We start from the raw sequence: 70,710 nt of genomic DNA, 5'->3' as shown, positions 1-70,710 counted from the left end.
CATTATACATGCCTTCATGGAATCAGTTATCAAAATTGTTTGATGAAGATCAAATAATTCATTCATTATTTTGGTAAATTCGACTTAAATATAAACTATTAATTTTCATCCAAAGGTTGAAACTCATAAAAGTCTCAATTAGTAAATAAATTTTTTTGATTCTGGGTTAAAGAGCACAAGTGCCTCCCAATTACTAAATCACAGTCTAATCCAAATCTCACTTCTGATATATTAGTTTAACTTTTTTCACACGATGAAAATCAAATATTATTTAATTTGAGTTAAATTAATAAATACATTTATGTCCATTCATGTATGATATGTAGGCAATTTTTTTTTTTTTTAACTTGACACATCTTGAAATATATATATATACGCCTCTAACATAAGTCACCATTACTTTCAACGTTCACAGGTTTTATAATGTTACTCTCAACATCGGCCAACCACCCAGGCCATATTTTCTAGATATTGACACGGGTAGCGACCTCACCTGGCTTCAATGTGATGCCCCTTGTTCCCGTTGCTCTCAGGTGAACGAATATTCACTCACTACCAATGTTCAAAATCACCTGCAGAAATTAATAAAGTTTTTTTCCCTAGAAAACATGTCATATTAACTTTTTTTTATAGACAAATGTTAATTTTGTTTTAGAATATTAATTTTTACTGTAAAAACATCAAATTCATGATCTTTTTCCTCTTTTCTTTTCTCTTAATCATTCAACCTAGATTATATCTTTACATGTAATAACAATTGAGATGAGATTGGAGGATAGGCTTATCTTAGCAAATAGATACATGAATAATATTAATCTGTTTGATTTCAATCTCCTACTAATATAGTCTTAAATATTTGTTACTTATTTTCAGACACCACATCCACTATACAGACCAAGCAATGACTTTGTGCCCTGCAGGCATTCCCTCTGTGCATCCTTGCACCACAGTGATAACTACGACTGTGAAGTCCCACATCAGTGTGACTACGAAGTTCAGTATGCAGATCATTACTCATCCCTCGGTGTACTTCTCCATGATGTCTACACCCTCAACTTTACAAACGGAGTCCAACTCAAAGTTCGTATGGCACTTGGGTTAGTATCATAGCTCAAACCAGTTTTACTTCCTTACTTCTTACTTTTATGCCTTATATTTTCAGACTTCAGAAATATCATTTGATCATGGCAACCTTGCATATTCATGATAATTTTACCACACAAGACCAGCCCAACGATAAGTTAGGCCTAAAGCAAATTTTAAAAGAAATTTTTTACTTTAAATATGTAGGACTTTTTTCCTAACATATGTGATATTTTTGTCAACATATGGGTTCTTTTTTATTTTATAAATACTAATAGCAAATATATTTTTACTGGTAGACCTAAAGCTAGTACTGGTATCACATGTATTTTGTTGAGAAGTAAAATTTCTTTAGTTAATCTTATGTGTTTTTCTTTTTTTCCATTTTGCAGATGTGGATATGATCAGATTTTTCCAGATCCTTCTCACCACCCACTAGATGGAATGCTTGGCCTTGGCAGGGGAAAAACCAGCTTGACATCACAGCTGAATAGTCAGGGTTTGGTGCGAAATGTGATTGGGCACTGCTTGAGTGCACAAGGAGGAGGGTATATCTTCTTTGGAGATGTTTATGATTCTTCTAGACTAACTTGGACTCCAATGTCATCCAGAGATTAGTAAGTACATTTTCATATGTCACATCCCCATTTTACATTTTCCACATGCATTGTCATAAGTTCAAGTTCTTTCTCTAGATTGAGATCTCATTTCTGTGATCTGTCTCAGCAAACATTACTCAGCAGCTGGGGCAGCTGAGCTTCTTTTTGGAGGGAAGAAGAGTGGGATTGGAAGTCTTCATGCTGTTTTTGACACTGGGAGTTCTTACACCTATTTCAACCCATATGCTTACCAAGCACTAATTTCTTGGGTCAGTTGAAAACATTCACTAATAATCCTTAAATTGCAAGCCTATTCAATGCACCAGACATTACAGAGCTCATATCATGTCAATTTTCATCATGCAAGATTTGAATTGCTTGAAAGACAAAATAGAAATAAAGCATTTCTTCAATAATACCAAAAAAAATAAAATATTGACATGTTACTTAACATGAATCTTTTCGTTTAATTTCCAAATGTAGTTGGGGAAGGAATCAGGTGGAAAACCCCTAAAAGAAGCACATGATGATCAAACTCTCCCTCTCTGTTGGCGTGGTAGAAGACCTTTCAGAAGCATATATGAAGTAAGAAAATACTTCAAGCCAATCGTGCTTAGTTTCACCAGCAATGGGAGAAGTAAAGCTCAATTTGAAATGCCTCCTGAAGCATATCTGATAATATCAGTGAGTTCCACCTAATCAATTTGTTCTAGATTGACCTTTTTTAAAGTAACAGACACATTTCATGTATGAATGCTAATAAATTATTCTGCCAGAACATGGGAAATGTTTGCTTGGGCATTCTAAACGGCTCTGAAGTAGGGATGGGGGATCTGAACCTAATTGGAGGTAGGAATGTTGTTACTATCTCTCTATTTTTTCTGATGCTTGTTTTGGATAATGGATATTATCACTTTTAGTTCTACTGTTCTTAGCCTGTTTAGCAGTTAATTAACCAAAACTCAAAATGAAAAACTGCATTATAAAATCCCTGGTTCTGTTTATGCAGACATATCCATGCTAAACAAAGTAATGGTATTTGACAACGACAAGCAGTTGATTGGTTGGACACCAGCAGATTGTGACCAGGTTCCAAAATCAAGAGATGTAAGCATTTGATCATAAAAGAAAGCCATACGGTGTTTTTATCATCATCAAATAGTAGCTACTAAGGTGGTTGTATAATACGAGTGTTAATCTGCTTGATTAGATAGCAATATGTTGTGTTTAACAGTAGTATGTTGCTACGTGGTATAGAGGTCTACCCTGATTATTTCTGTTTATAGCCTATATATCGGACTGGTTAAACTTGCTAAGTAACCAGTCATATACAATAATATCACATTAGTTTGATTCCACGGCTTTAAGGATTTAATTTGGAATGGCAAAGCGAAGAGTCAAAATAGAATAGTGCAGGTTGATGCAAATATTAGGTGCATCTCTTGATTCTATAATTAATTGGCAGATTTCATTATTATCAATCCATGTTGTTTCTCAACATTTTCGGATCTATTCAAACTTGGTTGTAGCAACATCATCAATTATAGACAATTTTATATACCGGATAATTCCGTAAAACATTATCAACTTAGTATTTTATTACATGGGCAGTTGATTTGTGTTTTGAATATTTTGATTATTTTACTGCAAGTTCTTTTCTTTTGGCGTTGTTTCTGTTCTGTTCTGCCCATAACCACATTTACTTCACAGATTAAGACAAACTCATATATATATATATATATATATATAGTACAAAGTGTCAAACATGTACAACACTCGAGGCCAGGCTAGGCTGCACCATCATTTCCATCCTTTGAATGGAAGATTTTTCATTCAATTGTTTCCTTTGAATTGAAAAGCAGAAGTTGGTATATTACAAAATATATGAAAAAATCATACTGGAATAGCAATGGAACAAGAATTTTCCTTACACCTACTCATTAACCCTCCAATATCCTATCATCCATCATTCGGCTTACTTTTTACTTACTGCAACACCTAACTCCTTTTCTCCTTTTTTTTTTTTGTTCTCTTTACACCAAGATCCAATCCAAATACTAGCTCATTTCAACCGAATTCCACATTCCCTGATCTCTCTAGAACAAAGAATAAGAATAGTTTACTAAGCTTGGCCTAGTCCACAAAATGTTAGGTGCAATGCAATTGCACACAAATGCTGACTTTTACTACAAAAAAATAATAAAGATATTTGCGGGTCCCATCATCTTGTCCAAAAAAAACGTATCGTTTTCACATCTTCTGTAGGTACATGAACATGTCCTGCAAGGGCGAGAGCTGACCCATTTGGTACTGAACAGTGCCAAAGGGGTCATCGTCGACGGAAAGGTTATTATCGTCCAAGTAATTAAACTGAAAATCAAACGCGTTTTCTAGCTGTAGGCCCAGATCATAATCATCGTTATTCCACTTGGGGTCGCTCTGCACTTCCCTCTCGCACCTCACATCGGGCGAAACCACGTGCTCCGAGCTGCTCGAGTCCGTGTGCAACCTTGGCACCGAATCTGAAGTCTCCGTGTACAACAATTGCTCATTTCCAAGCTTATGAATCTCAGGCTTCGTCTCGTTCTCGTGCTCAAAACTATGAATCATTTCAAGATTCATCTTCGGTGCGGTCGTGTTGTATTTCTCAATCTTCCCTTTCTTGTTGTAGATTCGACACAACACCCAATCATCAAGCTGTGCACCATAACACAACAAAATCAGATCCATTTTTATAAAAATAAAAAAAAACTGAAAGATCAAAACTTATGCAATTCTAATCCTTTTCTAATCAAAATTTTAGTCAAATTGGAGATATAAGGTGAATTGAATAAGGGAAACAGAAAAAAGATTGCAAGAAAACTAACATTCTAACAAAATTAATATTTGCCCATAAAAGAAAAACTAGTGAAATTACAATTTGGGACATACCCTCAAGTTGTTGTTGTTTTTCTTGGAGGCAGATCGGTCAACATTGGCGAGGCGATATTCGTGCATGATCCAATTGGTTTTCACTCCTTTGGGGGCTTTTCCGGCGTAAAAAACCAGAGCTTTCTTGATCCCTAGCGCTTTCGGTTTTCCGATCGCCTTATCGGCGCCGGTGGCTTTCCAATAGCCGCTTCCGGCGGCACGGTTCGGCCGTGAACCGTTCGGGTATTTCCGATCCCGAGGAGAAAAGAAGTACCATTCTTTCTCGCCGTAGTAGCCAATTTCTGCATCATCCAACTCATTATCAATCAATTGAACTATGCAATTAGTTGCAGTCACAAAACGAAACCCCATAAGAAATTAAACGAACCTGGAAGCTGCCATGGATCAAACTTGTACAAATCGACCTCTTTGATGATGGGAACCGCGATTGGTTGACCCGCGCACTTCCTACACAAGTAGTGATTCACCAATTCTTCATCAGTGGGGTGAAATCTGAACCCTGGTGGCAACTCTAATTCTCCCTTCATTCGCGTTTCTTCCTCTCTTTGTTCTTGTGTGTTCTTCCCTTTCAACTGAAGATTCTTCTAATTTGCAAGCTTCTTCTTCTTGTGGTTGTTGATGTTGGTTTTGTTCTTCTTGTTGTTGGCTCTGCTTTGCTTTGCTCTGCGACTTGAAACGTATGAGAGAGGACACACCCTGGGTGGGTTTTATAGCGTGAAGGGATAAAAGAAACATAGTGAATTTCGACACGTGCGTTATTGAGGTGGAGGCCAAATCCATTTGACAATTAATTTATTTAACAAAAATAAAAATAATGTGTGACAAGGTTCGACATATGTAGGGATGACGGCAGCCGCCACGTGGCAGTGGTGGAGTGGGCGTGGCGCACGTGAGAGTGTTCGGGCTTTTTGATGATTGTGTCATGGCTTACGTCAGTTGTCGCTGCCGTGCCTTATATTTTCAAAATGTCGGCTCGATAGTTATTAGCCATGGTTGACTATAGTAATTATTGTGTCTAGTCCACCCACCCAAGCTTGTCGTGTTCCTTGTTCTACCCACTAACATCGTGCCTCGTGTCAACACATTGTGAATCTTAAGCATGGCACCGCACGACATTCTCTAACCAGAAATTACTCAGCATTTCTTTTTGTTCCCCTTTTTGCACATTTTTTTTATTGATTCTTTTTAAGGAATTAAAGATAAAAAAAATATCAGAGCATATTTTTAGATATATTCTATTACTATAATTTTACTCTTTTTTATTATTAATTTCTTAACTAAGATACTGATTAATACTTATTTCTTATTTTAGTTTTATTTTCGTTTTATAATTTTAGTAAACAATTATTTAAAAAATTTCACCATTAACTATTAATTATTGTGCATTTTTGTAGAAATTAATTCAGGGTTTTTGCTAATATTTTTCTTAGGGTATTATTTAATGAACTAAAAAGATAGATTATGTTTTGTGAAAATTATAAAAAAAAATTAAGAAAAACTTATAAGCGATGTAATTTTATGTATTCTAATAAAAAAAATCACTGTAATTCCTTAACTAATATGATTAAGACACCCCGTTAATATTTGTTATTAGTTAATATGAGAAAATCAACGTGTTCTGTCATACTTGGCACAGCTCGATGGAAAAATGGTGGTTTAATTCTATGTAACATTATTTCTTCAATATATAGTGAAAATTTTGATTACATATTTGTGCATATTAAAAAAAGAAAAAATATATGTAAATTTGGTTATTACAAAAATATTAATAAATTTTTCATTTCTTATTTTACAAGTTTATACATAGATCGAAAAAACGAAATGGATAGAGTAAAAGTTCATCATTTTTTTTTATATTGCAGCTTTCTTAAGCACGCTTGATGGAAATAAATAAAATAAAATATAGTTCATTTTATTAGAACACATGTACGTATTTTGTTTAACATAAATGGTTGATTTGTGGAATTAAAAATATTATTTAAATTTAACTAATAATCAGCTAATAAATATAAAGAGAAACAAAAGATGCATGTGTATAATAATTAAAGTTTTAATTAAAAAATAGTGGTGGGTAAAATTACAATTATTATAAAAAATTAGCTTGAAAATTTATATTACATCCTGAAATTTAATGTAATGTGTGAGATGGTGAATTTTTTTGTGATATTATAGCGAATATTTTACATCAATTGCTTTATAATTGATTTAAAAATACTTTCTAAATAAGTTATACTAAGAATTAGTTTAGAAAGTACTTTATTTCTCAATCGGTTATGCACTGAAAAAATACTTTCTAAAGTAGTTCTTCTTACCATCGATATAAAATGTTAATGTTATTTCCAACATTTTGAAAGTCATGGCAAGACCTAAAAACTAATAAAGTAAAAAGTGTTTTCAACTTCGATTTCTAGTACAACTAATTTAGAAAAATCATTATAAGTTTTCTCATTTTGAAACATGTACATGCTTTTGTTATCGCTTTGATTTACAGTCCCTTATACTATGGTTCTAAATTGCCTTAAAAAGAAGTATTTTTAAACTAATACTCCTAGATTACATCGATCTTTCTCTTATACAACCAAGATGTTCAACCTAGCTATGTTTTCTCTGCATACATCTCTTCAATATCATTTTGCTCTATGTCTGTGTTTGTTTATCAATTTTTTCTTTTTCAGTGTATTCATCTTTCACACCCTAACCTCATGTGATGCATCTCCTTCACTCCTTTATGACGCAATCCTCTCTCACTTTGATTATGACTTCATTTTTAAAACCTAATTAACATTCTTTTTTTTCCCCCAAAATATAACCACGTTATGTCTCCTTATAAATGGTATGTGTGTTTTGTTCGAAGGCATCAAACAGTGTGTTTGAATGCTAAGAGCAGTGTGCTTAAAGGTTCCAAACACTGCCATCAAGGAATCAATGCTTCCACTTTCCATGGTCAACAAGAGACCATGAACCTTTAATTTATTTTTGGTTGGGTAACATGAACCTTCAAAATAATGATGAAAGATTTATCAAAGACAAATAAATATCTCCCAGATGAGAGATTTACATTCAAAGAAATATGAAACAAAAGAGAGAAGAAGCTAAAGCTAACTCGGAGTAAGGATTTGACATTACTATTGTATCAAATGAAAACAAAAATAAAGAGCGGTTAAATTTCTCAATTCGACCCATATAATAAAAAAAAGACAAAATTTACGATCACTTCGTATCAAGAAATTTGTAAGCCATTTTTTCTATCGTTCATAGAATCGATTGGAAAGCATTGACTTTCTATATCAGTTGATTATATATTGCCTCATGCCATCGATTTAGAATGTTGAAAACGGTAAATATTTAAAGTTTTTTTTTGTACTAGTGAATGTTTTTTTTATGTAAATTAATAAGGATATATGAAATTTTACAAATAATACATTTCTTAACTTACAAAGTCATGTATTATATTTATGTTTGATAAAATTAACTGAAAGTTAAAAGTTGGTAACTGAAAGCTCAACAGTTAATTTATTAAATTATAAGAGTTCAATAAAACTAACTACTAAATTGACTAAAAAATAATATAATTTATTTTTAAAAAATAAACAAAAAATTTAATAAATATATTAAGAATTAAAAAGATAAAAATATAAAAAATTAGAAACTAACATTTTAAAAAATGTTATTTAAAGGCTTATTTATTGAATAACTAAATAAGATTTTCATTTACTAACAAGAGTTAAAACTTAATTAAAATAAAATTAAACATTTTTGCATAAAAGAAGTCAAATATATTGGACTTTTTAGAAATAGAAAAACATTTTGCATAAATTTAAAATCCATTGGCAGAGAATTTTTTTAGATTTATTTTTTTCTAAACTTACAATAAAGATAAAAAATATATAATTTAGATCTTAAAAAAATCCATATATTCAGAATAGATCTAAAATGGAATAGATGTATCTAGGGATTAGTCCTTTGAAAAAAAAATCTTCCTAAATACACAATACATAAATGTCTTATCATTCATAACTTATTTTTACTAACTTATTAAATTAATATTTTAAAAAAAAATTCTACCAAAATTCTCTAAAATGATCTAGTTGGCTACTTTATAAATTGTAAGCTATCTCGTTATCTTGCCCAATTTACTGTATGATTGATTTTACAATTTGTTGATGACCATTATAAAGGAATTAATTAAAACAAATATTTTTTTTTATTAAAATCCACAACGAGATCGAGTGTGTTAGTAATATTAATGTTATATTCTTTTATAAATATTTTTAATAATATTATTAATAATAATTTTATTTTTATTATGATGATGTAATAAAGTAAATATTTAACATTGTTAAAGACACCCATTTAATTGAAGAATTTTTTACTTTGTCTTAAATATATTTTTTTATCTCAAATTTGATGTAAGATTGTTTTTATTCTTTGAATTTAAAATTGTTGATCTTAATTTTTATAAATTTAGAAAAGATTATTTTAGTTTATTTGCCAAAAATCTGCCTCCACCCAAACAGGATGAATATTTTGAAGAAAAAAAATACATGTGATAAAGTATTTGATGATAAATTTACAAAATTTACGTAAGTTAGTAGTAGTCCGTTAGCCACGTAAATGAAGTCTTTAATGACGTTTGGACAAATGAACTAGAACTAAGGATGTTTATAGGTCGGTTTAGATTAATTTTAAGCTAAAAAAATATCCGAAATATTTTTTTAGAAAATCGTTGTTTTGAATTGCTTTTTTATTTTTATTTTTTTATTAAGACAATCCAATACGATCCTTTCGAATAAATGTGATTTTACTAACACATTCATGTCTCATGCGGTGAATATGATTGAGATATTTTAATTTCCTGTTACTCACTCGTTATTGAACATGATTGAGATATATATACTTGCATTGGAACATGTGTCCTGTGTCTTTCAATGAAGAAATTGATTTTTCTTATTTATTCTATTTTTATTTATAAGACTAAAATTTTAAATGATGTTTATTAATTTTTTATGACACTCAATGTTATTTAAATTAATTATTTTTAGATTAGAACCATCTTCCATCAAAAGAAAAAAAAATATTAAAAAATCATTAAAAAAGAAAAAATATTAATGAATAAAAATACTATAGAACCAAAGAGACACAACCAAAATCTAATAACAAATGACATAAATAGTAACAATTTATATATCTTAACTAAATTGGAATCCTACTCATTACTTGAATATGAAATAAACCTTCTTGTTAGAAAAATATCATGGTCGAAAAAAAGAAAAATCATAGACTAAACTGAGGTATTGCCCGGGGTGAAACGAAAGTAAGTGGAAACTTGGGATTCAACGGCGAGTTTAAACCATACGTCAAAGTTCTTTGGCGCCCACGTAGGCAAACCAGCGTCATCAGCTAGCTAGCTGTGTATTTTGGTGTTTTGTTAAACCACTTTTTCCATTTTTTGGTTCTTGTCTTGCAAGAAATTGGACGCCAACCTTGTGGAGAATAGTCTACACACGTTTTTTCTTCTATTAATTATCTTATGCGAGTACTATAAGGGGGAATTAATTTGCCATGTCACGTTAATTAATGAATATTCAATGTTCCTCAGTTCATGCATGAATCATGACCCTTCTCTGTTCTCTCCATGTCACCATTGCTTTTTATGCGAAAAACCAACATCGCAGTGCCCCCGTCAGAAATTAATTAATAATATACCCTCCCATCCATGTCTAATCTAGTGTTTTCATTTCTATAATTACGTTCTCTACATGACAACTTGAATTAGTTGATGCTTAATTAAGTACTAGTATTACTTTCATTTTTTTTATTAACAACCATTTTCTTAATTATTACGTACATTCTTATAAAAAAAATAGTAGTATAAAAAGAGAGTTAAATGATGTACTAAAAATCTTAACACAATTAAATAAAAAAAATTATTTTTCTTAATATATTCTATGTGTACAGCAGTACCAAGTGACAAATAATAACAACTGGAGTGAATAATATGGAAAAAAAAAATACTTCTATATATAAAAAAGGAAAAACACTACTACTAATTATGGGTCATTGCCATATGCCAAGGTGCTTCTAACATGAACTTACTAGTACATCATAAAACAGTGAATTCTTTTAGCTAAAAGAAAAAAAAAACAACAAAATTTTTTCGTGCGTCAAAACAAGTAAACAAAAATACGGCGCCGCACACAAATTAACGCATGTATACTAGTAGTGTAAAAACTAGATTTTAGGGTCTCCTGTTTTTTAGCCATAATAAGACCAATATTAAACTGAAATACTGTGGCACCGTAACACCAATAAATTAAAGCACAGGCATGCATGAAGTCAAAATCATTAGACAAATTTCTCATCAAACAACATTGTCCCTTTTAAAAAAAATTGCATGGATTGGCCATTTGTTTATAGTTATCTTCACGGCTTCTTTTTTTCCTATACGCACTTTGTTTATTTATGGGTATAAGGGGATGGATTATGCTGGCTTTTTGACCCAGGTTCACTTGACATTAAAATTAAATGGAAATATAGAAAAATAGAAGGGTATAAGGCGAGAATATTCTCATGATGTCATCTATTACAGGAGTTAGAATGTTGAATGAGTGGAACCTAGCTAGTTGAAGAGACGAAGGCGTGACGCATGCCCAAGCTGTGTGGAAGATACCTGGATGTTTCCTTCGAAAATATTTATTTGGGGATTAAGCTTATTTGGTAAGATATTCCATGGATTAGGATAGAATAAGCACTCTTTTTTAATTCCTCCAGTCAAATCATTGTCTTTTCCTTTCAATTTCGCCAACTTGTATCACTTACCCTTTTGAAAATCCTTTGACTTCTACCTTTTTCTTTTTCTTTTTTTACTTTGCAGATCCAAATAGTAAATTTTGGATATATTAAATAAATTATTATTATTCTAGGACCACTATCGGTCTATAACTCCAATCAGTTATTACATAATATATTTTTTAATTTTTTTAGAACAATCTAATAATTTCTCGTATTTTAGACCCTAAATATATATTATTAGATTTCGGAGTATCACAGAATTAATACTACCAAGATTTATTTTTTATCATTAATACTACTAAGGGTAGACTCTAGACTACTACTAAGGGATAATTATTTTCCATACAAGTGTTATTCTATTTGTAAAAATAAAAATTAAACTACTGTTATATGTTTAAAAGGTCTGAATTATCAACTACTTGTATTGCACTTTGTTGGTTATTGATCAATATATGAATTACTCAAAGTATAAATATTCTTAGTATAGAAGAATATTTCTAGGGAGAGTTGTTGCCTTGAAAATGAACATGGTTGAGAATAATCAAATCCCCGGGCTAGTTCATCTAATAAATATGAATAGTCATATCCCCTTTTTTTTTTTTTTGGACGAGATCATTCACGGTCTTTGTTTGAAATTGAATATGAATACTTTGTTTTGTCTTGGTAGGGTTTTACTTGGGCAATAAGTTCGTCGTGCTCATATTGCCTGTCTAGATCAAAAGTAGTCTAATCAATTGATTGAGATTAAAAGTAATACAAAAAAAATTGAAATAAGCAGGGAACATCTCTATCACTAGTGTATCTATCTCGGATCGATGCATGCAGCGACATGAAGCAGCCAAGTGAAATGAACATCCTGGTCTCAATTAATTTATTAAATGTGGCACACTTTCTGGGAAGCTTCTTCGTCCTTCATGCTAGCTGCCAACCTTGACTTCTTCATTGTCTCCCTAATGTACCTATTCAAGCCACCAACTTGCGCATTTATCACTTTCATATATCTGTGCTGGCCCATGTCCTCAATTGGGCTTGGATTTGGGCTCTACCTATAAGCCTGAAAAACTTGGACTTATGTCCATCACAATGAGTGCACACAAGAAAAAAAAAAAAGAGAGATACTCGTCACAAGTAATCTTACATACATAGAGTATTTGCAAAATCAGTGTGTGTTTTATTGTAATTTTTTTTGACATTCTGTTTTTAACCATAAAAAATGGATAATTTGTCCAAAGGCTGTGTTTGTTTTGAAGGATGAAAATAATGTTGTAGTCTTTCATGTGAGACTCACACCTTTTACGTTCTATTTTTTTTTTATCCTTTAAATCAAACACATTTTGAGTTTTCAAACGATAAAATGAGAAATATTAAAAAAAAAAATTATTCATTGATAATTTTATTTAACTCGAATAAGATTCTTTCAAGTAGAGAATCAACTTGGTTTCTACCAAAAAAAAATAGCAACATTCTTACCTTTACTTTATATATATATATTGTGATTCTTGCTTTTGCTTTAAAAAACAATTTAACCATTCTATTACATATAACTATCTTAACAATTTAGTATATAACTTTAGAATGCGAGGAAGTGATTTCTTTTTCTGAGAATCTACAAGAAAAGCTGGATTGATAAGAAATCAATATATCTTTGAGATTGATAAGAAGTGATTTCTTCGTCTCACTGTCGAAAAATTGGATTGATAAAAAATAAATCAAATTTTGAAATTAATTAGAAGTGATTTCTTTATCCGAGAGAATCTGCAATATCCGACGATTGAGACTCAAATCTATTGTCGAATTGTTGCATTATGTTTAGGGCTTTAGCTAGTGGTCACGGGTATCAAGCAGCACAAAATTACACTTGTTTTGTACGTGAGGCTTGCAAATTTCAACTCCAAGGAGCAAGGACGCAACGCCAACATAAAATAACCTCACCTAACAAAAGTTGCAACACAAGGGACAACGCCAAAAAAACCTCTTCCTACGAAGAAAAGTAAGTAAACCACCTATGTGCCATTTGTTCCTCCTTCAAGGAGTGCATTCAGTCCCTTATATTACATTCACTTTTTTTTTTTTAATTTCAATCGATGGTATAAAAAAATGAAAAGTTTTTAAAATAATAGATGTTTTTTTCCTTGAGTTTAATTTTTATGCACCATCAATATAAAAAATTTACATTGTCAAAATAAGAAATAATCGTTGGTATGAAATTCATTTATACAACAATTTGTAAATAAATAACAGCTTAAAATTATGAGAATATAATATATATATATATTTGGAGGTCAAAAGAAGGATGAACGAGAAATGGTCATTAAAACTCAATAAATTGATTAAAGAAAATCCCTTTAGATTGACTAACCTTGACCGTTAATGCATATCAAATTAGGTGGGCTCTTTGCTTTGGGCTGGTGCCTTGTGGATTGGGTCTCGATCCAGTTTAGAACACTGTGTTTTATTCAAAATGGCTCCTTTTTGTAAGTTAGTGATATAAACTTAATAATTATTCATATAACCTTATTTAAAAATTAAATATTAATAAATTACACAAATAAATTTTACTAGTTATATATATAGCGAGGGGGTTGTAATTTCCAAGCGCAATTAGTATAACTTTTTTTAAACTGTTAACTAATTAAAGATTACTCTAAATATGAGTTTCAAATTAGTTATTACAATAGTAAATAGTACATTATTGATGAAAGTAGACACAAATCAAATGTTAAGAAATTTAATTGATTAATAATTAAATAAGTTGTCTTCATGAGACAGCAAAAAATGTTAAATGGGGGGGGGGGGGGGGGGGGGGGGGGGTAAGTATAGGGAAGAGAGAGAAAAAAAAATGTGAAACAAAGGTATATTCAATTATGCAACATTATTGGCTTGCATTTCTCGTAAGGGATTGTTCAACTGTTCCTCGTGGGTTCTCATTGTTGGCAAGTGCTAGTATTAGTATCTCCGAGTAACTGCTTCTGATTTTTCTTTCTTTTCGTAACTTAGTTGCTTTTTAATCTTTGTATCTTCTTTGGGTATCTCTTATACCCTTTTAATATTATCTTTTCTTTGGTTGATAAAACAAATCCTACGAGTAGGCTCATTGACATATTGGAATATTTCTAGAAATTTTATTATTAATTTTGAAATATATTATCAAATTAAAGCTTTTCATTAAAAATAAAATAAAATAAACAGTTCCATCACTAGGCTTGGAAGGTTTCAATAATTTGCATGAGGTCTGATGTCCAAATTCTCCTACTATTATTGTTTTTTTTAAACTGCAAAAAATATATTATTAATCAATATAAGAAGGCCTAAGATTATCACAAAATGTCGCTAATTGAGTTTTTTTTGGTATAAAAAAATTTAGGAGGGGATCACATCTCACAAAAAATCCTTAAAAAGATATTTACATTTATCTCATTTCAAAGAAATAAGTGAGAGTTTAAACTTACCATATGTTAGATACAAGACATTGTCTTATTCCACTTGCTCAACTCCTTGGGATTAAGTAAGTTAATCTCATGCTAAAGGTTAGTTTTCATAATAATTATAATTTGATACTATTATATTTTAAATAGTGCTATTTTAATTATTAATTTCCAAAAGTGTTTTAGCTTTCTGAATAAATATTCGGAAATTGGTTGCACTTTGAAAAGAAAACCAGTCCCACCTATCCTCACAAGTCAGAATATATATTTTGGTCACCCACTTCAATTGTGACTCTCACAAAGTTTCTCCCTCTTGGCTTGCTCCGCTTAATTTGTTTTTCATTTTTTGGCCATAATAGCTCTCTCATAAGTCCTAAAAGACTAAATATATTCACACTTGCTGCATATTTGTTATATATACATACATATATATACGGTGCCTCTCGGAGAGGGTATAAGAGAGGGAGATAAAACTCAGAAAAATGGAGAAGTGGGTGGCTTTGGTGTTGCTGTTGGTTTTGTGGAAAATAAGGGAAGGTTTTGGCGTTGAAGCTGAGGAGGTGACATATGATGGAAGATCTCTCATCATTGATGGCCAGAGAAAAATTCTCTTCTCTGGTTCAATTCATTATCCTCGAAGCACTCCTCAGGTAATTAAATCAAACACTCTTTGTGTGTGTCATTCATGTCTTTCACTGAGTAATTTCTGATTCCATTCTCATTTTCTTCTATTCATCAGAGAATGATGAGGAATATATCTCATTGACATGGTCTATACTCTATACTATCATAGGCACATTTCAAGTCTTTTCTGCATTCATGTATCTCTTCTAGTGGATGAACTGGATTTCTTCTTTTATGAGTACATTTCATTGTGGCATGATTTCTGAGAACATTTGGCCTTAATAAAAGTAGCGGGTATCACGGACATATGTACATGAAGCCACATTTTTTGGATTCTTGTGTCTTGTTTTTGGTACATTGTGTTTGAAGATTGATTCTTGTGTCTGAACAATGCATAAACTAATTGATTAATGAATGATCAATTTATTAATTAATTAGTAATTGGCTTTAATTAGCAGCAGGTATATAGTCCAATTATGAAAACAGGAGCTCATACATCCTTTGCATTTTTGGGTAGGTAAGGTGCACCAGGTGTAGCTGTAGACTTGTGAGCTATAATTTCGCCTTCATGTGGTTTTATGTTGTTTTGAATGTTGAAAGAAAATGTTAGAAAACAAATGAGAAGTTAAAAGAAGAGAAAAAATAATTAAGTGATTGATGTATTGAAATTAAAGTTGAATCGTTTAATACTAATAAATTGGATGATTAAGAAAAATAATAAAACAAAAGGATTACATACAGTAATTTTTGTATTAAACTCGAAGCTTTAAATTCCTTTTCCAAATTTTGCATTTTAAGACATTTCATTACTTCACTATCTTCCAAAATCCTCCTGTTTATTAATCTCCTAATGTAATTTTTATTTTGAAAACATTGTCCCATCTCCATCATCTTAATATGAGATTTAATTTTCTTCCAAATGAGTGACAAGCAGAAGACTCCACATTCTGTGTCTCTGCCAGTAATGCATACTAGTAGTAGTACCAAATGATTCCAGCATTTAATTAAAAATGCCCTTTTGTTCAACTAACCTAGCTGTCCTGTAGATAGCAATATAGCATGCAATCTCTTTTGAACCGCAGAACCAAACCGTTTACAGTTGCAAATTTACTGTTGCATCACGGGTATATATTAATGCATAAATGGTAAAGCAGGTTCTTCCTTAAACTTTTTGGTTGGTTTGCCAAGTTTAATTGGGCTCACAAGTGCAATCATTTGGGGGTACGATATATATGTGCATTAGCAAATATCCCACGAGACCAACATTTGTTATATGTATATATACAGACTACAGTATATTCAAGTAGAAGAGGTCAATTATCGATTTTAAAGATAGCTAGGTACATTATTAAGTACCTACTGATCAAATCTAGTTTGAATTTTGTAAAGTTATTGTTAATGAGTATTTAGTATCTTGAGTTATGTTGTTCATGCAATTCATATTTTTTATTCCTCAAAGAAACCATCTTTAATTTGAGAGAGAGAGAGAGAGAGAGAGAGAGAGAGATAAGAGGAGATGGTGCATTGGGGAATAAGCAAGTAGGCATCCATAAGTTTGTCACGAGTAGACTTAACGGCTACATATGAATTGCTTAAAGGGAAAAGAAAATATGAAGAAAAGGACACGAGGTAAGGATTTTTGAGTTTTGACAAATTAAAGGATTGTTGCAGATGTGGCCAGATTTGATAGCGAAAGCAAAACAAGGAGGACTAGATGTGATTCAGACCTATGTGTTTTGGAATTTACACGAGCCCCAACCCGGAATGGTATTTCTACTTTCATACTATCATTTACTCATATTAGATGCTAATATTGTTTTTCTTCATTTAACAAAGAAAAATAACTGAGAAGAAACGAATACTACAAGAATATGGAAAATTTTCTTGATGAATAGGTAAAATTTAATTTCTTATACGTGCTAAATATTAAACCACCCTTCCAAATATACACAATCTCAATATGAACGGGGGTTAATTCAGGTACTATATTCTGTAAAAAAAAAAAAAAATTACTTCCACGGTAGTGTAGTTTTGAAAGAAAAAACAAAATACAAACCCAATATATTACATTATTACACACATCTGTATGTATACGTTCGAATACTCGCATTTTAAAATAAGTGATGCTTTCGAGAATGAGTCCCTAATCTTGAATATGTACTCGAACTTGTGTTAAGTTTTAATTAGATCTTGGTGTGATTCTCAAATAAAGTGAAGAGTAGTTCTTTTTACGTATGAGTGGTCTATGTACCCAATGAAATAAATGCTTGAAGAGGTTGTAATGTCATTATAGATATAGAATGGGGGCTGTAGGTTGGTCAGCATTTTGTGTCTACGCTGTTTGAGGGGTGACAAGTTCAATGAGTAGAAACTCTACACTCTAATGGATCTGTGTATTATGTATTAGGGTTGCGGTAGTACTTTTTGCCTTTTAATATTTTTGGTTGACAAAAAGAAAGTGAAGTTTTAAGTTTTAAGACTAATGAAATATTTTTTTTCCTTCTCATTTTTATGCCTAATAAATAATTAATGTAATAGAATCAAAATATAATTATTAAATTTTATAATGAAGCAAAGAAATCCGAAAGATCCCCTTAAAAACCAATTCATAAGAAGGTGGTCTACCCAGTTATATAAACACTTATCATGTTCATGAATTATCCGATATGAGACTATTCTTAATAATAATATAGATAATTTAATTAACTTATCTTAACATTGTTTTTTTTTTCTATCTTCATGAAAAAATTTAAACATGAGGTATTTTAAAATAAAGTGATTAATTAATTACGGTGTAAATGCGTATGGCAGTATGATTTCAGCGGTAGATATGACTTGGTGGGATTCATAAAGGAAATCCAAGCTCAAGGGCTGTATGTTTGCCTCAGGATTGGACCTTTCATCGAGAGTGAATGGACATACGGGTATTTTCCCTTCCTTCAAAAGTTGTTTTTGCATTTTTTTTGGACTAAAATGTAATTTTAACTTTTTTTTTGGGTCAGCAAATCTCATTTCAACTTGTAAGTTTATAATTCTTTTATTTTAATACGAGCTTAAATTATGTCAGTATCATTTATTTTATAATGTTAAAATAGAAGTAACAAGTAATATGAACTTTAAAATAATTATTATAAAAATCTATAAACTTATTATACATGACATCATTTTTTTAATAATAATATAAAAATATTTAAATTATCAGTGTATAAATTTGTATTCCTTAAATGCTTAAATTTGTAATATATCATTTATTTTAGTCTCTTTATTTTATATGTGTGAAATGACAGTAAAAAAAAGTGATAATGATTAAAAAAACTTTTTTTATAAAATTAAAAATTAAATGAAATAATTAAGAAATTAAGAATCAAAGTAATCTATTTATTAATAAGTTATTTATTAGTTGCAATGATGATGAACTGACATTCCTTCAAGAAGTGGTAAAAAATTTAAATCTTATTTTTTTGTATATAGAGAAAAACATAGTTAGAAAGGAATAACTTAACTTATGAGTATTAGTTAAAAAAAAAAATACCTTTTGAGTACCTTCACATCTTTAACGGAGATTAGTATAAATAAACGACTAAGAATATTTCCTACAGTCATATGAATATCTAAAAAAATATTAATCCATTCTTTTTATTTGAATTCGGTCGAGCTGCTTTTTATGAAAATGCTTACGCCATATAATAAAATCTTTCGTATGGTTCTTGCGGTCATATATTTTGGATCACCATAATCAACTTAATAGAACACAACCTTATAGAAATGTAATCTCTTCTCGCCTAAATTAATACATGCTTGATAACTTTTTGCAGGGGATTCCCTTTCTGGTTACATGATGTACCTGGCATTGTCTACCGGACGGATAATGAACCATTCAAGGTACATTGAGCTATAGCAAGGTCTTTGCCACACTTATATTAGTACATTATAATGTCTTTAATTCTTTCTTTATGTATTCCAATTCAGTTCTACATGCAAAATTTTACAACAAAAATTGTGAACATGATGAAAGAAGAGGGACTATATGCTTCGCAAGGAGGCCCAATTATATTGTCACAGGTACATATGATTCCTCTCAATGTCAAATAACTTGTTAATGTTATTTATTTCGGTTTGAGGTATTTTTCCCCCCTCCTTGAGTGCTAATTATGTATTTAATAATGCAAGATTGAAAATGAATACCAAAACATCCAAAAGGCATTTGGCACAGCAGGATCACAGTATGTTCAATGGGCTGCAAAAATGGCAGTGGGCCTTGACACTGGCGTACCATGGATTATGTGCAAGCAAACTGACGCTCCTGATCCTGTGGTGGGTTCTACTCAGCCCAAGTCACTTGCTTATAAATGTTAATTTTAGAGTAATGATTATACACATTTTTGTAAAAATAAATACTTATTTTTAAATGTTGCCTAATTAAATAGTTCTTTTTTGTACATATGCATTTTCATATTTAATTTAGTCCAATTTTTTAGTTATATATGATTAAAATGATGGATCTCCATCTAAATTATCCTGCTGGATTATAACATATAAATAATTTAAGATGAAACAAATTTTAAAAAAGTTGCCATGGAAAAAATGAGTAAGATTAAAAAGTCTGAATTAAAGTAGACACATTAAAAAAAAACATATAGACAAAAAGATTAAGCCATATACTATCTACACGCAATTGGATTGGAAGATTTTTCAATAATAGTAGTTTTCTTTCCTTAATTTCTTGAGTTTTTCTATTGATGCAGATCAACACATGCAATGGCATGAGATGCGGAGAAACTTTTACCGGACCGAATTCCCCCAATAAACCTGCATTGTGGACTGAGAACTGGACATCTTTGTAAGTTGCTCCATTCCCTACGTCCAATTTTCTAGTCAAGTCATGCCACATAATTTATCAAATGTAAAAGTGAAAGATGTATGAAGCACGAGAACATGCAACATTTTTATGTTAATGTGATTGAAACATTTTTCTTCAATAACTTTTTTTTTATGCATTTCTCAATAACTTTTATTACCTTGAAAATAACAGATAAACATTTTCAATTATTAACTCCTTTTTTTTTTCTGTGGCTTGAAGCTATCAAGTGTATGGTGGACTGCCATACATAAGGTCTGCTGAAGATATTGCATTTCATGTCACCCTTTTTATTGCAAGAAATGGAAGCTATGTCAATTATTACATGGTATTGTTACTTTGAAACTCTGTCTTTTGTTGCTAGAACTAGACAAAACAAATTAATTGAGCTTTATCTGTTTGCATATGAATGTTCCAATTAAGTCACAGATATAAGATTTTCACAAGACATTGTGTGCCACCCAAGGAAACCCTTTTCAAATTTGAACCATCTTAATTAATCAAAAATGTATGCATCTAATTAACGTTGTTTGCATGCAAACTGACTTAGTACCATGGAGGAACCAACTTTGGGAGAACGGGCTCAGCTTATGTTATAACAGGCTATTATGATCAAGCCCCACTTGATGAATATGGTAAGTGTACAAAATTATTATTTTACCACCTCATCTCAATTGAAGTTTATAAATGTAGCAAATTTTCTTATTAGGTTTGCTTAGGCAACCAAAGTGGGGACATCTCAAGCAGTTACATGAAGTAATTAAATCTTGCTCTACCACATTATTACAAGGAGTACAGAGGAACTTCACTTTAGGTCAACTTCTCGAAGTGAGTGCTCTTGCATTTCCTTTATCCAACAGGTTTACTTGCACTAACCATAATTTAAATATTCTTAAAGTTTTTCCTCATTTTGATCAGGTTTATGTCTTTGAAGAAGAAAAAGGAGAATGTGTTGCATTCCTTATAAACAATGATAGAGATAATAAGGCTACTGTGCAATTCCGCAACAGCTCATATGAATTGCTCCCCAAGTCCATAAGCATCTTACCAGATTGTCAAAATGTGACTTTCAGCACTGCAAATGTAAATTATTGCTTAGTCAAAATTAGTTATTATATATACACCAAATCTGGTCAATTTTGTTTCGTATAGTCTTTTTATATTATATTTATGCTTATAGGTAAATACAACAAGCAACAGAAGGATCATAAGTCCAAAACAAAACTTTAGCTCAGTGGATGATTGGCAACAATTCCAAGATGTCATTTCAAACTTTGATAATACCTCATTAAAATCGGATTCATTACTTGAGCAAATGAATACAACCAAAGATAAATCAGATTACCTTTGGTATACTCTTAGGTTAGTTTTCTAGCTTCATTTCTTGCAAAAAATTCTGTCAAATGTATATGCCATTTATTACTATATATCTATTTCATTTTTATATCACATTGGTATTGCTCATAAACTTTAAACTGAAAACTGAAGCAATTGATTTTGTGAACAGGTTTGAATATAATTTATCTTGCAGCAAACCAACACTTAGTGTTCAGTCTGCTGCTCATGTTGCCCATGCTTTTGTGAACAACACATACATAGGTACTTAAATGCGCACAAAATTTATCCAATGTTTAGTTGAATGATTAATTTACTACTTTGTTCTAACTAAATCTTTTAGGAGGGGAACATGGAAATCATGATGTGAAATCATTCACCTTAGAGCTCCCGGTTACAGTAAATCAAGGGACAAACAACCTTTCTATACTCAGCGTTATGGTTGGACTTCCGGTAAATGTTTATAAGGAGATGATTAATTATTGTATAATGCATATAAGTTTTTTCTTTTGTCTTTGTAATATTTAACTCTAAAGATTATCTGAGATTGTTTCTAATAAAAGGATTCAGGGGCATTTCTCGAAAGAAGGTTCGCTGGTTTAATCAGTGTGGAACTTCAGTGCAGCGAACAAGAGTCTCTTAATTTGACCAATTCTACGTGGGGTTATCAGGTTTTTCTCTTAATTTCACCAATTCTTCTACCTTTTGAAATTGTTAGGTTGCTATCATCTGGTTATATTTAATTAATAGTCTAAGTTTTCTCATATATATTTCACATCATACTACACATCCCTAATGAATTGGTGTCAAATTTTTTTCCACCCATTTCATGCATTATAGGTTGGATTAATGGGGGAGCAATTACAAGTATATAAAGAGCAAAATAACAGTGATACTGGATGGAGTCAACTGGGGAATGTTATGGAACAAACGCTTTTTTGGTACAAGGTAAATTTTCTTAATGGTCTATTTTCCTTTTTCTAAATTAATATAGCTAGCACTAAAGTTTCAGCAATTAAATTTTTAGTTGTATTATAGAAGTGTGGTAATGATTAATGGCAACTTGAATTGCTAGACTACATTTGACACACCAGAGGGAGATGACCCTGTTGTTTTGGACCTTAGCTCAATGGGAAAAGGTGAGGCTTGGGTAAATGGAGAAAGCATTGGTCGCTATTGGATCTTGTTTCATGATTCCAAAGGCAACCCTTCACAATCACTGTAAGTAACAACCCCACCCAGCACCATTAGTTTCAACTTGCAATGTTATTAACTTATGATATTTTTTATACTTTCTATATCTTATTGTATAAAGATTAAGGAACAAAGAAAAGAAGAAAAAGATGAGAGAGACGCTTTAACTAGAATCACGATGGACTAATTAATGCCGTGTATTATGTTGGCACAGGTATCACGTGCCTCGGTCTTTCCTTAAAGACTCTGGAAACGTTTTGGTTTTGCTAGAGGAAGGTGGTGGGAACCCTCTTGGTATCTCCTTGGACACTGTTTCAGTCACAGATTTACAGCAAAACTTTTCTAAATTATCATTACCCTCTTCTGCTTAGCTTAATAATTAGATAGAAGGGAAAAAAAAAAGTACAGCATACATACATACAGAATCTGTTTCGTTTCTGGGCAGGGAAGTGGAACATTTATAACTTGGCTTGTACTCATGATGATAATATATTTTATATTTCTTGATTCTTGAAACCTCTGCGCAGATCAGGATTGATTCTTTGTGATCTAGATACTCTTTGGATCCATCTACGTGACAAGAGATAGTTATTTATTGTAAAAAAGATCTGGTTTGACCTTCTGAATATTCTTGATTCACTTAAGAATGCGATAAGAAGTTTGATTTCTGATGTGCGCCTATGAAAAAAAATCAAAAAATCATTCCTTAAATAGATTTATGGATTTTGAGAAATTAGTCAGTACTTTTTGGACTGAAGGATATTTGGGTTTAACAAAAAAAATAATATATTCTTAAAATCTATTAAATTATAAAATTATATTCTTTTTATTTAATGACTCTCACTTATAATTTAATAATTATAATTTTTAATAAATTTTAATTAATTATAAAAAGTACATTAGAAGACTTGCAATAAAAGATGGATTATACTGCTCCATAAAAAAATGTGCTATTACACCCGTCTAAAACACATTGATGCAGATAGATAGGTGGTAATATAATTTAGGATATCTTCGAAGTTTGCACGAGCATGAATAAAAAAGACGATGTTAGGATATCAGTGGTATAAAAAGAGGAACGTGGGTGTTGTGAGTTGCGAAAACATTGGTCAGGCTGTTGAGCAACAGAGATATGCTGGATCCATGTTAAATTAACGCTGTCATGACCCCAATGTTTGCGCAGACACTAGTTAATCTAATTAATCCTCCACAGGTTTCACTCCCAATTAAGAGGGTCCCCTAATTAACTCTAATTGTTTTGTTTTTATTGCTGATCATTTATGACTCTAGTGTAATCTATCTGTTGCGTTATCTCACTTACCTGAACCGTTTTGGATATGGCAATAAGTTGGATATTTATTTTAGTTATACATGGGTATTGTTTGGATATATGTTGAGTTTTCTTAACATTTAATTTGGATATAACAATTTCATGAACAATTTAGTTTTTGTACATATTTTTGTATTCTCTTAAGAAATAATAAGAGTTATAAAAGGGTGAGCATGTGGGATATTAGTAGACAATAGACCGAGGTCTATTTGAAGAGACTGATATTCATGAAATTGTTATTTTTTCTCTGGATTAATCAAATCTCGGAAACAATTTTTTTTTAATTGATAAACAAGAAAATGATGGAATCAATACTACTATCATGAAGAGACTGATATTCATGAAATTGTTATTGTTTCTCAGGACCAATCAAATTTTGGAAACAATTCTTTTTATTAATAGACAAGAAAATGGTGGAATCAATACTACTATTAAAAATGATGTTAGTATATTATAGTCATACTTACAACATTAATTTATGTATTATTTTTTTATTGTGAGATAATTTTTGGTATATTGAAGACTTTTAATCTTTGTTGGTTATAAAGTATATTACATTTATTTATTATTTATGTAAAATTAATTTTTTTATAAATCTAAATTTTTAAAAATTTATATTAACACGGGCATGATAAGTGTGACCGAGCGTGCACCGTCTTTTTGGTATTATTCAGAATAAAACAAAATTAAGAATGTCGGTGAGTGTTTCTTTTGTGTCAAAAGTTCAAAGTTTAGGCATGGATAATTATCAAACTCAAAATCCAGATTCATGGACTTGAATCAACTGTTAAAAACTGTTGTATGTCTGCTCTGAACAAATCCATAAATCCCTCCTCATCTTGACATTCAGGATGATACAAATTACAAAAATAGCTTTATATTATGGAACTCAGTCTCCACTGACACTAAATTTCTGAAAGTATTTCTTCTACTAGAGGAAGAAAATGCCATTTTTTTTATAATATACATATATTTAAAGATAAGTCATTTTAATTAACCTATAAGTTATTCAACGAATTTATAAATTTGTTTGATTAGATAAGTTTGATAAAATGATTTTACTTAACTAATTTAGAAATAAATTACTTATTTAATTGATATGGAAATTTGTTTGTTTTATTATATATATAGACACTGTTTTTGTTTTGTTTTCTATTTTATTTTATATTATAACAACACAATTTAGCAAATTCTAAAAATTTCTTTTTCAGTTTTTAAATAAAATTTAATATTTATGTCTTGAAGATATAAATTACTTTTAGACTGTTATCAAATTACAGATCATTATTTGAATTATTTTAATTTTTTTAAAAAAATTAACAAATTTATCATATTTATGTATTATGATGGAATGATTTCGTAAAAGAAATTTACATAATTTTATTTGTCTTTTAAGTATTTAATCAAAAGACAGTAATTAATGTTTAACTTTTAAGGAAAAAAAGAGGTTTAGAATTATTGTACTGTAGTTGCTTATTAGCTGGCAGGGGCAATGCGTGTGTGTCCGAATCGGTGATCGTGTTTGGGTGACCTTAATAGAAACAAATAACGTATCTATGACCATGACGCTCAATAATTAACACATGCTATGTCTTTCATTTAACTCTATAGCAACACCTTTCACCCTTTATTTATTAAAAGCCCAACAACACATACACTCATCTTAAGCAAAATGAAACTGTGTTTGTGTTTACTTTCACTGTTGTTGTTGGTCACATTCACAGTGGCCTCATCTGCCAATGTCAGCTACGACGGTCGCTCCCTCATTATTGATGCCCAACGGAAACTTCTTATCTCTGCCTCCATTCATTACCCACGCAGCGTTCCCGCGGTAGCCACCATATTTTTTTTTTTATTTCTCCGATGTGGTACTTCATAGTTCTCTAACCAGTTATTTGATTTTTTTGTGTGGCAGATGTGGCCTGGTCTTGTTCAAACAGCCAAGGAAGGAGGAGTAGATGTGATTGAAACCTATGTTTTCTGGAATGGCCATGAGCTTTCTCCAGGCAATGTGAGTAATTTAGAAGCAATACATAGGCCATGCTTTGATAAACTTCTCCCTATGCACTCATGGGAGAAGAAATAAAAATGTTAACTTTTTTATAGAAGCTCTTTAATCTACCTACTTCTCCAAAAGCTGAAATACATAAGTTCATTTTAACTTATGAGTAAAGTTCATTTCATTTTGCCTTTCTTATTTTCTTCTCCACTTATTGAGAAGTTTATTAGTTGTAAGATAGATAGATACTCTTAAAGCTTATAGTGTTATGTAAATTTTTAAGACTTTCCCCCTCTCACTTGTTGTATAGTATTACTTTGGAGGAAGGTTTGATCTGGTCAAGTTTGCCCAGACTGTTCAGCAGGCTGGGATGTACTTGATTCTTCGAATAGGCCCATTTGTTGCTGCAGAATGGAATTTTGGGTGAGTCCCATCATCATCTTTGCTATTTTTTTTTGGCAACATTAGGAGAGGTGGTATGTAAGAGACTAAACTGAGCTATAAGTTTCAGTAGTGTATGTTGGAGGAATTAATTCATATTAACCACTTTTACTAAGTTGATCGCGATTTCATAATTCTTAACCATAGCTATATGTTACAGTGGTGTACCGGTATGGCTGCATTATGTTCCAGGCACGGTATTCCGGACTTACAATCAGCCTTTTATGGTATGTATTTGGACTTTGAATTATGAACTGTAACTCATACAACAGTATAAATGCCATTTTTATATATTTATTTGTTGTTAAATAGCTTTGACCGCTCTAACTTTGTTTGCTCTTTCTTGGGGTTCAGTATCATATGCAGAAGTTTACAACTTACATAGTGAACCTTATGAAACAAGAGAAGCTTTTTGCTTCACAAGGGGGTCCCATAATCTTAGCCCAGGCAAGTATAACCTTAAACATTTCATTTTGTTCTTGGTGCATTACTTCAATGTGCTTGTCTACTTTGTCCTTGAAACATATCCAATCCAATGACTTTGTTTAGCTTCTTCACAATTTTGCAGATAGAAAATGAATATGGGTACTATGAAAATTTTTATAAGGAGGATGGTAAGAAATATGCCTTGTGGGCTGCAAAGATGGCTGTTTCTCAAAATACAGGTGTCCCTTGGATAATGTGCCAACAATGGGATGCTCCAGATCCTGTGGTAAGATTATAATTTCTTAGAGATGTCATTACATTGTGAACTCTAGTTAAATTTAGATTCGTAGTGCTTGTTGCAAGAAGATAATTAAAACTTCCAATCATAAGTGGGAAATGTTATAATATACATTTTGCCTGTGCTTCAAAATTCTTAACTTTTTCTACTGTTTATATAAATAAAGTTTTTTTTCTCTTCTTTTAAATATCTATGTAGCTGGTCACATTTACATGAAAACCTGACTATTCCTGATTCTTTTGCAGATTGATACATGCAATTCATTCTACTGTGACCAATTTACACCCACTTCTCCAAACAGGCCCAAAATTTGGACTGAGAACTGGCCTGGATGGTATGCTGGATCTCTTTAAACCTTTTCTCCCTGTAGTCCATTATTCATATTTTGCATAAAAATGTCCATTTTACCATGTGATAATGTATCTGTCATGGGAATACTTTGTGGTGAGTGTCTGCTAATAGTTATCTTATTTGTTGGGCATAATTCAGAAATTATCTTTATCCTTTTTCAATTGACTATTATGTATCAAGTAAAACAGAAAATTATTTTATTGCAAAATATTTGGGGGTGTTTGTCCGTCTCCTAAATTTTAGGAAACTAATTATCTGAACTAAGTTTGATATAAAAAGTAGTTTTCAAAAAGTCCAACACAATTTCTTTTAATCTTTCTTCCTTTTATTTCTCCATTTTTCTCTCCTCTAGCTAGATACAAATTATCATTGGATAAGATATACTTGAAAGGATGACTCATTCAAGCAATGGTCAATAAGCATGAGTTGAAATAGTCACAATCTCTTACATTTGATATATAAATTCAATATTAGGATTAGTTTTGGACCAACCTAAACAAAGTTTTCAACTGTTTTGTTTCTATACAGACCTGTGTAACTGGTTCCATCTTAATACCATTTTAAACAAGTTTTAGAAATTGCCAAATTTGAATGTGTTATCATTGAAAATATACTTCATGGATTTTAAAAACTGTTTGTGCAAAAGGCTAGAAGATAGACTAAGTGAATCTGCTAGACTTAGACCTAGGCAAATAATAAAAATATGCAAATTTTGAAAATTTAGCCTTTTCAGCTTATTTAGAACTTTAACTGTTGATGCTTTTCTTTTCCCTTCTATTTTCCACAAGATAGAGGAGTTAAAAGAGTACAAAAGCTAATATTTACTTTTGATCTTGCAATAGGGAGTGTATCTCACATTTTATGATTTTCTACTATTTTAAGGTTTAAAACTTTTGGGGGCAGAGATCCTCACAGGCCAGCAGAAGATGTTGCATTTTCTGTTGCTCGTTTCTTCCAGAAAGGTGGAAGTGTACATAATTACTACATGGTACATTTTTTTAATTTATTATGATTGTAGTAAATACCATTAAAAAAACATATCTGAATGATTTGCCATATCTAGTTTGTTTTTCTCTTATGTTGATCTCTTTGTATTATGTGGGTTAGTATCATGGAGGAACAAATTTTGGGCGTACAGCAGGTGGTCCATTCATTACTACAAGTTATGACTATGATGCCCCAGTGGATGAGTATGGTAAGACATCTAACTAAAGTTCTTAACTTTCTTATTTTGTAATTTATGCACAGGTCTCTCTACTGTATTTTGAAAAAGGTTGTTCTTAGTTCTTACAATCAATGCTAAAGTTTACTGATTAATAAATTTATCATATAATAACAGGGTTACCTAGACTTCCTAAATGGGGACATCTTAAGGAACTTCACAGAGCTATCAAGTTATGTGAGCACGTATTGCTTAATGGTAAATCAGTTAATATCTCCCTTGGTCCTTCTGTGGAGGTATTTTCCTTCCTTCAAACATTTGACTTTCACTGCTAGTACAAATAGATTGCCTTTTGTTCAGTTATGATAAGCAAATATGTGCTCTCTGGAATTATAAGCCATCATGTGTTTACCACTGTATTGCAGGCTGATGTCTATACTGACTCATCAGGAGCATGTGCTGCCTTTATTTCTAACGTTGATGATAAAAATGATAAGACTGTGGAATTTCGAAATGCATCATTTCACTTGCCAGCTTGGTCGGTTAGCATTCTTCCTGATTGCAAGAATGTAGTATTCAACACAGCTAAGGTATGTTATTGCTGTTCCTGCATTCCGCTGACGTCTTTTCTTAATAATGTAAATCTTGTCTAATGATCACATAAAATAAAAGCCATCATCAGGGGCTTAGTTTTAATTTCAACATTGCTCTAAATTTTAGTGATGTCAAATATTACATAGGAACTCTGGTCTGAGGTCTCTTTAAAATAAATGAAAAATTTACTGGTTATGGATAAAAACAGAATTTGGCATACACCTAGACAAAATGATATCAATCCCATGATTACCATTGTTAAAGTTTTGATGTATGCGAGCAGCAACCCATGAAACTGAAATTGATACTTGCAGCATGGCCTAGATCACTGCCATAATGAGAACTTTCTCAACAATAAAAGTTTATCTTAATAAATTACCCCTTTTCTGATAACTGTAATCATAATAAATAAGTTCTTAATAAATGTAACAAAATATTCTTGTATTGATCTGTTTAGTCATGAAATCTTCAACAGGTTACTTCCCAGACAAGTGTAGTTGCAATGGTTCCCGAGAGTTTGCAGCAATCAGATAAAGTTGTAAATTCTTTTAAATGGGACATAGTGAAGGAGAAGCCAGGAATCTGGGGGAAGGCAGACTTTGTCAAAAATGGTTTTGTTGATCTCATCAATACTACCAAAGATACCACTGACTACCTGTGGCATACAACAAGGTATTTCTTAAGATAAAAAAACATTTAAGTGCACATATTGATGAATCACAAGGATAAAAGATTGAAACATGTACCCATGGATAATATTGCACTGGAATCATATATTTTTTTTTTTACTTTGATAAGTAATTGCTATAGAAATGTAGATGTTCACAGAGTTATGCAAAATTTATCTAGTACAGTTATACCTGCATCATTGATCAAGAAAATATTAATGAACATTTTGATGTGGTCAAAGCATGGTGAGGTTTATTTTAAAATTATATAATGTTTTAGATTATTTTCTGTTTTTTGTACGCTTTCTGTGGTAATATTAGAGTATTTTGTGTTTAAATATGTTTGTGTATCTGTAGGATTGTCATGTAGAAGAACTAGAGAATGTAAATTACATTCAATACTGAAAATCTATCCATAAATCATTGATAATATTCCCTTTTTCTTTTGTGATTGATATATTATTTTTTTCTTAATTTGGGTGGGTTAGGTGAATAATACTGTATGGCAGCTTCCAATTGAAAAAACCATGGATAGTTCACAGCATACAACTTATTTGGACTACTATTATGAAATAGTTAGCAATCTAAGAGATTCAAACAGAGGTAGCCTTTAATGAGTTTTGCAGCTCCCGACAGTTAAAATCAAAAGTTTTGATTTCCCCATTCTCCCTTGTTTTCATTCTACTAGTTGCCAAAATTGCTGAAGGCAACAAGTGAATCTGGATGTCAATGACTTTCTTATCATGATTTTCTGTTACTATGTATAAATTTTCTTTTTATGCTCCTATCCTTCCCTGTATACTTTGACAAACATGCTTAATATCTCTCTACTTGGACATTCAGTGTGCTATAGACCATAGGATTCTAATATATTTTATGAATCTGAATTGGTGTTCTTCAAAAGGCCTAGGAGGGTTGCCAACTTGCCATGCTTTTAATTAGGATGTGTGCTATATTATGGATGCTTCTTCGTTTCATAATCAATTACAAACTCATTGGTATACAGTGTAATAGATTAATTTGTATAATAAATTAAATTGTATTTTAAAGTATATATGTTGTGGTTAAAGCTCAATTTTCTGTTGATGGCAGTATATTTGTAAGTGAAAATGAAGAGTTCTTAAAGAAGGGAAACAAACCAGTTCTTCTAATTGAATCCACGGGTCATGCTCTCCATGCTTTTGTGAATCAGGAATATGAAGGTTATCCTCTGATACATAATAAATTCATTACTTTGTATTTTTATTAATCAATCAATTATTATTGTGTGGTCTAATGAGAAATGTAGATCATTATGAAATTCAGCATATGCCACTTGTTCCCTTGTCTTCTCTTGGCAATTGTATTGTCCTTCCCTTGCAAAGTGTTAAGGATATTATGTTATTTCTTAAAATTAATTACATACACATCCCATGAAGCAAAATGAAATTAAAGGGGTTTCTCTTTTTTATTTTCAGAATTATATAATATAAAATCTGTTGTTTTAAGTTTTAACATCAGTGGAATGTGTTTAATTTAAAATTAGGAAGTTATATTTAGTTTCTGAAACTAATACAAAGTCTGAAATCTTGTCAAACCTCAAGGGGTGCTATGTAATTTGGACATTGGCTGCTTCCCTGGCTTATGAATCACCAATGAGAATATAGGGGTTTATGTCTCCTTAGCAAAAATATATTTTTACTTTCTTGCTATTTAACATGTCTTGTATTTATTGTGCAAATCTAAACACAGGCATTTTAATACTGACAGAAATGACATGACAGTACTTATTACATGAAAGTGAAACCATAATAATATATTATTTTAATATATTAATTTATGAAAGTAATTAAGAAATTCAAGCCTTTGTTTCGCATTTATCTTGAGTGGATAAATATTCATTATTCAAAACTAAAAAAAAAGGAAGAAAAGGAAATAAGATAAAAGAAAATAAAGGAAAAGAAACAAATTTTCACTTGCCTTTTGTATGTTGATCCAACCTAATCACTTCGAAGTCTGAATATCTGTGGCTTGCGGTGCCAATTAGTTACTAGCATTCATCTGTCTTGTCAATGTCATACATTAGAAACAATTCTGTTAGATGCATTCATTTTTGTTTGAAAGCGAAATTTGTATTATGCATTTGGAAACTATTGAATTTCAACACTGATGAGTAAAGTCATGAACTAATATGAACACAAGCTCTTACAAATAAGTTTAACTTTTTGTCTTTTAGGTACTGGTTCTGGAAATGGTACACATGCACCATTCACTTTTAAGAATCCCATCTCCCTCAGGGCAGGGAAAAATGAAATTGCTTTGCTATGCTTGACCGTTGGCTTACAGGTGAATTCCTCTGTTTAGAATTAGAGCATGCATTTTCTTGATTTCTTTTATTTTTTATTTTTTATGCTGAATGAGGCTTACACCCAAAACAAATAAGATTAGACCCCCATCCTGGAAAGAGATACACCAGTAGCAATTTTTCTTACGAAATTAAGCAATTGCTATATTATAACTCCTAAGAAATACAAATTTCTCAATAGGTGGCATGAGTTCAAAAATGGGAATTTTAAGTTTATATTAAACCCTTTGCTGGTAATAGAATTTATTTTCCAATGACGTCACCCCCATCTGCATATTACTGTCTGAGGTCTAGGTATATGGTGCCAATGCCATCTATGCCCATATCTTATCTAGAATTTTGAATGATTTTATTTCATAATATGAAATCCCATATATCCCATTTATGAAATAATTTATTTTTGTACTTCCCAGTATATTTTTTTACTTGGTTTTTTATGATGTATTTGTTATTAATCACTACCCTTATCACTCTGCGTGTATTTCATCATATGAGGTTCAAATTATATAAGGCTTATAATTGACTTCTCGTATTTCAAACTAAACTGAATTCTGTTAACCTCAAGATATATTGACTTTAAACGATCTAAATCTGATATTGACCCTTGGTTTTTTAAAATGTGCTGAGCTATATAACTACATTATAATTAATGATGGGCAATTTGAATATTAAAGTATATTATAACTATTTTTCTCATTCCCCTCTCATACTATTTTTTTCATTATGTTTAGACAGCTGGACCATTTTATGACTTCGTAGGGGCAGGACTAACTAGTGTGAAGATCAAGGGACTGAACAATGGGACAATAGACTTGTCTTCTTATGCCTGGACTTACAAGGTACTTTTTCTTCTGCATTACCATCCTAAAATGTATATCCCCCACTATCTCTGAAATGCTGCTCAATATTTTATAGACCCTTGATGGTGGTATTAAGCATGGAAATTTATATTATTTTTCTCAGATTGGAGTCCAAGGAGAATATCTAAGGTTATACCAGGGAAATGGGTTGAATAATGTGAACTGGACATCTACTTCAGAACCACCAAAAATGCAGCCATTGACATGGTACAAGGTAATGAATGATCTTTGTTGTTTTTCCCATAGTTTATGGAAATTATCAATACATCTTTCATTTAGTTTGTGTTTTATGGTGAAGTATCTTTTAAAATTCTTGGCCTTGCAGGCTATTGTAGATGCTCCACCTGGGGATGAGCCAGTTGGATTGGATATGTTGCATATGGGAAAGGGTCTAGCCTGGTTAAATGGAGAAGAAATAGGAAGATATTGGCCTAGGAAAAGTGAATTCAAGAGTGAAGATTGTGTGAAAGAATGTGATTACAGAGGCAAATTCAATCCTGACAAATGTGACACTGGTTGTGGAGAACCTACACAGAGATGGTAAAACTATGGACAATAATGATTTCCATGAAATTGATGAATTGAAATGTGCAGTCTTTTCCTTTATTTCATATGCAGAAAAAGTTTACCTTTGATATGTTAACTAGTATAAAAGTGATTGAAAATTTTATGCCAAGTGCCAACCCTCATCATAACCAGCAGTAATAGGCGAATTAAAATACTAAAATAGGATTGTTTACAAATCGATGCAATTGATGGTGCAGGATTTATACTTGGCAGATTCTTTATTTTACAAGATAATTGACAAGGCTTAGTAGGTTCTTTATGTTTTGCTTAACTGTTCGTTAGGCTGTCCTCAAATTCTATAATGAATTAGAACCCATAGTAGATTTTTACTATTTACTTTATTTTGTAGTTCCTTATGCATCATTTGCAAATCTGACAAGTTGTCTAGAGTATAAACTAGAAAGCATTCATGATTCATCATAAAGTTTAAAGAACTACAATTTATTTTGTAGGTCTCAGAGTCACGTACCATTCTTGTTTTAATAAAAACATTCTGTATTTCCTATGTATCAGGTACCATGTTCCACGATCTTGGTTCAAGCCATCTGGAAATATTCTTGTTCTTTTTGAGGAGAAAGGTGGAGATCCAGAAAAGATCAAGTTTGTGAGACGTAAAGTATCTGGAGCTTGTGCCCTTGTTGCTGAGGATTACCCCTCTGTTGCACTCGTTTCTCAGGGTGAAGATAAAATACAGAGTAACAAAAACATTCCTTTTGCCCGTTTGGCATGCCCCGGTAACACTCGTATATCTGCTGTGAAGTTTGCTAGCTTTGGAAGCCCATCTGGGACATGTGGATCTTACCTCAAGGGAGATTGCCATGATCCCAATTCTAGCACAATTGTTGAGAAGGTATGTCTTTTTGCAATTTTTTTGTATTGCATATGGGTTTTTCTCTCCTTAGTATCTATTAATATTTTCATTTTCAAAATTAATCTCACAATTAAAGGATGTCTTGATGCTTATGGGCTTGTGTGTGCAAGCAATCCTGTTAGCTTTGCTGTGTGTGCATTATAAATAATTGCTAAAGGAACTTATCACAAATTCATAATTAATATAACACTACCTCTTGGCTGGTAATTACCTTTCATTCCTCCTCACATGGTATGTTTTCAGTGGGAAGAGGTTGAACCATGAACCTCATCCGTACCAAAGTGACATCATGAGTCACACATTGGATTCAATGTCCGTTATTTCAAATACTTGTTACATGAATTTATCATATTCACAAGTGAACTTTTATTTAAATGGCCATCCCTTGTTTCTTGCTTTGATATTTAAAGTGAAGATTTAGCATATGCAGGTTCCTTGTTTCTTTTATTGAAATGTAATGTTTTAATTATTCGTTTCGTTTGTTCTTTTGTTTTTTAAGGATTATAATATTGATAGATCTTTATAAACATTGTTGTTGGTGTTGCAGGCGTGCCTAAACAAAAACGACTGTGTCATAAAATTAACTGAAGAGAATTTCAAAAGCAACTTGTGTCCTGGTTTATCAAGGAAACTTGCAGTGGAAGCAGTCTGTAGTTGAATAATAAACTAACGAACTCCGGTGCAAGAGACTCGTCACTTTGTGACTGCTGTTGATTAATATTATTGTCGATTCCGGAGGAACATTGCATCTCACCATTTATTTTACCAGCTTGGCTACATCAAAAAAGCAGAAGAAAATTTTGCATATATTAATATTAATATTATCAGCAAGGTCTCTAATGTACAAATATAATTTATGGCAGAGAAATCTGCTGTAAATACGATATCTATTAATCAATTTGGCTTTCACATGGGTGTGTTAGCCACTGAGAATCAATGCATTTTATTCACACGACGCTCTGAAACAACCTTTGTGGTAACGTTTTGATTCATTATTCATATGAGGAGTTAACTTTCATTTTAGATTTTGCCTACACGTTTTGTGCGAAAATATAAGTAAGCTGGTGAAACACACAAATACAAGTCATATTTCCCATACAGAATTCACGATAGTCAGAATAGCCTAGCCTTTTTTATTTGATTAGATTTATGTATTTTATAAAACAAAAATACTTTTTGGTCACTAAGGCTATTACTATATCCCCAAATGTTTGGAGATGGGACTAAATGGCAAATTTAGTCCCTAAATTTGTATATCTTGATATCATTTTAGTTCTTGAAACTTAAAAATTCAAATAGTTCCTAAAATTAACTCTTTTTTCCATTTTAGTCCCTATTCCAGGAATTTAAGTGATCATAATAATACAAGTTTAGGGACCAACATGAAAGAGGTTAATTTCAAGTACTTAAATGAAACTTCAGACAATTTGAATTTTCCTTAGTTTGAAGGTGATAATGAATTACAAATTTAAGGACGAAATTGACCATTTAGTCATAAATATATTAAGTCAATTGATTTTCTGATACCATCTATCGGTCTGAGTCAGTTTTAATCTTAAACAGGAGTACAAAAACTATAGGTGGCCAAAAAATAAGTTTGATTACTAAATGTAATTTAAAATAACTGGCCGTTACGATTTGTATTTGTGTTCATATTTTCAAACTGAAATTTTGGCTATACGATAGAATTCTTTGAGAAAGTGAATCATCCCACAGCGCCACTACGCTGTGGCAAGGGCTGCTATCGTTAAAGCAGTACTATAGCGAGCTCCTTAAAACCCTGGAAGTAAGGAGACTACGATTTTGAAATGCACAATTAAGTTTCCCTTCAAAAAACTAATACTGGTCTCCCAGACATATCAATCCAAAATTTTAAAAAATTTGGAAGAAGCAAGCAACTAAATCCCAATTTATAGGATTCAAATAAATCAACTAGCAGAAAAAGGAATAAGGATTCTTAATGATGTTGAAACCCTGAAGGCTGTTAAATTAATGAGTGGTAGAAAGTGAGAAGAGAAAGCTATATCAAAATAACAGAAGTCTTCACATTGAAGATAAAGACTGAGTGAAATGTAACAGGTCCACTCTCACCAACTCATATCATAAAACCTAAACACCAAGCAATAATTTGATGTAATGCCGTATCCAAAAAAATAAAGCTCACTCTATGAAGCCAATACCCCACAAAATTGAAAAAACCAAAAATGATTTTCTTTTCAAAAGATCCAATTACTTGAAGCTGATGTCACAGTATTTGAGAGCATTCCAAATCAATACTCAATAGATCTAAAGGCAAATGCTGTCAAACTGCAGTATTTCACATCTGCATAATAGGCATTTGCCTTATGCAAAACCTTAGCAAATATAACAAAATGAAATCCCACAGAAATCAATCTAACAAACTCCTATAAAGGATTGAATAAGATATGATATAAACATAATAAAAGGAGAAATCCACTAAATGAGGTTAAGATTGATGCTATACTTCCTCAGTCATAAAATCACAAGCTTCCAGGCACAAATATAATAGAGGCAAACTGATGGCAATATAACATGTTAAACTGCTCAACTAAGAATTTATCTAGAGTATTAAAAATTCACAGATTCATACATGATAATATTTCTCCCACAACATATTCAAGATGTTAACAAGAGAAACAGTAATTAAACTGGAAAGGGAAAGATAATTTTTCTTTCTTGTTGGATAGGAACGGAGTTTACAACTGTGCCAGAGTGTTAATCATTTCCCCCTGGAATTTAGAAAAGAAAACTTGTAAGAGAATTATTTCACATATTCTTTTCAAAAAAGAAAAAGAAAATCATGAGAAAGATAAAAGTACAATTATGATTTCATTCAAGTCTTCATCATGAGAAATATAAAAGTACAATTTAATTTCACTTACGTGTTCATCATCAAGGTTATGTTGTCTCCTTTAAGAAGGATCCTCCCTAATGTCTTTCTGCTTTTCTTCTTGACGTTCACTTCTTCAGCATCATCAAGAACCAAATTCATGTATTCATCAAAACCCTGATTGGAAAACAATAAAATCACATTACCCTTAACTATCAGCTCAGATGATCAATATTTTTAACAAAGTTACGCTGTCTACAACAACTACCGCCATTCATCCAAATCCCCCTACCCAAGAACCAAAAAGTTTACAAGATCCCGAAGTCAACAAATTTTCGGTCACACTGATTGAGATATGACAGAATGGATGAGGAAAATCCACACTTTTTGGACATGGAATCAATTCCGTTGGGTAATTATAAGTGTATGACTCGAAAACCTTTAAAAGAACAGAACACCACCAATCCGTTAAACTAAATTCCCTCACAATCCAATACACTGATGATTACGGCGCACATATAAAGTCACAGACAAATTATAATAAACATGTTAACAAAGAAGCATTAAAAAAAACAGCAAGACTCACGATGATTCGGCCTTCAATCCTCAAATCCTTCTGCTCAAAAAGCCAAATCTGAATGCGCGCTTTCTGCATAAATGACAATTAGAAAAAGAAAACAAAGTCAGAACAAAAAACAAAGAGAAATTAGGGGAAATGCAGAAGGAATTATCAACGATAATGAGTAGGTGAAAACTTACGCTCTGAAGAAACCTGAAAATCAAGTTCTGGGAAAATGAAGAAAGGAACGAGGTTAGGTTAGTGTTAGAATTAACAAAACCGAGAGTGAAAGTGAAAGAGTGTGTGAGAATTATACAATAGGTTGGGTCATAACCCTCTGAACTTTGGTACTCGCCATGGCTGCAGAGATTGCAAGAAGTGGGAGATGGGAGGGAAGACTCCAAAGCTAGGGTTTTGCCCTCTCTCTCACTCTCTGTTTCAGACAAATAACAATAAGTGGACAATGCCTAGGACTTTTATAATTTGGGTTTTGGGTTTAAAAAAAAACTAAAATTTCATATTTTTTAGAAAAAATAAACAAAATAAAAAAGTAGTACAGTACCATGTTATAATTTGTAATTTATAAATTTATAATAAAAACTTAAATATATTTTTAGCAGTTGTTTAATTTTAATTCTTTTTTAAAAAAACTGTTTATTTTTAGTTCACAAAATTACAAAAATCCATATATGTTTTAACCTTAAATAAAAAAATTAAAATAGCATCGATTTTATTAATTATATAATAATTAAAACAAATTAATTTTTATAATGACTAAAAGAATATAATTTCATAAAATAAATACCATATGTAAAACTATATTATATTATATATATGAAAATGAAATAAATTTTTTTCACCTAGATTATATATTTTTTCATTGAAAAAAATTATATATTTATATGACTCGAAAACATCTCAATTATTAAATAACTTTAATTAAATAAAAAATATCTTAGAAGTAATAATTATTATAGTTAAACAATTCATATATTTTATTAGTCTTTAATAATAAGAATATTTTTAGAAATTTGTTTGTTATTTTTTATAAGATCATTTTTTTAATATTTATATGTATTAATTTTTTTTTATATTCACTTACTTGATTATTTTTTTTCCAAATATTAATAAGATGCAATTAAGTGAATAAAAAGATAAGAAAAAAATAATTTTAAAATGATAGTACAAATAATAATAAATTTAATGTGATTAATTAAGTTAATTACATTTCTCAAGGAATATAAATTAATTGAAATGTTGTTATAATTAGCTATAGAAAAAGTACTTTGAAGTAACTCTTAAATGTTCATCGTTCACAATGATTCTTATATGACAATAAAATATTATTTTACTCATTAGTAATAATAATAGTTGATTATATGAGAAACTTGAGTTTAACTTTAAACACCTAACACGACACATAAATTACCTCCAATATAATAAATTAAACAATAATATTTAAAAATAAGCAACTCATTTAACAATAAATGTTATAAATGTTGGAGATGTTTTTTTATCAGAAGGAAGGAAATAACAACTACAGACACAAGGACACCGTACTCGTAGCATTAGCAAACAACAACTTTTGTAGTAAGACAAAAAGACACTAATTGATGGGCCTCAAACAGCAGATTATTTGTCAAAGATGATGTGAATTCTAGCAAAGGTAACAAAAAATTTAAATTCATTAATCAAGTTACTGAGATGGATGGTTACAAGACGGAGGTGAATAGCAACTGGAACCAACCTATTGGAGGGGACCAGGTCAAGATCCTATGGAAGAAGCTAAGCAGGTTAAAACCAGTACTGATGATGATGAATAAACCATTGATGGGCCCCAAACAGCAGATTGAGAACATTAGAAATAAGCTGACAGATGCCCATAATAACTTGAGTCATGATCGTATGAACGAGCAAAGGATTAAGGAAGTGAAGCAACATACCGAAAACCTCTTAAACCTTCAAGAGAATGAAGAGAAAGTGCTGAGACAAAGAGCAAAGGTCGAGTGGATCCGGTTAGGTGACGGCAACAATGCGTTTTTTCATGCCTCTCTAAAAAGCAGGCAGAAAAAATGTGGTATTACTAAGCTTTTGCAGGAAGATGGGACTGTGGTGCACCAGCAGGAAGACATATCCAATGAGGTGTTAAACTTTTATGGGAAGCTATTAGGTGAAACTCATGAGAAGTTAAAAAGTGTGGATATAGTTGCTATCAGAAATGGTAAACAATTAGACAGAATCCAGAGAGCTGAATTGGTGAAAATGGTGGAAATAGAGGAAATAAAAGCAGCCCTAAAAAGCATTGGTGATCTGAAGGCACCAGGTGTCGATGGATATGGCGCAAAATTTTTTAAAGCAACGTGGTGCACTGTCAAAAATGATGTTACGAGGACTGTGTTAGACTTTTTCAGGGATGGTGGGTTTGATGCCAGGTTCAACAGAACTCTGGTGACTTTGATACCAAAGCATCATCAGGCTATAAAAGTGAAAGACTATAGGCCAATATCGTGTTGTACTACAGTATACAAAATTATATCCAAAGTGATTGCTAATAGACTGAGTAAAGTACTGGGTAGTATTACTAGCAACAACCAAGTTGCGTTTGTGCCGGGTAAAAAGATTCACGATCATATTTTACTTGCGTACGAGCTCATTAAAGGGTATAGTCAGAAGGGTGGTATGCCGCGTTGCATGATTCAGATGGACATACAAAAGGCGTATGATTCAGTTGACTAGAATTCTTTGAAAGTTATTCTGACAGAAATCAGTTTCCCTAGGAGATTCGTTGGGTGGATTATGACGGCAGTCCGTACCGTGACGTATCAGTTTAATGTTAATGGAGTTTACACTAAAAAGATGGAAGCTAGGAGAGGTCTTAGGCAAGGGGATCCTATCTCCCCCTTGCTCTTTGTCGTGATCATGGAGTATTTGCATAGGAAATTAAAAGGCCTTAGAGCTATTCCTAACTTTAATTTCCACAGCAAATGCGAAAAGATTCAGATTATAGATGTGAGCTTTGCGGACGATCTTCTTCTTTTCTCAAGAGGGGATGTCATGTCAGTCAAGCTAGTCATGGAGAGATTCAATGAGTTCTCCCAATTCACAGGTTTGTTTGTTAACCTGCATAAATGTAAAATTTATTGTGGTGGGATGAATGGGAATGGTGAAGGCCAACTTGCAGGTATTACTGGTTTTGCGAAAGGCCCGCTGCCTTTCAGATACTTAGGGATCCCGTTGACAAGCCGACAGATTAACAATGCTCAGTGTGTGGGGCTGGTGGATAAAATCCTTGATAGGGTAAATCATTGGAGTGCCCATACGCTTAGTTACTCAGGCCGTGTTCAGCTGCTGCGAAGCATCATTTTTGCAACTGCAAACTACTGGATGCAGTGTTTACCGCTTCCTAAGGGTGTGATTCGTAGAATAGAGGCTGTCTGCAGGTCTTTTCTCTGGACTGGTAAAAGCTGTGTTACGAAGAAAAGTCCCGTGGCGTGGAATAAGGTATGTGCTCCAAAAAATCAAGGTGGTTTGAATGTGATAAATTTCCAAAGTTGGAACAGGGCGTGCTTAATCAAACTACTTTGGAATCTGTATAAGAAAGAAGATAGCTTGTGGATTCAATGGGTTCATACATACTACACTAGAGGAGAAGACATTATGACAGTGCCGATAAAAGCGTCCTGCTCTTGGATTATGAAAGGAATTCTAAAGCAGAGGGTGAAAGTGCAAGAGATGGCTCAATGGACAGATTTGCTCCGGACCAACAGATTTCGCGTCAACCAGTTTTACTATGGGCTGTTGGAGCCCCAACCGGTGGTATCTTGGAGGAAAGTATTTTTTAACAATGAAGCTCGGCCTAGAGCCTTGTTTATTCTATGGCTAGCTTGTCATAACAGATTGGCCACGAAAGAAAGGTTGTATAGGTTTGGTATTGTGAATGATGCCCGGTGTGCGTTCTGTGAAGAGGTTGAAACGGTTCAACATCTTCTGTTTGAATGCGGGGAAATGTATGCTATTTGGAAAAAGGTGTTGGATTGGCTAAATGTTGATCATGAACCCGCAGGGTGGTTGCAAGAGTTAGATTGGATAGAGGATACGAGCAAAGGAAAGAATTGGAAGAGTCGTTTCCTAAAAACATCTTTTGCGGAGACGGTGTATAGATGTTGGAAGTATAGAAATAATAAAATTCATGAAAAAGTTGACACGACAGATATAGCTGATGAAATTATAGGTACAGTAGTGCATCGACTATGGATGAAAAAGAATTATAGAGAGCAAATTGCTCACCTCCTTATGATATAGTTTTGGTATTCTTTGTTTCTTTTAAACTGGACCCTAGGGGTCGTTCTGTACTTCATAGTTTTTTGGAATATAAATTTATATTTCTTTTTCAAAAAAAAAAAATGCAAAGCGGAAGAAGAGTCTTCTCTAGCTAACCAATAGGCACACAAGTTGGCTCCTTGGGTCTGATGCGTGAACAAGGTGTTTGTCACTACAAAGCGAGAGTTAACGGAAGTGTGGTCTCAGGATCAGAATTGGCTCTCATATCATTTTAGAATTAATAATGTGAGAGACCTAACTCAACCCCAAAAACTAGTTTAAAGGATGAGGGTTGTCACTCATATGAAACTTGAATTATTTCCGACATAATTAAACAATATGAAAAATCAAAATGAATATCGAGAGATATCCAAACAACAAAAGTTGGTTGTTTATGACCATTTTTCATCGTCGAAGTAGAAAATATCATGGCCACAATGGTACAAAAATCTGGTTTAATAGAAACCAATCATGCCATTTTTTTATCTTCGAAGATCAAAATATTACAAACTTGCCACAGGTAGCAGCACGTACAGGCAAAGAGAATCATAGAAGGGAGCTTGAGTTGAGTGGTGAACCATGATTTTATGTTATCACAGAAAATTCAAAGTCTGCATGAGCATCAGCAATCCCAAGACAAATCAGGGGTAAGGTGTTTTTCCAAATAAAGTTCCAAAACTCTGGGAGGAACCAGATTGAGAATTGCCCCATATTAAAGAATCAGGGGTTGTGTCATCCAATTAACTAACGCACCAAGCTGGTCTTTGATATCGTTTCATAGAGGTGTAGACAACACGTTGGAGATGCTTTGACAACACATTTTAATGACTCTCATGACTTTTGTAATTGTTTATATATTTTAATCATTAATAAAATGTGTGTTTGAATAAATGTCTTAAAATTGTTCTCTTTGTGTATATTTTAGTCTATCACAGTTTTTTTTTTTTTTTACTTATTTCAGTTTAGAGGAAATAAAAAAATTACAAAATAAAGTTGTATTTGATTGCAATTTTAATATAAAAAAAGTCTTAAAAAGATAAAACTTCGAGAGAAAAAAATGAAAACCTGATATGGTTAATAAATAATATTAAAATATAAATAAAAAATGAGTAAATTGAACTCCTATCTCTTGATAAATAAATAAAAAATCTTGCATTGTCATCTTTTCTTAAATTAAAAAATAGACTAAATGATTAATGTAGTTCCTAAATTTGTATTCGTCTATAATTTTAGTCTCTAAAATTAAGAAAAACTTAAATAAATCTGTGAAATATTTTATAATTTCAGTTAAAGTCCTTGAAATTAATCCATATGTCTTATTTTGTGGGCTAAAATTATTTTATCATCACTTAAATTGCCAAATTAGGACCCAAAATAAGAAGAAATTTTTTAGGTGGCGTTAATTGGCTCTATTTTCACAGCATACGACCTTTACATTTGCGAGTAACATCACCGATAAATTAATTAGTAGTAGCAATTTAGCATCACTTACCTCGTAAGGCGTTTACAATAAAGAAGATGAATAAATGTTTGGCTCAGTTTCTTATTTTTTTTATAAAAAAAAAAACTAAAAAGAATGTGGCCAAGTACTATCATAAATTAAAGTTTCACAAAAATATTTTTCAAATATCAGGATGAGCCAATATCCTTCTTTTTTTTATATATAATAACCGGCCCATATCATTTTTCTGGAAATTTGTTCAACAATACATGAAGATAATGAATTAAAATAACAGGGGATAACATAAGAAATAGATGCTCTAGTTAGAGTGTTAGAAACTGTGTTAGCTTGCCTGTAAAGCAAACTTGCACATTAGGCAAAGATTGTTCACTAAAGAAGGCGGCATCTTACACTTCAATGTACCTGGTGGAGGGCATCAATTTTTCTTTAGTTTTAGGGTCTTGCAAATTAGTACCTCGGTTAAAGAATTATAGGGGAAAAAAAACACTAATTTGTAAATCATAAGTGCACTTAAGTGACTTATTTATACAGATTTATGGCCATATATTATGTTGCCTTGATCAGTTCATTTAAAACTTTTTAGTTCACATGACTAGTCTTTAACTCAACGTGTTTTAATCAAGAAGAGGCACACGAAGTCCTAAACAAAATTCTCGGCCATAAATACAAAAGCCATGAACCAAGACATGAATACAGGGACAAATTAGAAGCAACGAAGCTAGCAGAAATTAACAACGACAAGTAGTAAATATAGTAAGGTTGTCCATTTCAAAGTTTCCCTAACATATCTTGTGAACACTGAACACACGACACAAAGTTAATAGGTCTCCTTTCTCCTCCTTAACTTCGGTTAACAAGTGACCGAGACCATCAGTCAGAGCAGAGATTGAGTACCACATAAGATGAAAAATCTACATTTATTCTTACCTCCTTGATGCTAATGGTAACAATTTTTTCCTTCAAATCATTGAAAGGAGTATTCAAATGGTTGAGTAAATTTAAGGCTAAAATTGGAGAGAACAGTGTAAGTCTTAAGGGTTCTTGAAATTAACAATTACAGAAAATCAGTAGAATCTTGAAATTTATAATTCTTACACAATCATTAGAGAGTAAGACATACCTCTCTTCATAGTGAGATCTCTATTAAATTTTCGGTGCGTCTTAATTTTCTTGAAAGATGAAGAAAACAAAATTTTATTTTCTTAACTATTCTTTCCATCTCTCTATGTTTGTAATGCCTAGGGTTTTGAGAGAATACTTTTATGCCAAGAAGATAATCTTGTTTTATGTTAATGGGATTAAACCCCTTTTAAATCACTACTCTCATCAAATAATAGTTATTTCTAGAAATTTTTTCAATTTAATCCACAATTATTAACTATTTATTTATTAGTCTCTATATAAATTGCATGTCTCTCACATGAGACATTAATTCTTACATTCTCCCACTTAGCTAATATGACATTACCAAACATTATGGACTAAATAAATAAAATAGATTAAACTAACATAATGTGCATTAAAATGACTAAATCGTTCTATACATTGGGTACATCATAATTTCATGAATAAGAATAGAAATCAATTTGAGTCATGACGATTATACATCACTTAATCGACATAGTCTCTTTCATGTATTACAAATTAGTTTTCTCTTTAATATGATCATTAGTTACGAGTACATAATTGGTCCAACATAATATTTTTATTCAAGACAAAACTTGTTAACATTACTCAAATACAAATATGCATGTAAACATAAAGAACAAGTAATCGAAAACATATCATAAATGAGCTTAGAGTATCACTGAAAAACATAAGGTAAATTACATTTAATGATCATCATTAACAGTAATGCTCATATTTTCAACATGTTCTACAAATGTCTTGGGCGGTAATCCCTTTGTCAAAGGATCATTTATCATAGGATTTGTGCTAATATGTTCTATTGACACTCTTTGTTTTTGAACTTTTTCCTTCACGGCAAAGTACTCCAATTCCATATGTTTAGCATCCTTAGAGTACTTATCGTTCTTAAAAAAAAATATTGTTGCGAAGTTATCACAATACATTTTCAGCGACCTAACAATATTGTCGATAATTTCAAGCCCTGAAATAAAGTTCTGCAACCCATTAGCCTAAATTATAGCCTCAAAACATGCTACAAATCTAGCTTCTATGGTAGATGCAGCAACAACTGATTGTTTTGCATTCTTCCACGATATTTCTCCTCCTGCTAAAAGGAATACATAGCTAAGAGTGAATTTTCTCGTATCCACACATCCAACAAAATTTGAGTCTAAATACCCAATCACCTTAAGGTGATCAAACTTCCTATATGTAAGCATGCGATCTTTTGCTCCAGTAAGTATCTCTGAACCGTTTTTGTAGCTTTCCAATATTCCATTTCCGGGTTACTTTGATATCTTCCTAACAATTCAATTGCAAAGTTTATGTCTGGTCGAGTACAAATCTAAGCATACATAATACTACAACCAACTGATGCATATGAAATTGCTTTCATTTGTTTTCGTTCTAGATCATTTTTAGGACATCGTGTCAGACTAAATTTGTCTCTTTTCTGAATTGGAATGAGTGATGCTCAATACTTTTCCATCCTAAATATGTCTAGTACTTTATTAATATATGTTTTCTAAGACAAGTCTAACAATACTTGTGATCTATTTTGGTATATTTTTATCCCTATCACATAGCTTGTCTCACCCATATCTTTCATTTCAAAGTTACTAGAGATAAACTTCTTAGTCTCATGAAGAAGACCAAGATCATTAATTGGAAGCAAGATATCATCAACATATAGACTTAGAAAAATAATCTTACTCTCACTGACCTTCAGATATATACATCGATCAATAGTATATTCCTTAAATTCAAAGGAAACAATGATATCATTAAACTTCAAATACTATTGGTGGGAAGTTTGCTTAAGACCATATTTTCCTTTAAGACCGTATATTGATTTCTTTAATTTGCACACCATGTGTTCTTTTCCTTCAACTGAGAACCTCATTGGTTGGTCCATATAAATATTCTCCTCTAAATCTCCATTAAGAAAAATAATTTTCGCATCCATCTGATGTAATTCCAAGTCATAATGGACTACTAATGTCATGATAATCCTGAAAGAATCATTTCGTGAGATCAGAGAAAATGAGTCTTTATAATCAATGTCATCTTTCTGAATAAATTCCTTAGCAACAAGTCTAACGTTGTAACATTCAAGGTTATCATGAGAGTTACGTTTAGTCTTCAAGACCCACTTACAACTAACTCTCTAATGTTTGCATGCATATTTGTATTGAAATAATGTTAACAGGTTTTGTCTTAAATAAAAACATTATGTTGGACCAATTATGTACTCCTAATTACTGATTATATTAAGGAGAAGACTAATTTATAATATATGAAAGGGACTACGTCGATTAAGTGATGTACAACCATCATGACTCAAATTGATTTTTATTCTTAATCATGAAATTTTAATGTACTCAATGTATAGAATGATTTAGTCATTTTAATGCGTATTATGCTAGTTTAATATATTTATTTATTTAGTCAATAATGTTTAGTAATGTCATATGAGTCAAATGGAAGAATGTAAGAATTAATATTTCATGTGAGAGACATCTGACTTATGGAAGGACTAATAAATAAATAATTAATAATTAAAGAGTAAATTGTAATTGGATTAAATTGAAATAATTTTTAGAAATAACTACTATTTGATAAGAGAGTAATGGTTATAAATGAGTTAATATCTACTAACGTGAAATAATGTTCATTTCCTGAAAGAAAAACAATTCTCTCTAACCTCTAACTATCACGCCGTAGAGAGATAAAAAAGAATAGTTTAAAAAAGTGAAATATTGTTTCTCTGAGCCTTCAAAGAATCAAACACATTGAAGAGAAATCTCACTATAAAAAAATATACATATTATTTATCTATTTGTAATAATCATATATTTTACAGTGTCAACCAACTACAACTGATCTATGTTAGACTCTTTTTCTCAACAAGCCTTGCAATGGTTCCTAAAGGCAGTATCAAGAAGCTAAACAACACATCCACAAAGTCCTTCCCTGTTTCAGCAAATAAGACTTTGTTTGTCTCTTTGTTCACCACAAGTTTCAATGGCACATGCACATCTGTTTGAGTACCAGCCATGGTAGCAACAATCAAAGAAACTTAAAACAAATTTGTAGTACGAAAAGTTGGGAACCTTTTATTCTAAACTCGAAAGTAAGTGTTTCGTTTCACTTAACTTTGTCTGGCGATTCGAGCGTTCGTGTATATAATCATGTGTAATGGGATTGCAAATTCTCTTTATCAGATTTTTAATTAAAAAAATATAAAATAATTTATTGGCTATTAAATGTGAATTCTTGAAAAGATTGCAGTGGCTTACATAATACGCAAGCTTATCAGATATAGTGGCGTTAATTGGCTCCACAGCCTACAACATTTACATTTACGAGTAACATGGCCGAGAAATTTATTAGCAATTTAGCATCACTTACCTCGTAAGGTGATTAACTACAACAATAAAAGAAATGGGCTTTTCAATAAAGAAGATGAACAAATGTTTGGCCCAGTTCGTTATTTAAGAAAAAGAAAAACTAAAAATAAAAGAGTGAACAAGCATTATCACAGACTAAAGTTTCAAAGGATATTTTTAAAATATTCTTAAAATTTGAGTTTGATTTAACTCAATTTAGTAACTAGTAATTCAAAAAGTGGTGAGAATTCTCTTCCACTTATATATTATTATTATTATTATTATTTTAAAATTTTCAATAAGTCTCATGCCGAACAATTGTTTCTTTTTGTAAAAAAAGATATCACATTTTTTTTCCTTTAGTTTTATGCTCTTGCTGCTTTAATCTCACTATTTTTGTTATTAACACTGCTCTAACTTCAATTCAACCGTTCCAGAATTGCATTCTAATTCATATTCTTCTAATTTAGAAAAAAATATATTAAGCGCCTTCGGTATAACATTTCTTTTTTTTTTTTTGTAATATATTGTTATGTTATTAGTAAATTGTAATGATGATAACCGAGTTTTTTTTTATGGATCAAGTGATTTATTTGATTATTTTATCTTTTTTTTATTTTAGTCTTTTATTTTTTAAAAAGTTCACTTTGTTATTTAATTTTTTTTAAAAGGTATAAAATGATTTTTTCGTTAAAGTTAATGTCGTTAAATGGTTAAAATTCATCACAAAACAAAAAATAAGAAAGATCACTCAGAATATGCTTAATTAGTTTCACGGTCATATTCCTAATCTTCTTTTGGATCGAAAATCCTACAACTACACATGCAAATCATAAATCATAGTCGAATTTGAGTGAATGGTGTCATGAATAAGGGGCTTTGGTAATCCCATCGAAGGAGGTAATCTTATTGTCATGTGCAACACGGAAGACACTACACGCGATGAAGATGAGGGAAAAAGAGTAATCACGTCCATTCAAGTATGTAATAAGCAAAATCTAAGACACTCTTATTGTCTTTTGAGATTTGTAGTGTAGAAGCTAGGGTTTCAATTAGAAAAGATTGAAAAGCGAAACGACTAGGATAAATTTGATTTTGGAAGGAGAGGAACTTGATGAGGAGAGATTAGATGTCGAAAATTTTTACCTTTGAGAGAAGATGAAGGGTTCTAAGGAGAGAGAAAAAGCTAGAATAGTTTGGAGATTATGATATTTTTATTTTTTATTTTGTGGCGACTTTTTAGCTATTAATATTTGAATATTATTAACCACATTAACTTTAAATTGATAAAAGAATAATTTTGAATCAATTTTAAAAGATAAAGTATCAAAATAAATCTAAAAGATAAATAAATAAAATAAACTAAAAAAATAAGCTAAGAAACCTCATTTGGCCTTTTTTATCCGTATAGATAACTGAACTTTCGAAGAATATTAGTACCCGTTAGAAAGAAGAAAAAAATAAAATAAAAAAATAAAAAAAAGTAAAGGCACCGAAAAAAGGTCAGTATAAGATTAAGATATTCTCACCACCACTTGTCACTAAGCCAACCTGTGATAATTAGTATAAGATTAAGATACTCTGTATGATAGATATTCATATATCAATTCGGTGACATATCAAAACTCGTTTTGGTCTTGGTCTTGGTCTTGGAAAGAAAAAAAAACTCGTTTTGGTCTCTTTATCCATGTTCTTTTCTCTGGTTTTTCATGATATTATCCTTTATTGTCTATAAAATAAAAACACTTATTTAAGAAATGACGTAAGTTTCTTGTGATTTTATTCTCTAATAAAATAAAAACAGATAATTAATTTTTAAAATTATATAATATATACTAAACAGAAATTATTTATTATTGAAAAACATTTCGTGCCAAAACATAACAATAAAAATAAAATAAAATTTGACTTAAATTTTGTCTTTTAAAAAATAATCTAGATATAGAGAAACTCATTTTTCTTCCTTTTATTTTATCACCAATCATTATTTTGAAATTTAAAAGATTAAAATCTCGATCCTAAACGATAAGAAAGAGGGGAGTTGGTGAAAGAAGTTCTCCTAGCTTATAAAATGACAAAATACGCTAGCTAACTAGAATGTCACACCTCTTAAAAGAAGAAACTAGAATGCAACAGCACTTTTAAGAAAAAAAATTGAAAGTAACACGTGCATGGCATTGGGCACTCAAGGTATTAGAGAAACAAGTGTCGTGCATGCCACATTCCACGTTACAACGTTGCTATTGATTCGCGTGTCTTGGGGAAGTGCATGGTTCTTTTATGTCTTGTGCACCAATTTAGGATCATACACACAGCAACCTTGACATAATCGATATCTTTCATCGCCTACGGCAACGCTTCATTTGAATCAACACTCCTTCCTCTTCCTCTCTCTCGTCCATTTTAGTTGTAAGACTAAGATCTCATCTTAGATTCCATTTTGTCTCTTCATTGCCCCCAAAATAACTTTATTTTCTCTGAATTATTGCCTACAGCAACTTTGAATAATTCTCCTTCGTATCAAGTCTTCCTCATCTTCACCACCTTTTTGTAAGTGGGTATGTCCAATTAATTAGCTCTAAATTGTATCGACTTTATTTAGCAACCACTTTAATTTTCATATAGCTTATAGAAAACTCAATTGATGGTAAATTTATAATCGTCCCTCGATCAAATGCATGCATTATCATTAGGACAAAAATATAGTTCTATAACTACTGCTGTACGCGTATTTTGTTTTTGATTCAACTGCCATTTGGAATTGAACCAAACATAGACATATAAGTTTTGGCATGTCTTTATGTTGTTTGTTATTGCTATTATTAATGTTGTTGTGTTGTGACTTGTGACACAGATATTTATGTGTCTAAGAACATAAACTAAAAAACCAAGGCGAGTGAAAGAAAAAAAATGTCAGGTGTGTCTCTAGCAGTGTCTGGTCCACCAGCAGCAACAGTGGCTGAAGCAGCAGGTACAAAGCCTAAACGAAGAACAGAACAGGCACCAATGGGTGGCATGATGGGTTCACTGCGCGTGATAGAACTTCAGCTGGTGGCCTTCATCTTGGTGTTCTCAGCAAGTGGCCTCGTCCCACTCCTTGATCTAGTGTTCCCTGCATTCGCCTCTGCATACATCTTGGCACTTTCACAATTCGCATTTCCATCGGCGTCTTCGTCGGGGACTGAGATCTTCAAAGGGAGCAGATTGTTCCGAATGTATGTTGTTTTTGGCACCACCGTGGGGCTGTTCTTGCCGCTGGCTTACGTGCTTGGTGGGTTTGCAAGAGGGGATGAGCATGCAGTGCGTTCTGCCACCCCGCACTTGTTCTTGCTATCGTTTCAGATACTCACTGAGAACATTATTGGTGGTTTGTCTCTGTTTTCGCCACCCGTGAGGGCGTTGGTGCCAATCATCTACACAATTCGGAGGATCTTTGTGGATATTGATTGGATTCATGATGTCTGGCTCAACAAGACTTTGCCTGTCAATGCCAAATTTCAGGTCATTTTTCTATCGGGACACATGATTGGACCACCTAATCATTTCTCTACATAGTCATTCATGATTGAATTTTGGCTTAAATATACTCTTTTATCAGTTTATTACCTTTTTTTATTTAACTATCTGATATCTGACCGTGTAACTTTTTAGGACACCCTGTTAGTTTCTCACATAGTCAATATAGGATTTTAATTAAACATATTGTGCATATATTTAAGCCTTGAATTTTTAAACTTTTGGATTTTAATTAAATTCATGAAATATATCCACAATATTTCATCCTTGTATCATTGACTATATTTGGGTTCTGCTAAATAATGTAGGATTGTAGGTCCACTTGTCAAAGGGATTTAAGGGATGAAGCAAATGGTTAATGAAGTCATTGGATGAAACTTCATTGTACTATTAGATGAAATTCATTTCAATCATTTGAATTCAACTAAACAATGCAGTTCCACCTATATTTTGATGAGTTTTATTTATTATCTAGTCAGACTCACTTGAATTTTATCTGATCCAAGAGTAAAGAGTTGTGTATATAAGAATTGAGACACGTCATACATGCATAGATAATTCCTTCAAATTCAACCTAGGACTAATGAATGAATTGGTAATGTTGCAATGCATGCAGGACTTGGCATGGTATTGGTTCGGAAAGGGTCTGGCAGTGGCCAATCTGGCTTATTTCTCCATTAATCTATTTGGGTTCTTGATACCCAGGTTCCTTCCAAGAGCTTTTGAGAGGTATTTCCAAGAGAAGGGAGAGATCTATACCAAGTCAGCAGAGGATAAAAGATCTGTGGTTGTCAACAGAACCCAATTATCAGAAAAGAAGACAGATTAAGAGCTATAGCCAATTTTGACTTCACTTGCAATTTTAAACACTTTCAGCATTTTTTTTCCTTAGAAAATAGTAATGAATGTGTATGATGATATGTGAGCCTGGACTTAAAAATCTGGCTCTCCGTTACATTATGAAACTATATATGGCTTTTGGATAAATTTTATGTATCATACAGGTTAATTCAATATTTGCTGATTTCTTCTACTCTTTTTCTCCTCTTTGTTCAATAATAACAATAATCTTAAATAGAAAGTTACGTGGGTAAAAGTTTTCTTGAACCTACTGAGAAGGTTTTGCATTCTTTATCATAAGAGTTGAATTGAAAGCTAGTACACTAGTAAATGAAATTTTTTAGTTTTATACTTTCTACATTTTGTGAGTTTCGGGACTTGTATTTTTCCTTTAACTTTCCAAAGAGTGCAAAAGGAGTGGTTAACACACCTAAGTGTTTTGATTGATGCGAGCAAGTGAGGAAAAAGAAATGTGCATTAACTTCAGTATAATGTAAAAAATAATATACAAATAGAAACCTCCAATGGCCAACAAATATATTAGAATGAGAATGGAGCTTGTGCCTCAGGCTAGTAAATCAAGAAAAGTTGTAGGGACATTAAGGATCATACATGCCATGCAGCTACTAAACAAACTAGTAATTGATCCTCAACTTTATATAACCGAGAAGATCATCATGGAAATTGTCATTAAAAATATTTTCCATATGTGGTGGTGAAAAATCAACCTCCACCACTACAAAGGACCTTAAAGTATTTCAGAATATTTACTTGGAAACACATCAAAAAAATATCAGAGAAATTTAAGTTTTAATAATGTGTTCTCTAATACATGGGTAAAAATAAAAGAAAAGATTATGATTATGCTTCCAAGTTCATGTTTTTACCATTTTATTTCTACAAAAAAATGCTTCTATGCATAACCACAGCATTTGGAAACAAGGTGGATAGCATGTATTACTTGATTGTTTGGTGAACAAGTGTGAGAAGAATCCATCACCCGAACCTGCTTCCCCTTCTTTTTGGTTGATCCTTGTTTATGCACATTTAGTGTCAATGTTCTTGTTCTTGTCAAACCTTGAAGTAATGCAGAGGTGCGGAACTCAAAGAAAAGTTAAGTGAAACACTAAATTTGATTTTCGAACTGAGTGGGAAAATAATAATTCTCACTTACTATTTTTTAACCAAAAATGCTAGTCACAACTATCTGAAGGTATACCCAAAAATGAAGAAAAAAAAATCAACTGAGAAATGGGGTTTGGTTTGGTGAAACTTGAAAGTTTTCTGTACACGGACAACGGAAAAGTAAGAAAAATAATGCATGGACACTGAATGTGTGAATTTATCAATTATTACTATATTTTCATCAAAATGCTATATTTCTACATATCATTTTAATGAAATTTAAGCTTTATATTCATTTTAATGTGATTTTTTTTAGTTCAAAATAAATAGAAAATAATTTCTCCTACAAATTTTTAAATAAGTAACGAGATTTATTAAATACTCTACGGCAATATATATTTTCAAGTTATATAATGTTAATAATGACAAATAAAATTTTAAAATTTATAACCAACAATTTGTGTGTGTGAAGAAATCTTAAATCACTAGAGGTCTAAGACGGCTGCCTAGTAATTTCACATTTTCCTTATAATATCCAAATTTGAAATTGTTTTTCCTTCAAGGAATAGCAAGCAACCATTTATCTTTATCTAAACTGTACATTTGATTATGACCCAGTAAAAAATCGTCCAAATTCATCCGTTTGGGCAGTCCCGGTGGCATTATGCACATACTCACGCAACTTCGGTGAATTTGTTCAATTATATAAAAAATATTCATAAATGATTAATTAGATTTTGCAGCCTATATAAACTAACGACTAAAGTTATTGCATTCATCACATAAACTTTTCGCAAGACACAGACCATTCCAGACGATACAAATTTATCCTTATCAAAATAATTCCTGTATACAACAATGGAATCACAACTTCCAAATGTTAATCTTTTGAGTCATCGTGTCCTATACATTAAATAAACCGCTCAAACTGCGTTGGTGCATATGATGCATTCTTCAAAACTAATGATTTTCTTTCCTCTTGCCCCAACTTTGCAGTTGAACTTCATATCAACTCAACTACAGAAACAAAATCTCGTTTTGCACTGGCAGTAGCATGGAACATTAAATTCCCCCCGCAAACCAGAAATGTTTATATAACTGTTATAGTCCAGTCTTCTGCAACCCAAACATTAGGTCTACGTATGGTCGTGACAGCTGGTGAATGAGCTCTTAGAACCCAAAGGGGACGAAGTTCAATATCAACCTTTTGATTTGATGGCTCAACGAGTGCATTTTTTGAGCCAGGAGCATGTCCCAGCAGGATAATCCTCTCAATGAAAGCATCTGATGGATAACGCCCCTTGCTACCGGAAGCAGGTGCCAGGTCTATAGAAGTAAGTTTCCCATTCGAGAAAATAAATCGTCTATGGATATAGCCCCCTTGCAGAAAATTAAAGCTGCTGCCATCATCAATGTAGAGTTCACCCTCAGCTTCTTGGGAACTATTCAAAGCTATAACCTGTCAAAAAGAAAGCCATAACAATTATCATGGAGTAAACTTGTTGTCTACTTTCCTTTACTGTCAATAGTTACGAAGGCAAAGCCACGCCACATTTCCCAACTCACTGTCTCAATCTTACTGGCTCCCATTTTTTGGTTGGAGAATGCAAACAAATCAGGTTACTCAAATAGTCAATATCCACATGTTTTTGATAAACTCATCAGGTATAACCCATGAAAATGGACAAATGAGATTAGATTTATTCTTGAATGGATTCACACGCATGCAAACATGCAACTTATTCTTGCAAAGCATAAAGTCATTCAGTTTTTTGGTAGTACTACACACATCCTCCTCATCATAGAATAAAATAGACAAAAAGCACAATTGCACACATACCCATTCAACATCTTAGTTCAAAACCATAGATAGGTAGGGAACACATATTAAAATGCAATATATTTGCTCAACATGTACTTCAATGTTCAAAGAGGGCCTGCAGATGGCCCGATTCCAAGGAGCATGAGTAGCTAACTAGCATAAAATTTATTATAATATGTATGACTGCAAAGGGCTTGAATACAAAGACAATAGTCTAAGACCTAGTAAAATAACAGAAAAGGCAAGAAATATGTTCCATGAGACACATCTGGCACTCAATCATATGCACAAGAATTGCAGCAAATCAACATGAACACATACCAGAGTATAGGGATCATTTGCCATCTGAGTGGAACTTTGTCGAAACCGGTCTTTCCTTGCAATAATGGTTCCAGCTCTCTGGAAAGCGGGAATGCTCTCCTCTGTAACCTCCAACTTATGTGTCACCCCTCCTTTGTACACAGTTCCAGTTCTTAGGTCATACCAGGATTCTTTTCCAGGCAAATGGACCGATGCATGCTTAGCTCGCTGCCAGCAACATAGCATTATAAAAGCTTTAGTTAAGGACCACAAAAGAAGGATATGGTTTTGCAGAAGGAAAACATATATACGTATACGGAAACTGATTAAAACACCTCAGTATAGATCCCTTGCACTAAAAGACTGCTCCCAACCATGAAAGCTTCATCATTGCTAAAAGTAGCTTCATCAGATGGGAATTCCATCCACAATGGACGGACCACGGGAACACCAGTAGTGTTAGCCTCCCTGAATAATGTGTAGAAATACGGGAGAAGTGCATAACGAACATGTATTGCATCCTTAATCAATTCTGTATTTCGTTCTCTGCAATATTAAAAAGACAATCAATTTATGATGTTGACAAATCCTATGATAATCAAGACACACAATAGATACTTTTAGTGTATATGCATCAAATTCATTTTTTATAAATTCAACCGGTATTGCGACTCAATAAGCCCATGCATGTGGGGGAGATGTCACATGGAGTTATTGTCAATTTCAGTGATCAAGTGTCTGTGTGATACTAATTTGCAGTTATAAAATAATATATAATATAGATATAGAATTTAGCTCCACTTCATTTACATCTAAGATTTGCATAGTATTTCTGTGGAAAGCTTCATCCCTTGATAGAGATTAGCCTGATTTAATAAACATCATCCTCTTGAAAAACGTTTCAATGTCTTTTTAGAGGCAATCAGCTCTTAAACAAAGAAAAGAGCGGTAAAAGAATTACTGTTCAATTGTTGGTGAATAAGTATAATATGAAAGGAGTACCCAAAAAACCTGTGATATTTCAACTTTGGGACAGAAATCTTCAAGTAAAAGCAGTCCTACCCAAACAACCATGGTTCTCGTCTTTTTGTGTCCTAATGAGCATGGGCCCTAAAGAAAGGATAGTAAGCTCCTAGCTGATACCAGCGAACCAATAATTCAGGTTCAGGATTCCCAAAATATCCACCAACATCAGCACCTGCATTATGCACGAGATAAGAATAAGATCATATGAACAAAAGAGGGGGGGGGGGGGGGGCGGATTTTCCTAACTCATGTAAATAAGTATTTTGATTGACCCTGAATATGCAAAGAAAAGAATGATGAAATAATAAATACATCTTGAGAAGGACAATACCCACCAGAGAATGGCATCCCAGTAAGACCAAGGGTCAAAACCATTGGGATAGAAACTCTTAGGTGATCCCAATCAGCAGTGTTATCCCCAGTCCATACTGCTCCATACCTTTGACTTCCAGCAAATAATGCTCTTGATAAAACAAATGGCCTGTCATTCCCCTCACCCCGCTTCAGTAGCCCATTAGCTGTCGCCATGTGGAAGTAATATCCATAGGCATTGTGCAACTCCCGATGTTCCACGCCTCCATAGTGTATAACATCTCTAGGCATTGTCACCTGGATACAATGCATGAAAACATATCTTCAGTTTCCCTATCTCCATGTGGGCATTATAAGTATAAGAAAAACTTAAGGGGCATGTTACAAAAGCACACTAAACATGTGGATCACATGGAATCCATGGATCCCGACTCTGCTTCTCAAGTGACATAAGATTTTAAAGCATATAAAATAGACATCATGGAAAACAAGGACTCACAAGTAACAAAAGATAACAGCAGCCAGACATTGGTTGGATTACAGTAACAATTACAGCACATTGCCAGGATCTCTAACAATTTTAGTCAGCTACTCCCTCTTTAGACATTTTTTTCAGATCTATTAATCAATGCTGGTTTGGCTTCACTAGGACTCAGACAAATTTTGGATTCTCCCTCATATTATGAGATCGTGCATTGGTGGAATCTTCCCATAGTTGAGGAAGTTCTATTTTTATTCATCATACTCCCATCCTCCTCCTTCTCCTTAAGTGCACTTTTATACAACAGGCAAGCTATCATTGTGGTGCACTGGTGCCACAACCAATAAACGATATGAATGATGATGGTGGTGTGACTGATAAGTTGGATGATCATGCCATTGATCTCTACTAATCTAGATATATGTATTTTTATCATGTGTCGGGCTTTATGTGTTAAGAGATAACACTTGTTTAAGAGTTAATCCTAAATTATGAGGCCATTGATGATTAGAAATCAATATTGTGCTGAATTATTACAAATCTTACATCATTTTAGAAGCTCATAAGATCCTAATGCATATCATTAATAATTATTCTTGGAATGTGAATTTGGGCCTAACTCAACCCTACAAAACTAGCTTCTAAGGTGAGGGTTGTCCCCCACTTATATACACTATTATGGCCTTATCACTAGTTGATGTGGGATCTCCAACACACACCCCTCACGCCGAGGACTAAACATCTTGAGCATGAAGTTTGCAGGACTGGACATCTGTGGATGGCATGATAGGCCCAACAACAGATCGTTAGGATAGGCTCTAAACCATCTTACAATATGAGTTCAGGCCTAACTCAACCCTACAAAACCGGCTTGTAAGGTGAGGGTTGCCTCCCACTATATACACTATTATGGTCTTATCACTATTAGATGTGGGATCTCCAACAATTATCATGAAAATGGATGGTGATATTGAGTTTCTTCCTTCAAGCACACAATTTATGTTCTGTTTTTGAAGTGCCTCAAAAACATTGAAAAGGCACATCCCAACTTCCCAATCACAATCAAAACAAGGAAACTAAAAGAGAGAAAAACGAATGCATGAAAGAATAGACATACATACCTCTGGCCCATTGAAGACGGAAGGTTCATTCATGTCATTCCATATGTAAAGCGAAGGCGTTGAACCCTCATAATTCTGGTAAGCAGACTTATCAGCCCACCAGGACATAATTTCTGGGTTCAAAGTATCCGGATACGACGAAGAACCTGGCCAGCACCAGCCATCAAAGTCATTCCCACTGGCATCCTTAACATAATACCCCTTCTGCGACGCTTCCTTGTGCAAATGAAAATTGTCATCTCTCTTAATGTGAGGATCCACAATAGTCACCATGTGCCTCCCTTTAGAAGCCAACTTCCTCTGCATCTCCTCAGGGTGCGGGAAAAGAGCCCTATCCCAAGTAAAATACCTCTTTCCATCAGTGTGCTCAATGTCAAGCCACAACACATCATAAGGAATATCCAACTCATCAAACTTGGAATCCACATGCTCAACATCCTCCTCATCGCGGTAATTCCACCGGCACTGGTGGTAAGCAATCGAAAACAGCTGTGGCATTGCCGGAGTTCCCGTCACCGCCGTGTACTGCATCAACACATCCTTAGGGTTTGGACCGATGAAAAAGAAGGCATCCACAACACCAGCTTCGCTCATCCAAAACGTGTCGATTCTATGAGAAGGAAGCACAATGCCAGACTCGGCGTCCCAGCCAGGGGCAAGAACGTCAATCTGCATCTCCGCGGCGTTGAGCCAGAAAAACCCGGAACTACCCCTGGTTTTCCCGTGAGAAACCATGAAGGGAATTGAACCGTAGAGGCCAAAAGGGGAATCGTGAATGTACTCAAAGACGTCCAAGTTGAAGAGACGGTAGGGTTCCGATTCGTCGACGTTTGGGCCTCTGGTGGGCTTTAGGGCGAGGCTGGCGGCCCGTTCAGGGATGCCGTATACGTAATCGGCGCCGTAGAAAGATACGTCGAAGGATACGGATTGGGGGCCGTAGGGTCTACGGTCGGTGTGGGAGCGGAATTGTTCTTCCCAGTTATCGTCTTCGGATTTGTGTTTGAGCTGCTCGAAGTCGAAGAGGCCATGGGAGTTGAGGGAGATGACGCGGTCGCCGGAGGAGTCGTCGCGGACGAAGAGCTCGAAGGGGTCGTGGCGGAGGACGGCGGAGTGGCCGTCGGAGAGGTAGACGGAGGAGTAGGCGCCGTTTTTTTCGGAGGAAACTCGGGGGAGCCAGAGCTTGGTGGAGGGGAACTCCGAAACGACGACGTCGGGGACCTCGAAGCGTTTCTTGGGAGGGGAGAGGGAGGGGTCCTCGTCGATCTTGAGGCGGAGGATGCCGAGTTGGTGGACGGAGAGGGTGAGGATCAAGGGTTTGGTTTCTTCGGATTGAGAATCGTGTTATGGGGTGAGTTTGGCGGTGAGGTCGCCGTCGGAGATGGTGATCTCGGTGGCGATGAGGGAGGAGGAGCCCGGGGCGCGGGATTGGGCGCGCTTGCAGAATGGGGCTTGGTGGCAGGTTCGGAACTCCTCTTTCTTCCATGAGAGGACGGAGTGGAGGTGGGAACATAGGAAGAGGAAAAAGATCAAAGGCAGCGTTTCGTTCCTCATCTTCTCACTGTGGTTGCTGCAGTTGTTGACTTAGGACCATATACCCATTGAATTGATGACCAAAATCAATTGGAAGTTTCTTCTTCATTTTTTTATTTTTTTTTACAAGAGGCGGTTCTATTCAAATCAAGAAAAATTATGGTCAAAATATGATAAACTCAACTGATGCTCGTATAAAAAAAGATCAAATATAATAAAAATCACATAAAAAATGAATCTAATGAGCTCCCTGTGGCCTCAATAACTCCAACAAATTTTGAAAGAATTATAAAGTTGCTAACTTGAGCGAGTCCTTATTCATGCACCACTCTCCTGATAGGCATAAGACAAGAAATCCTCTATCACCTTAGTTATTTGTTCTAGATTGGAAAAATTGAGTAGTTATGTCACTTCTTCTTTGTTGATGACGTGCTTCTTTTTGTCAAGACCACGCCGTCTCAGGTGCATATTATTCTTTTGAAATTTGAAATACGAAAATTTCTCATTATATGATTAATTTTTTAAAGAATCAACTAAATAATAAAGAATGTGTTAAAATAATATTAAAAAAAGAAATTAATTGATTGACAATATAGTATTTTTTACATTACAGTGTATCAAAATTAAATTCCAAGAACTAGGCCATAGGCATACATACAAAGTTGATCACATAGACAAAAGGAGCCGTTCTATCCCCAGATACTTGTTGATATGCAGACAGACCAAGACGGGACATTCCAGAGGAAAAATACTAACTTCATGTTTGGTAACTTTTGATCTGCGTTAAGGAAGAAGTTACAAAAAGTAGCTTCTTTCTTCAACATGCAAACAAACACGTAAAAGCAAAACATCGGTGGGTCTTGGGAGCTGGGACAGCTCTGCTGCAAAAAAGTAAATATGGGGTTATCTTTTACCCAAGAGTGAATCAAGGAGCGCAGCTTCTTCCTCCTGCGTATAAGACAACACAAACCACATAAATGAAGAGTCAAACTTAACCAAAAGGAACATCACTTTGAAAGACTAAAACCACATACCACCAAGGCATTAAACTCAGTCTCTTCATCTATAGCGCTAGTGATAGCCGGATCCTCAAGCAGTTCCTGTTCATAAAAGTTGAGATTAGCAACCTCTTTTTGTGATCATGAAATCAGAATTTGTATCCCCCTTCCCCCATACTTGGGCACTAAGCACTAACATTGATATTAAACCTTATGATACACATTAGATAGATAATGAGAGAGTGTATTGTGCATCCCTACAAATAGGATACAGCAGTGCAAAGAAAATAAGGACGGTTAGACTAAATGGACAGTTTGAGGTTGTTAGGAAGTTTTAAATTGTTTGCGAAAACGAAATTGGCAAATTAACTGCAACACATGGGAGATGAGAAAGGAAATAGTGATCAAATTCTGTAATGAGTGTCAACTTACATCGTCAGCAATTTGCAACACCCCATTCTGATCCTGCAGCAAATGGCTAAATTAATTATTTCTGGCTTTAGAACACTGGTTTCACATGCTAATCAGATAAACTGTAGGAACCAAGAGTACTTCGATAGTAAATTCACGCAAGTATTCTGACCAGTTTCCAGTCAAGTCAACTATAAAATGAGTTTGATAAGAGAGAAAACGTCATGGGTAAATGAAGTGTTGCCAATGTTCAAAAGAGGGAATAGTTATTTTAAGAAACATGATATGGAAGCTTACCTTCACAGCAACAAAAAGAAGGGGATCGGATGGTGTATATATCATGTAGTGTGCTTGTTCCTGCAGCAAATTGATATAAATAAGCTCTAAATTTTAATGCCCATATTTTTCTACATTAGGTCAGTCACAAGCAAGAGCCTAGAGGTTAACTTTAGCAGAATATAAATTGGATGACAAGAAATGTCTCTTAACTATATATACACAACAAAAAAAGAAGCCATAAACAATATTGAATTATTGATTTGTAGCAGAAAGGAAAGCTAACATGAATTGGACCACACAACCATCCACTGGCATAAGAAGATTTTTAATTACTTTCAGATGTCAACGAGGTATTGGTAGTGAATGATTAATCCAAAAGACTAGGTACAAACATAGTTAAATACAAAAGAAATTTTTATAACAAGCATTATGATGAGGCTTTTACAAGCTAACACATTTGTATGTTCACCTTCATAAGTTTGCTTATTTATTATTCCATGTGATGTTGGTAACACTCTAATTAAAAAATGGAATACTTACTGCATAAAAATTACAAAATTCATTTCAGAAAGCCATTCATTATCCTGTTCATACTAGTGAAGAATAAAAAAGTCTCCACAATCAAAAGAATTATCCCAAATAGCTACAAAATCTCAAAACATCCAAACTCCAGAAAAGAAAATAATAACTGGGAAGTTATGCTTCTGTTAAAAATAAACATCACAAGGAGTTATAAGGTTGGCTTGATGGTTGAAGGGAAAAGGGGAGAGGAAGAGGTCATGGGTTCGAATCCCTCTCTCTAACAACAACTAATAAATTAACAACTAACATTGACCAATAAAAAAATAAAAAGAATAAACATTACAAAAGAAAACATAAATACAACAACATATTTGTGCAATTGAAGGTAACAAGATTACCAGACTGAAGTGTGCAATTTCTACACCTTCGGTTGGCAAGCTATCACCTTTACTATCTGCAAAATGAGAAACATCATCCATGAATTTCAGAAATGCAATTAAAATGGTTATGCAGCATATTATCACTTTAGCATTCCCTACACATTACCCTTTTATTTAATCTATTTAATAAGATCAAAGATGGCAATGGAGGGGAATAGAAAATTGGAGTTAAGTATGTAAAGCATGTATGGTCTCCATATCAAAATAAAAAAAACACTATAGTAAACCAATTGAAAGAATGAGTGTAGAAGTAGAAGACATGCCATAATTCTTATGGATGAAAAGGCATGTAAGAAAGATATATTTTTACCAAACAGAAATTCTTGACCCAACTTCCACGTGAAGATTGAATACAAGAGATAAACAAGTCATCTTTAAAATCTTAAAATTGTCAGTTTTACAACCTACTACATATTTAGTATGTGTTTTTTTTTTGGTAGAACTATATATTTAGTTTTGATAAAACTAGATAGACAATTGTGAAAGTAATGGGTAAATAAAATAAACATACTGCTAATATCTATGAGTCGTGATTGTAAGAGAATTTATTATCTTGAGCAGCAACCAAACAAATGTCACAAAAATAGACAGGAATAAACAGATCTGCAATAAATAAATCCTCAGCAGCTCCATTTAATTTTTATGCTTGTATGCTAGCAAACTCATTTTTATTTAAAGGGGAGATTAACTTCCCTTGAAAAACAATTAACCAAAAATTATGTCTGGGTTGATGAAGGGAATAGAACAAAGAGAAAGATATATCTTCACCAGAAAGGTGGCTTTAAAAGCAAAGAGAAATGAACAAACAACAAGACCAAGCTCCAATAATCATGTATCCAAACTGTTCACATTAGAAAACACATCCCTCTATGGAATCCTAAAGCCAAAGAGAGACTCGAGATCTCAGCAACTGAGCATGATAATGAGGGTATCTAGTATCGCACCTATTTATGTTGTGTGCTCTCTAATGATAACTCTCATGCATAAGTATACTTAGTAATTAAGTCACAGAAAAATTGCCGGATTTTTCCTCTTTTATTGTTTCTTTTTGTGCGAATTGTTAGGATTTTAACACCATCTGAATTTTGTCCATTAGGTACTTAAACTAGTAAATTTATACTGTTTTGGTGGTGTATTTTTTGTAGAAACATAGAATAAAGCTTGGAAGAGAAGTTGAAGGTCTAGAGAATCTCACTCAGCGCGACACAGTCGCCAACGGGCAGCACTCGCTTAGTGCGAAAAAGTCATATGAAGAAGTCCGATATCACGTAAAGGCGCGCTTAACACGAGACCACTTACTCCTTGCTTAGCACGCAATCGCGCTTAGCGCGAGGTCGCGAAAAAAATAGAATAGGGCTGCATTTTAAGTGAGGAAAAAGGGGGGAGAAATTATTCATTCATCTCCATTCTTCTCCACTTTCTTCACTCTCTTCTTCACCCTTTTTTGCAATTGTAAGTCTCTCTTGATGTAATGACTCTTACTATTTATTTAATGTTATTTCAACTTCATTGTCTCTTTTATGTGTTTAGTCTCATGTTTGTGGCTTGATCATCCATATTCATGCTATGTTTTAGGGTTTAGGCATTGAAAAATGTTTATATCTTAAGAACTGGAAAAGAGAATCTAAATAATTCATCTCTAGTAACAAAAATGGTGTTATTTAGCATGTCGTATGCATCTCCGTTAATAATGCAATTTAACTAGTTTGTCTCTTAAGAGATTAGGAGAGAAATTAGGTAAATTAGACTCTTTCGTGTGAGGAATCATGATTAGAGTATATAAGTAGATGTAGGTACTAATTGGAATAATATTAAATAGAGAAAAATCATTAACATTGCATTAAGAGTAGTTTCGGTAAACTAAGTCCCAACATATTTGTATTCTGCATCAATCGTCACTTCATCGCTCCTACTGTTTGTTTTTTCTTGCCTTGCACGTGCTAGATAATTAGTTTAAGTTTATGACAATTTACTTCTAATGTTACATATCACAAATATTTGAATCAATTCATTAATTGCTTAAAAATTGGATAGACACAACTCTGAGTACAAACAAAGTCCCTGTGAACTCGACACTCAAACTTTCATTTTACTTTACTACTTGGACAAATTGATGCACTTGTCAATGAGTTAACATCTAACAGGTCTTATAAGTCATAACTGTTTTCTGCTGTGTATTAGAGGGTGGTGCATGTAGCATCCCTCCCACATGTAAATTCATAATGGTGCTTATCACACCTTACTCACATGTTAGAAAACTCTAGAACCCCATTAGTTGGGCCTGGTCCCTTAGGTTTGTGGGCCTAAGATCCTAACGCCATGGCATGATAGTCAACTAAACTTTCCCTCAGCCGTTCTTTATGATTTTGGACGTAAAATTATAGATAGATAGAGTCTAAACTGCATGATTAAATAGCATCCCCCATAAACTATAGAATATTTGTGATATTAACATCCATGTTGTGAACTAGAATATTTTCCATGTTAATCTAAATATAAGACATAGCTATTGTAAGAAAAAGAACAAGCAAAGAATTTCTTGCCTGTATGAAAGTCAAATATGTCCTCTTCTGAATAACAAAAACCACCACGAGCTGTATAACAGTATCTAATAAGGACAGACAAAAATATTTAGTGACCAAACACAGTTCTATGACATTTTGAATCCATAATAAAAGACAGACATACCCACTATGAACCAGATACAAGCGTATCTTGGCAAGTGCATAAGCAGCAGAGGGCAGAATAGATTCAAGTTCCTCATCACTGACCTAAAGAACAAATAAAATATGAATTGGAATGAAGCATTCAAATACCACAAAACAACAAAAACCTTTTCTCACCAAGTGGGGTCAGTTACATGGACGGACCAAATCAAAGGAAGCCATTGTGTTTTGTCAAAATAAGTTTTAAACACAATCAAATTGTCTGCCTATTTCATAAATATTCCACAAAGTTTGAAGTTCGATGTCAATAGCCTAAAACAACCCTCCGCATTTCTCTAGGTGTGGGACTATCTATTACAATTGGCAATAACACGACACGACACAGGAATAGTTAGGATTGAAGCTTCACCAAAAAATAAAAAGGGAAATAGTATCTTTTTTGGTCCATAATAAGCAAAAAGGTTTTATTGATGAAAGTTGGTGGATATTTTAAAATTAGTTCAGGGGTTTGACAAGAGTGACTTATAAGCTGTAATATAAAATGAGACCACATGTCCATGTGAAATTTAATTGTGGATCACATTTTCAAAGGTTTCATTGAATAGGTTAAGAAAATTTACTCCTAAATCAAGAATACACAAACAAGCTGAGATTTGGGATGCAAAATGGAAACTTACATCCAACCATCCTTCGCTCGTGTTCTTCAATATTTGGATAGGCCTGCAGTAAAAATTCCACAATTAGTCGAGTAATAATTAAACCAAAGGTCAACAAAATTCTGGATTACCGGCATAGTCATTCAAGGACAGAGGTTCAAGTGCAAAAACCTTTTTACTCACATATCAGCGGGGCAGAGCAACATACAATCATCTCCTTGAGAACTCTTGAACTCTCTCCTTACGACACACTCTAAGGGAAGGTTATTCGCCGGATCAACCTGTCACCAAGTCATTCATAATTCGTCACACTCCGAATTAACATAACAAGAACGAACCCTAAATTCCAATTTTAAAAGTGGCAACAACCTTCCTATCAAAATTGCACAATCACAAGAATTTGTCCATAACCATAACAGAGATTTTGGAAGCAAACCCTCATATTCTGTAAACATTACATTTTCATTCAATTTATAAAAATAAAAAAAGGGAAAAGAAAAACTCACTAGAGTGGCGAGTCGGTCTCTGGAAGCAGATAGAACTTTACCGCGTTCGTCTACGACGAATCCCGTGGGTGGTTTGGGCAGTGACGTGGGAAGAGGAGGCGGAAGAGAAGAATTGGAAATGGAGTTGGAATCAACAGTGACAGAGTTACTCTTACTGTTCTTTTTGCTGTTGTTTTTAGGGTTTCTGTTGTTAGAGGAACGCTTCTTAGGTGGAACGGTGGGTGACTCGGAGGCTCTGCAGATAACAGGACGGAAGGTAGGGTTTTGAAGCGAGAACGACGGAAACGGAAAGCGTGCTTGTTTGAGCTTCGAGTGAAGAAGAGAGGGCAATTCGAGTCTTAGTCTTAGAGAAGAAGAAGGAAAAACATTCAAGGTTGGTGCCACCATTTCTGTTGCACAGTACATTCCCACCCGTTTCAGCCCCGTATTCCCGTGTATATATCTGCAAGCCAATAAGCTTCTAATGGATTTTATTTATTATTATTATTTCATGGTTTTAATTGAAATACGTGAATAATATAAAATAAAACACGTTGTTATCTTATTATAAATTATTTAATAACTATAAGGCCAGTAAACTTTTATAATTTCACAGATTTTATCATTGATATTTTCTTTCACAAATTTTATTATTTAACTTTTAATATTTTTGTAAAGTTTATCATTCAATTTTTTTATTTTCTGTATTTTTCCACTAAAATTGGTAAAAAATGATGTAAGAAATCACTTTGTTAGATTTTTGTATATTGAGTGTAGTGATAATCGATCCAAAGTATGTGACTTTCTATGTCGATTTGCGATTATAATGATATACAAATTAGTTTTTCTACATCAACTCAAAAGTAAAATATATATAATAAATAATTTTTGAAATAACCTAGTTTGGTTATAGTTTTATAAAATCACCTAATTTTGTAATAAAAAAAACCATTAGCGGTGGTAAAATACGTAAAATTTAAAAATTTATGTGATAAAATTTATAAAAATTAAACTCATAATTTGAAAATTAATAAAAATTAAATGATAAAATTTACAATTAAACCTTATATAAATAAGTCGTTTCAAATTTTATTTAAATTTAAATTTATTTTTATATTGGAAATAAACACATTTCCAACTAATTTACATAAAATTATAATTACATTTAAACCCAAGATATTAAAATCCTATTTAGCTTTTCCCGTGAAAAAAACATGGCCTGAAAAAAATATCTTTTGAAAATCCTACTACCTGTTTGGATATATTTTTGGAGATTTTTTTTAGTAAAATAGAGGATTAATTAAAGGCTAAAAGTTTGTTGTGATTTCAACCAATTGTCACCACAACAAACAACAGCACAAAGAAAATCCATATATAGAGAAGAGGAAACAAACAAGGAAAAAATCATAGGAGGCAAACAACGAAAACCCGGGTGAGAATAAATTAAAACTCTACCTAAATTTGTAGAAGAGAGTTTGTCTATTCTTTACAAAAAAAAGTCTATTAATGACACATAGGATATAGTCTCACCACAAAAAATCGTTAAGCAAAGTAACATAAGCAGCTAACCTATCCGCACGAGTGTTTCCCTCATGGTAAATATGACCTACAATCAAATTCATAGACTTAGGCATAACAACTGCATTTCACCATCTGCTTCCCAACTTCCATGGAACTAAATTGTCATCTTTGAAGACTTTAACCACCAACAAAGAATTGCATTCCGGCCACAAATGATTCAAGACCCTACAATTAGCAATTTCAATGGCCTTGACAATTGTCATTAGCTCAACAAAAGGAGCATGTTTGATAGATACGCTGAAAGCAAAACACCCCAACATACTTGCATGATGGTTTCTAAATATTCTGCCACAACTAGCCAAACTCGATGAGACTTTAGCTACCTCATCCATGTTACACTTGACCCAACCCATAATGGGATGGTGCCAAGAGACATGCTTAATCGAAGGGGCTTTCCTTGGATGACAAACAACATTGAAAGTCTTTAACTTTGTTGGATTCGTCCATTATGGGGGACATGGAGTTGCTAGAGACATTTCCCACCAACTTGACATGCGTTGATGTAACCACAACGATTCTCTGATATTGACTCTAATAAGTATCAATATGTACCACATGAAATATTGTATCAATTGATATACAATTGTTCTAATTTAATAAGTGATTTAGAACTCTTAAGTCCTAGACATGTAGTGTCGTTAAATACTTGAATTTTTTTTTCTCAAAATAATGTCTCACAATTAGTTGTTAGCTCTTGGTTGTTCTTTTTTTATTAATATAAAAAACAAGACTACAACGCAAGTGCGCAACCAAACATGAGAAAGAAAGCCTTCTAGCATCCTCAAAGATGAGTTGAGTTAAGGAAGGGGAAAATAAAATCTAAAATGGTCATGTTCAAATCTCCACGATGACTTGAGTTTGCCAAATAAATCTAGACACTTGTTAGCCTCTCTAAAGGTGTGAGCCAGAGAGGATAACCAATGAAAAATAAGTTAGTTAATACAATAATGAGATGAAAGATATTTGAACAAGTTCATTGTCCAGGATCTTAATAGCAACTAAAATCTATCTGAAACAAAACATTATGAATGGATAACTTTCTAGCTAGTTCATTTTTATTAGAAGATCATCTTTACACAACTTTGCCCCAAAAAGTGTAACAAGAACCCATATTGCCATAGAAACTCTTAATAATTCATAAAACTACTCCACTATAGATGTTTGATTTATCTAAATAATTAATGATTTAGAATTTTAAAGTATAATTAATATTTTTCTTAAATATATTCTTATTATCACTGTTAGTGATGCGAATATCAAAAAATAATATATTAATATTAAATAAGAATATTTTAATTTAAATATAATAATTTTTAATTTCATTAAATGTTTTTAATTTATGTGTAATAATCTTAAAGATTAGGGTAGGAGTCTTTTTTTTTTTCTTCTTCTAAATTTTGGACATATTTTAGACATTCATCAAATTATTTCGAATTATCCGGCAGGTGTTTGTCATCTACGTTATTATGACAACTAAATCATTAAATATTTTTTATGATCATAAATATTTTTGTAGACGTTGCTTTTATTAGTTTGTTGAAACTATTTTTATTCTTGAACCAATTTTACACTGTTGGAAATAATTAATATTTTTTTGCGAAATATTTACTATCCAGTCTAATATATCCAAAGTATTAATACTTTAAGATAAATTTATATTCACTAAATTAAAAATCCTCGTCAAAGTTTAAATTAATAAATTATCAATTTATCAATTAATTAATACTTCTCTAATTAATAAAATTTCATTATGTAACATTATTAATTATATATATATATATATAACAGTTCATCTAATTAAATTAAACATCAGTTTAATAATTTATAAATAATATATGTTAAACTTCGAGGAAAATTTTAAAAAATTTATCCTCACTAAAATTCGTTCCTGAAATGTAGTTTTTTTTATATAAAAAAACAAAATATCCTAACAAAGGTGGCATATCAGATTATCAATCATTGAGAAAACAGATTGGTGGTGTTTGAAAGTCGTTTTTAATTGTGTGTGACCGTATGGATGTATAACTATTTATTTATACTTATCGTAAGAGAGAAACATGGGGTGATTGCAGTTTGCAAGTTGGAGGTGAATGTGCATCGTTACTTGCACCCAATTTAAATTTTTAAATGACATTGGT

At 32.7% G+C, this 70,710-nt stretch overlaps 8 protein-coding genes and 1 pseudogene across 11 annotated transcripts in view; 5 read left to right on the top strand and 4 right to left on the bottom strand.

Annotated features, from left to right (window-relative positions):
• LOC100819172 (aspartic proteinase Asp1) overlaps positions 1-3,262 on the top strand; it is a 4,209-nt gene extending 947 nt beyond the window's left edge. The window contains exons 2-8 of the mRNA XM_003528017.5: positions 416-533; positions 874-1,097; positions 1,476-1,700; positions 1,810-1,951; positions 2,166-2,366; positions 2,459-2,531; positions 2,692-3,262. Of these exons, the coding sequence (XP_003528065.1) occupies positions 416-533; positions 874-1,097; positions 1,476-1,700; positions 1,810-1,951; positions 2,166-2,366; positions 2,459-2,531; positions 2,692-2,801 (1,093 nt within the window). The 3' untranslated portion in view covers positions 2,802-3,262. The remainder of the gene's footprint in view (positions 1-415; positions 534-873; positions 1,098-1,475; positions 1,701-1,809; positions 1,952-2,165; positions 2,367-2,458; positions 2,532-2,691) is intronic.
• A 189-nt stretch (positions 3,263-3,451) lies between these two features.
• On the bottom strand, positions 3,452-5,301 carry NAC018 (NAC transcription factor). Its single transcript, NM_001255948.2, has 3 exons — positions 4,981-5,301; positions 4,614-4,894; positions 3,452-4,379 (listed from the first exon to the last, which is right to left on the bottom strand). Exons 1-3 carry the CDS (start codon positions 5,138-5,140, stop codon positions 3,933-3,935), a joined length of 888 nt encoding a protein of 295 aa, NP_001242877.2. The 5' UTR covers positions 5,141-5,301; the 3' UTR covers positions 3,452-3,932.
• A 9,791-nt stretch (positions 5,302-15,092) lies between these two features.
• On the top strand, positions 15,093-23,357 carry LOC100818637 (beta-galactosidase 6). The gene is made up of 18 exons (XM_003528016.5): positions 15,093-15,480; positions 17,126-17,221; positions 18,266-18,378; positions 19,270-19,336; positions 19,424-19,516; positions 19,625-19,768; positions 20,200-20,294; positions 20,535-20,640; positions 20,863-20,947; positions 21,022-21,140; positions 21,231-21,395; positions 21,493-21,674; positions 21,820-21,911; positions 21,991-22,100; positions 22,211-22,318; positions 22,488-22,595; positions 22,723-22,868; positions 23,056-23,357. The coding sequence occupies exons 1-18, from the start codon at positions 15,313-15,315 to the stop codon at positions 23,210-23,212; spliced, it is 2,154 nt and encodes a 717-aa protein (XP_003528064.1). The 5' UTR covers positions 15,093-15,312; the 3' UTR covers positions 23,213-23,357.
• Positions 23,358-25,738: 2,381 nt separating this feature from the next.
• On the top strand, positions 25,739-35,702 carry LOC100818098 (beta-galactosidase 10). Its single transcript, XM_006581723.4, has 19 exons — positions 25,739-26,002; positions 26,087-26,182; positions 26,481-26,593; positions 26,772-26,838; positions 26,966-27,058; positions 27,180-27,323; positions 27,581-27,669; positions 28,569-28,674; positions 28,794-28,881; positions 29,026-29,144; positions 29,274-29,438; positions 29,918-30,114; positions 31,203-31,312; positions 32,326-32,435; positions 33,186-33,293; positions 33,418-33,528; positions 33,640-33,854; positions 34,395-34,731; positions 35,300-35,702. The coding sequence occupies exons 1-19, from the start codon at positions 25,844-25,846 to the stop codon at positions 35,408-35,410; spliced, it is 2,538 nt and encodes an 845-aa protein (XP_006581786.1). The 5' UTR covers positions 25,739-25,843; the 3' UTR covers positions 35,411-35,702.
• A 1,503-nt stretch (positions 35,703-37,205) lies between these two features.
• On the bottom strand, positions 37,206-38,631 carry LOC100500256 (small nuclear ribonucleoprotein E). The gene is made up of 5 exons (XM_003526835.4): positions 38,479-38,631; positions 38,363-38,389; positions 38,190-38,252; positions 37,656-37,780; positions 37,206-37,502 (listed from the first exon to the last, which is right to left on the bottom strand). Exons 1-5 carry the CDS (start codon positions 38,518-38,520, stop codon positions 37,493-37,495), a joined length of 267 nt encoding a protein of 88 aa, XP_003526883.1. The 5' UTR covers positions 38,521-38,631; the 3' UTR covers positions 37,206-37,492.
• Positions 38,632-40,958: 2,327 nt separating this feature from the next.
• On the top strand, positions 40,959-42,464 carry LOC106799007 (uncharacterized). The gene has a single exon (XM_014776951.1). The coding sequence runs from the start codon at positions 40,959-40,961 to the stop codon at positions 42,462-42,464; it is 1,506 nt and encodes a 501-aa protein (XP_014632437.1).
• An 8,230-nt stretch (positions 42,465-50,694) lies between these two features.
• Positions 50,695-52,964, top strand: LOC100778708 (uncharacterized). 3 transcript variants are annotated; one of them, XM_003526834.4, is made up of 4 exons: positions 50,695-50,870; positions 50,957-51,019; positions 51,316-51,962; positions 52,594-52,964. In XM_003526834.4, exons 3-4 carry the CDS (start codon positions 51,372-51,374, stop codon positions 52,804-52,806), a joined length of 804 nt encoding a protein of 267 aa, XP_003526882.1. In that variant the 5' UTR covers positions 50,695-50,870; positions 50,957-51,019; positions 51,316-51,371; the 3' UTR covers positions 52,807-52,964. The 3 variants fall into 3 exon arrangements, with proteins under 3 accessions (XP_003526882.1, XP_014631970.1, XP_040872470.1); XM_014776484.3 differs by having other exon boundaries at positions 50,732-50,870; positions 50,957-51,011; XM_041016536.1 differs by having other exon boundaries at positions 50,732-50,870; positions 50,957-51,015.
• A 1,786-nt stretch (positions 52,965-54,750) lies between these two features.
• LOC100817038 (probable glucan 1,3-alpha-glucosidase) lies at positions 54,751-61,331 on the bottom strand (annotated as a pseudogene). Its single transcript, XR_136628.4, has 7 exons — positions 61,193-61,331; positions 59,005-60,672; positions 57,426-57,699; positions 57,127-57,262; positions 56,400-56,610; positions 56,086-56,292; positions 54,751-55,401 (listed from the first exon to the last, which is right to left on the bottom strand). The product of XR_136628.4 is annotated as a probable glucan 1,3-alpha-glucosidase (transcript).
• On the bottom strand, positions 61,098-67,461 carry LOC100778163 (uncharacterized). Its single transcript, XM_003526833.4, has 10 exons — positions 67,013-67,461; positions 66,690-66,787; positions 66,528-66,570; positions 65,873-65,955; positions 65,728-65,792; positions 63,143-63,198; positions 62,241-62,300; positions 61,965-61,997; positions 61,569-61,634; positions 61,098-61,482 (listed from the first exon to the last, which is right to left on the bottom strand). The coding sequence occupies exons 1-10, from the start codon at positions 67,415-67,417 to the stop codon at positions 61,438-61,440; spliced, it is 954 nt and encodes a 317-aa protein (XP_003526881.1). The 5' UTR covers positions 67,418-67,461; the 3' UTR covers positions 61,098-61,437.
• Positions 67,462-70,710: the final 3,249 nt, after the last annotated feature.

This window comes from Glycine max, chromosome 6 (assembly GCF_000004515.6).
Source record: "Glycine max cultivar Williams 82 chromosome 6, Glycine_max_v4.0, whole genome shotgun sequence".
Taxonomy (NCBI): domain Eukaryota; kingdom Viridiplantae; phylum Streptophyta; class Magnoliopsida; order Fabales; family Fabaceae; genus Glycine; species Glycine max.
Note: the sequence above shows the minus strand (reverse complement) of the source record. Positions and strands in the feature narration are given on the sequence as shown.

Excerpts from the sequence above, each read along its gene's own strand:
- NAC018 (NM_001255948.2), bottom strand. The coding sequence starts at position 5,140 with ATGAAGGGAGAATTAGAGTTGCCACCAGGGTTCAGATTTCACCCCACT. Across the intron at positions 4,895-4,980 it reads TGATCCATGGCAGCTTCCAG|AAATTGGCTACTACGGCGAG; the intron begins GTTCGTTTAATT and ends TGGATGATGCAG. Across the intron at positions 4,380-4,613 it reads AAAACAACAACAACTTGAGG|CTTGATGATTGGGTGTTGTG; the intron begins GTATGTCCCAAA and ends TATGGTGCACAG.
- LOC100778708 (XM_003526834.4), top strand. The coding sequence starts at position 51,372 with ATGTCAGGTGTGTCTCTAGCAGTGTCTGGTCCACCAGCAGCAACAGTG. Across the intron at positions 51,963-52,593 it reads CTGTCAATGCCAAATTTCAG|GACTTGGCATGGTATTGGTT; the intron begins GTCATTTTTCTA and ends CAATGCATGCAG.
- LOC106799007 (XM_014776951.1), top strand. The coding sequence starts at position 40,959 with ATGACGGCAGTCCGTACCGTGACGTATCAGTTTAATGTTAATGGAGTT.
- LOC100818098 (XM_006581723.4), top strand. The coding sequence starts at position 25,844 with ATGAAACTGTGTTTGTGTTTACTTTCACTGTTGTTGTTGGTCACATTC. Across the intron at positions 26,594-26,771 it reads GCTGCAGAATGGAATTTTGG|TGGTGTACCGGTATGGCTGC; the intron begins GTGAGTCCCATC and ends TATATGTTACAG. Across the intron at positions 32,436-33,185 it reads GCTTGACCGTTGGCTTACAG|ACAGCTGGACCATTTTATGA; the intron begins GTGAATTCCTCT and ends CATTATGTTTAG.
- LOC100818637 (XM_003528016.5), top strand. The coding sequence starts at position 15,313 with ATGGAGAAGTGGGTGGCTTTGGTGTTGCTGTTGGTTTTGTGGAAAATA. Across the intron at positions 19,517-19,624 it reads GCCCAATTATATTGTCACAG|ATTGAAAATGAATACCAAAA; the intron begins GTACATATGATT and ends TAATAATGCAAG. Across the intron at positions 20,948-21,021 it reads AGCCCCACTTGATGAATATG|GTTTGCTTAGGCAACCAAAG; the intron begins GTAAGTGTACAA and ends TTTTCTTATTAG.
- LOC100500256 (XM_003526835.4), bottom strand. The coding sequence starts at position 38,520 with ATGGCGAGTACCAAAGTTCAGAGGGTTATGACCCAACCTATT. Across the intron at positions 38,390-38,478 it reads GGGTTATGACCCAACCTATT|AACTTGATTTTCAGGTTTCT; the intron begins GTATAATTCTCA and ends TCATTTTCCCAG. Across the intron at positions 37,781-38,189 it reads GGATTGAAGGCCGAATCATC|GGTTTTGATGAATACATGAA; the intron begins GTGAGTCTTGCT and ends TTTTCCAATCAG.
- LOC100778163 (XM_003526833.4), bottom strand. The coding sequence starts at position 67,417 with ATGTACTGTGCAACAGAAATGGTGGCACCAACCTTGAATGTTTTTCCT. Across the intron at positions 66,788-67,012 it reads GAGACCGACTCGCCACTCTA|GTTGATCCGGCGAATAACCT; the intron begins GTGAGTTTTTCT and ends ACTTGGTGACAG. Across the intron at positions 62,301-63,142 it reads AAATTGCACACTTCAGTCTG|GAACAAGCACACTACATGAT; the intron begins GTAATCTTGTTA and ends AATTTGCTGCAG.